The sequence below is a fragment of the Juglans regia genome, chromosome 10, assembly GCF_001411555.2.
Source record: "Juglans regia cultivar Chandler chromosome 10, Walnut 2.0, whole genome shotgun sequence".
Lineage (NCBI taxonomy): Eukaryota > Viridiplantae > Streptophyta > Magnoliopsida > Fagales > Juglandaceae > Juglans > Juglans regia.
In genome coordinates, this window is record NC_049910.1 from 34455378 (window position 1) to 34527466 (window position 72089).

Sequence of the window (72089 nt, forward strand, 5' to 3'; positions counted from 1 at the left end):
TTTAATCGGTTTTGGTTTCTAGGAAACCGACCGAATTGGTCCGATTCTTTTTAATTAGTTCAATCGGTTTAATCAATTTTTTCTTACAATACTCCTAATTTTTAATCATATAAAAAAAGATTTTAAGATATCATGTGGACTGGCTTAATTTTATCTTATTTCAATCTTAAATGTTACTTGGGAGAGGAGGCCAATACTTCAACTTCAACTTTTTCAAAGTCTAGGACATATCAAGTAAATCAATTAGGTAATGCATGCAGAAAAGGCCCTAATTTGTTAAAAGTTGAATAAAATATTATTAGAATATAATTTTTTAATATAATTTTTATTTTGGCTTTGGTTTGGTCTAATTCAATTTTCAAGTTTTGAAAACCGATACCAAACTGGTTTTTAATTGGTTTTGGTTTCTAGGAAACAGACCAAACAGGTCTGATTCTGTTAAGTTCAATTGGTTTGATCAATTTTTTTTTACAGTACTCCTAGTTTTTAACCATATAAAAAATGATTTTAGGGTATCATGTGGACTAGCTTAATTTCATCCTATTTCAATCTTAAATGTTACTTGGGAGAGGAGGCTAATACTTCAACTTCGAACTTTTTCAAAGTCTAGGACTTATCAAGTACTAAATCAATTAGCATTCGTTGGATTGTTTACAGCGAGATCAGAAACTTTTTGCAAAGTTCTATCACCCGGTTAGAAGCCTTTTATAAAGTTGTCATGCATCAATGGTGATCATCAGTGTACCATCTTCTTAATACACCTTTTGTGAAGTTCTTGATAGTATACATTGAATGTAGAAAGAATGAAGTTTCGAAGCAACTTTCAAATTAAGCAGATGTCAAGCACTCAACAATCAACCATTATCACTGAGTCAAGGTCTTCTAAAATAATGGAACCAAATTACTACTTGGCACTATAAGGACATGCAGTTACTAAGGATCGAAGATCTTCTAGGAACCCAGTATGCATGGATATGTCATCAACATGGAAGACTTTTGTAGACAGTAATCGATGGAAATATGCGTATTACATGGTAAAAGGAAGAGATGAAAGTGCAAAACAAATTATACATATAAAAAGTTATATGGAAATGGAGTCCATCTGTCATTAATTTGAAGCCCTTTGATGCTAGCTTATTATAATGTGTGTGTGTAAGTATGTAACTTAATCTATAAGGATAAATAACAACATATTAATAGCTTAATATTCATATTCATACTTAAGAGTAAGTTTATATCGACGTGGCATAAACAATAATATTAAAATTTTATATTATATTATATTAATTTTATAGTATGTGTAATATATATAGCATAAAAATTAAAAAAAAAATTAGAATATATTTAATATAAGAAATTAAATATATATATTTCGCTTTTGTTTGGTCTAATTGGGTTTTCAAATGTTGAAAGTCGATACCAAACTGGTTTTTAATCAGTTTTGGTTTCTAGGAAACTGACCAAACCGATCCGATTCTTTTCAGTTCAATCAATTTGATCAATTTTTTTTTACAGTACTCTTAGTTTTTAACCATATAAAAACTGATTTTAGGATATGTGGGCTAGCTTAATTTTATCTTATTTCAATCTTAAATGTTACCTGGGAGCGGAGGCCAATACTTCAACTTCAACTTTTTCAAAGTCTAGGACTTATCAAGTAAATCAATTAGGTAATGCATGCAGAAAAGGCCCTAATTTGGTTGGGATATCCTCTAGCATTAATTCGTTGGATTGTTTACAGCGAGAGAAACGTTTTTGCAAAGTTCTAAAACCGGCCGGGAAGAAGCCTTTTATAAAGTTGTCATTAACGGTGATCGTGAGTACCATCTTCTTAATACACTTTTTGTGAAGTTCTTGATAGTATATATGACTGCTTTGTGAAAGCACATCATGTCACAGCCAGAGTCATGAGAGGACTTCAAAGTTGCAAAATTCCATTTAGTAATGAATTTTGTGAATACTAGTGATCTATTAACTCAATGATAAATTTTGTGTTAGATGATGTTAACTCGGTGTTAAATGATACTAGTTAAATGAAAATTTTGTGAATAATACAAAATTTTGTGATTTGTTAACTCATATCATTTCATGAAATGATTTGAGTTAACATGTTTTATTTGATTTTAGGAAAGGAGAGAGAAAATGTTGAATACAAATATAATAAAGTTAAAAAGTTGTTTGAATATCATTTTTTAATATTGTTTTTATTTTGAAATTTGAAAAAGTTGCATTATTATTTATTTATTTATTAGAATTTGAGACAGTTTTAATAATAAGATGAAAATTAGGTTAGAGATTTGAAATTAAGTTTTGTGTTTGAATGATGTTTGAGAATAAAATTATGAAAAGTTTTGAGATAATCATCTCATCTCATCCAAGTTCCGAAACATAGGCTAAAAATCAATATTCAAAAGCTTTCTCTCTTTGTCCATCTCTATCACCATTATCACTGAGTCAAGGTCTTCTAAAATAATGGAACCACAATTACTACTTGGCGCTATAAGGACATGTCATAACTAAGGATCGAAGACTTCTAGGAACCCAGTATACACGTATATGTCATTACCATGGAAGACTTTTCTAGATAGTAATCGGTGGAAATATGCGTATATGGAAAAAGGAAGAGACGAAAATGCAAAACACATTATACATATAAAAAAAGTTATATGGAAATGGTGTCCATCTGTGATTAATTTGAAGCCCTACGATACCAGCTCATTATATATGTGAGTTTGTATCTTAATCTATAAGGATAAATAATAACATGTTAATAACTAAATTAATATTCATATTCATATTTAAGAGTAAGTTTATATCAATAAGGCATAAAAAATAATATTAAAATTTCTTGTTATATTAATTTTATAATATGTGTAATATATATAGCATAAAAACTAAAAAAGTTTAAATATATTTAATATAAGAAGTTAAACATATCCTATATAAAAAATTAAATATATATATTTCGCTTCGGTTTGGTCTAATTCGGAAATCTTCAAATCTTGAAAACCAATACCAAACTGGTTTTTAATCAATATTCAAATGCTTGCTCTATCACCATCTCTATCACCATTATCACTGAGTCAAGGTCTTCTAAAACAATGGAACCACACATGATTACTACCTGGCGCTATAAGGACATGTCATTACTAAGGATCAAAGACTTCTAGGAACCCAGTATACATGTATATGTCATTACCATGGAAGACTTTTCTAGATAGTAATCGGTGGAAATATGCGTATATGGAAAAAGGAAGAGACGAAAATGCAAAACACATTATACATATAAAAAAAGTTATATGGAAATGGTGTCCATCTGTGATTAATTTGAAGCCCTACGATACCAGCTCATTATATATGTGAGTTTGTATCTTAATCTATAAGGATAAATAATAACATGTTAATAACTTAATTAATATTCATACTCATATTTAAGAGTAAGTTTATATCAATAAGGCATAAAAAATAATATTAAAATTTCTTGTTATATTAATTTTATAATATGTGTAATATATATAGCATAAAAACTAAAAAAGTTATAATATATTTAATATAGGAAGTTATACATATCCTATAAAAAAAATTAAATATATATATTTCGCTTCGGTTTGGTCTCATTCGGAAATCTTCAAATCTTGAAAACCAAACTGGTTTTTAATCAATATTCAAATGCTTGCTCTATCACCTTCTCTATCACCATTATCATTGATTCAAGGTCTTCTAAAACAATGGAACCACACATGATTACTAGCTGGCGCTATAAGGACATGTCATTACTAAGGATCGAAGTCTTCTAGGAACCCATTATGCACGGATATGTCATCCCCATGGAAGACTTTTCTAGATAGTAATCGATGGAAATATGCGTATTACATGGTAAAAGGAAGAGATGAAAGTGCAAAACAAATTATACATATAAAAAGTTATATGGAAATGGAGTCCATCTGTCATTAATTTGAAGCCCTTTGATGCTAGCTTATTATAATGTGTGTGTGTAAGTATGTAACTTAATCTATAAGGATAAATAACAACATATTAATAGCTTAATATTCATATTCATACTTAAGAGTAAGTTTATATCGACGTGGCATAAACAATAATATTAAAATTTTATATTATATTAATTTTATAGTATGTGTAATATATATAGCATACAAATTTTTTAAAAAAAAATTAGAATATATTTAATATAAGAAATTAAATATATATATTTCGCTTTTGTTTGGTCTAATTGGGTTTTCAAATGTTGAAAGTCGATACCAAACTGGTTTTTAATCAGTTTTGGTTTCTAGGAAACTGACCAAACCGATCCGATTATTTTCAGTTCAATCAGTTTGATAAATTTTTTTTTACAGTACTCTTAGTTTTTAATCATATAAAAAATGATTTTAGGATATGTGGGCTAACTTAATTTTATCTTATTTCAATCTTAAATATTAGGTAAGGCATGCAGAAAAGGCCCTAATTTGGTTTGGATATCCTCTAGCATTAATTCGTTGGATTGTTTACAGCGAGAGAAACGTTTTTGCAAAGTTCTAAAACCGGCCGGGAAGAAGCCTTTTATAAAGTTGTCATTAACGGTGATCGTGAGTACTATCTTCTTAATACACTTTTTGTGAAGTTCTTGATAGTAAATATGACTGCTTTGTGAAAGCACATCATGTCACAGCCAGAGTCATGAGAGGACTTCGAAGTTGCAAAATTCCATTTAGTAACTTGATCATTATATATACACTGAATGTAGGACATAGAATAAAGAACAAATGAAGTTTCAGAACTAAGATATACTCCAAGCAACTTTCAAAGCGGATGTCCAGCTAGCACTCAACAGTCAACAATATCGTAGCTACATTAGTTTGTAAACTTTACATCTGCGATGTCTTTTTATGAACATAGCATTCCTCTAATCTAAAAGCGGAATTTAGAGTTAAATATAAATAACCAAAACTACTGACAATCTTTTAACCATTTTTTCTTTAACTTGTATATATGATGGTGTTTGGTAGTGAAAATGTTGAAATGCATTTAGGCTCGTTTGGACACATGGAGTATATCATAATTTTGTGAATAGTAGTAAAATGTTTTGAGTTAAAATGTTTTATTAGATTTTAGAAGAAGAGAGAGAAAAAATTGAATAAAACATCATAAAATTAAAAAATTATTTTAAATATTTCTTTTATTATGAATTTTTTTTTTTTGAAATCTTTTTATTATGAAGTTGATAAAAGTTATATTGATTTTTGTGTTTTAAGTTTTAGAAAATTGTAACGTTTAGGTAAGATTAGAAGAAAAAATTTAAAATTTGAAATTGAAAATTATTTGTGTTCGAAAAGGAAATTATGAATGTTTTAGAGTGCTGATTAGTGTGGACTTAAATGTGTAGTAATTAAATATATTATACGTATGGATATGTTAATGAGACTTTTTACGTATAAAGAATTCACACTATCGATTTGTCATAGTATGATAAAAATATAATTTTTCTTAAAATTTTAGAATTATATAAAAATGTTGAAAGCAACGGAAGTTGGCCGGGTTAAGAGTTTCAAAGCAAAAGAATGAAAACAGAGTCAGTCATACTAAAAATCAATGCTTCAAAAGCTAGCTCTCTTAGTCCATCTCTATCTCCTCTCCATTACGACTGAGTCAAGGTCTTCTAGTCAAATAATGCAACCGTGGTTACTACCAGCTACAAGGACATGTCATTAATAAGGATCGTTAATTTGGAAATGGCATCTATATGTCGTTAATTTGGAAATGGAGTCAGGCCATATGAAGTTTACAAGCCGAGTTTAAATAGTTAGGAAAAAAATAAAAAGTTATAATTATTGCTTAAAATATAAGATACCGAGTAAAATAAGTATCTTGCCAAAATCTCGACAAAATCTCAAAAAAAAATCGTTCTTAAATATAAACATTACAATGAAAGAAAAATAATTTAAAATGAAAAAATAACTTAAAAGTGATGATTTAGAGGGAAAATGACTAATTTTGGAATTGAAAAGGTGACCACCAGGCACCAAGCAAAGTTGGAGACCACGACTCGTGCATGGAAGAAAACTTTTAGAATTGGAGTCATATGCATGATTCTAATATTCATAGCTAAAGTTATGACCAAAATACTCACGTGATCATAATGTTGCCCCCCTTTCCTTGCCCAATCGAGAAATGCCGCCCTTTCTTTGACATCTTTCATGATGTTTTTGTGCCGATCTGCCCTCTCAAGATAATCCAGTGCTAGTAATATTGAATCTGTCAGCTGAGCATCATTGGACTCGGATCTTCTACATAATTAGTTGAATTGCATATCATTTGTAGAACAGATGGAAGAGATATTTTCTGGTACCGTGTTTTAGAGTGGTATTAACAGGTGTTGGACGTGGTTGCTTAGAGCAATAGCTTTGGAGACTCGCATATGTAAAATTTATTGCAAGATTGTAACATCAAATGGATATGAATTGCGGGTGTTAAAAATGGGCAGTTCTTAATTCTCATATAAAACAATTCTTATTAACTCCATAATAAAGTATAAAACATGCAGTAATTTTCGTTTCGATTTGTTTTGATTTATTCAGTTGCATGTATATACAGCGAAGCATTTCCAATAGGCTTCTCATGTTTGTCTATATGAAAATATTAAGGCATGATTTGGAAAATGAATTAAGATGAGATGAGTTGAGATGAAATTAAATTGAATTAAAATATTATTTGAATATAATTTTATAATATAATTTTTATTTTAATATTTGAAAAAATTCAATTTTTTAATATATTTTCTTTAATTGTAATAAAATATAGAATATGATGAGATACTTTTTCTAAAAATGAAGCCTAAATATTGTACGCGTTTCCACGGACTCTAATTGACCATTCAGTACTGCTTTCACGCCATAGAAATTCAGAGAAGACTTGTGTTATTTTAATTGAAGTCAATAATGCACTATTACGTGAGGAAATTATGAATGTTTTGATAAGAGATCATTTCACTTTACAAACAAGCCCCAAGTCATTTATTTAAAATTTAGAGTACTGATTTGTGTGGACTTATAATGTGTAATAATCAAATATATATAGCATACGCATGGATATGTTACTGAAACTTTCTACGTATCAGTAGTCTGATGATGCATCTCTCACACCAACTTACAAATACAAACTAAGATACATCCCACTTCAAATTGACTTATATAAAAAAAAAATGTTTGAGATTCCTCGTTCACCCCACCTTGATTCGCCCTCTCTTAACTCGAGATGAAAGCAGCAAAAGATGGAAAACAGAGTCAGTCATACTAAAAATCATTGATTCATTCAAAAGCTAGCTCTCTTTAATTTGTCCTATCTCTATCTCAATCTCCATTATGACTGAGTCAAGGGAACCCAATAGGCACGGATATATCATCACCGTGGAAGACTTTCTAGATAGTCATTCGTAGAAATATGCGTATTATATGGGAGAAAGGAAGACACCAAATGCAAAAGAAATTATTTATATAAATATTTATTTGGAAATGGCCGGCGTCCATATGTCTTTAATTAATTTCCAGCCATATATATGTCGTTATTTTAATAATTGTGGGTAAAGTAGTATTTTTCTATATATATATATATATGCATATATAATGTGTGTGTAAGTAACTTTATATATAAGAATAAATAATAATATGTTAATAACTTTATAATATTCTTATTCATATTTAAGAATATATAAGTTTATATCAAGGAGACATAAAGAATAATTTTAAATTTTCATATTATATTATATTAATTTTACAATATGTGTAATATATATAGCATAAAAATTAACAAAGTTATAATATATTTAATATAAAAAAATTAAGTATATATACATATATCGCTTTAGTTTGGTCTAATTTGCTTTTCAAATCTTGAAAACCAATATCAAACCGATTTTAAATCGATTTTGATTTCTAGGCCGAGCCGAAATTGAGCGAATCGGTTCAGTTCAATCAGTTTGATTGGTTTTTTCTAACACTCCAAGTTTTTAACCATTTAAAAAATGAGTTTAGGGTAAATGGACTAGCTTCATTTTATCTTATTTCAATCTTAAATGCTACTTGGGAATTCTAGGTTGGGCAAGGAAAGAGGAGCAACATCGCACACACATAAGCATTTTAGCCATAACTTTGTCTATGGATATCAGAATTGCGCGTATGACCTTAATTCGAAAAGCTCTCTTTGACGTGCATGTTGTGCTCACCACGCTACACCTGGTGGTCTCCGTCTCAATATTTTTGTTGTGAGATGAGAAATTACTTAGTTGAATATACTTATTTTGAATTTAACCAAAATTATTGTAGGTTTCGAAAGATTGTCTGGTTTGACCAACCTGGAGGAGCTTTACTTGTATTATATTCCCTTCAATGCCAGCCTCTTGCCATCCCTTGCCAAGATTGCAACGCTCAAGAAACTGTATCTGTATGGAATGAAGGAGTGGGATTACGAAGCTGCTAATAATAGCCAAGGTAAGTAAATCAATAATAAATTGTTCTTTTTGTTGTAAAAAGGAAATATAAATTAATCACTTCAATAACTGACTCAGCCAACAATAATAAATTGTTCTTTTCATATCATTTTTTAAACACTTTTAAATATTTTAAAAAATAAATTCGCAATATTATTAAACAAAATTTTCTTAATTACTAAGTAAAAAAAACTAGAAAAAAATTTTTGGAGTGGGATCCCCCAACGGAATCCCTAAGATTACCCTTTTTTAATAGTGGAGCTCACTCTTTTTCAAAACGATTGCGTGGCATTTATGTACTCCATGACTATATGTTGTATTACTCTTTGGTGAAAGATAAATATTTTTTGGTACGTTGTTTTAGAGTGTTACTGTTTTATTTGAGTTAACATGTTTTATTTGATTTTGGAAAATGAGAAAAAAAATTGAATACAAATATTATAAAGTTAAAAAAGTTGTTTGAATATTTTTTTTTAATATTTTTTATTTTAAAATTTGAAAAAGTTGTATTTTTTTTCTTTTGGGAATTTGAGAAAGTTTTAATGATTAAATAATGATTAGATGAAAATTAGGTTAGAGATTTGAAATTAAAAAATAAATTTTGTTTAAATGATAACGTTTGCGAAGAAAATTATAAAATATTTTGAGATCATCATCTCATCTCATCTCATCTAAGTGCCGAAACATAGGCTAAAAATCAATGATTCAAAAGCTTGATCTTTTTGTCCATATCTATCACCATTATCACTGAGTCAAGGCCGTCTTCTAAAATAATGGAACCACGATTACTACCCGGTGCTATAAGGACATGATGTCATTACTAAGGATCGACAACTTCTAGCGGAACCCAATAAGCACGGATATGTCATCACCATGGAAGGCTTTTCTAGATAGTAATCGGTGGAAATATGCATATATGGAAAAAGGAAGAGACAAAAATGCAAAACAAATTATACATATAAAAATTATATGGAAATGGACTCCATCTGTCGTTAATTTTGTCTTATTTCAATCTTAAAAAAGATTTTAGGGTATGTGGACTAGCTTAATTTTGTCTTATTTCAATCTTAAATGTTACTTGGGAGAGGAGGCCAATACTTCAACTTTGAACTTTTTCAAAGTCTAGGACTTATCAAGTAAATCAATTAGGTAATGCATGGAAAAGGGCCTTTGGTTTGGATATCCTCTACCATTCGTTGGATTAATTGTTTACAGCGAGAGAGACTTTTTGCAAAGTTACACCCGGTGGGTGGAAACCTTTTATAAAGTTGTCATCAACGGTGATAAGCGTACCATCTTCTTAATACACTTTTGTAAAGTTCTTGATAGTATACACTGAATATAGGACATAGAATAAAGAAAGAATGAAGTTTCGAAGCAACTTTCAAATTAAGCGGATGTCAAGCACTCAACAGTCAACAATATTCTAATTTATGTTATCACTTTTGTAAGATTAACAATATTTGATTAATGAAGTATTTGTTTTTGTAAAGTATTTGTTTATTGTGAACTTTACATCTGCCATGTCTTTTTACGAACATAACATGATTCCTCTAATCTAAATGGTGGTAGTCTAGGATCAGGCATTTAGAGTTATAAATGTCTTTCTATGACATTTTTTGTCTTCTAATGTTGTTCTTCACGTGGAGCTAGCTGTAAGAATTCTATACAAAGATGCCCAGTTCACAGGACACCAATTGTCAAAAGTCATGACACCAATTGTCGGCCACACTCAGAGAAAGAAATCGTAGAAACGGCCATTTCTCTAAAGTGAGTCAAGGTCTTCTCAAATAATGCAACGGTGATAATAATCGGTGGAAATATGTGTATTATAGGGAGAAAGGAAGAGACGAAAATGTAAAATAAATTAAATATATATATAAAAAGTTGAAAAATATTTTGGGTAAAGAGATTTCAACGAAAGTAAATTTATAATTGATGTAATTTGATAAAATAAATCTAACATATTACATAAAATCATATCTATTTTTAGATTTTACTTTTCTAAAAGTTATATGGTGTCCATTTGTCGTTAATTTGCAGCCATAGGATGCCAGCTTAGATGAAATGCATAGCATTTGTGGAATATATTAAAGAAAAATGATATTTTAAGTGGTGAAGTACGTAAGCGCCACACACCTTTCTGAAAAAAATAAGTAAATACATGACTTGTTTGAATAAAAAATTAATTTTTTCATAGTAAACCTCACTTTTTTTCAAAATAATTGTGCGGCACTTACGTACTCTATGACTATATATAGTATTACTCTTTAGTGAAAGATAAATATTTTCTGATACGTTGTTTTAGAGTGTTACAGTTTTATTTAAGTTAACATGTTTTATTTAATTTTTAAAAATGAGAGAAAAGAAAAAGTTAATCGAATACGAATGTTATAAAATTAAAAGTTTGTTTGACTATAATTTTTTCAATATTGTTTTTATTGTGAAATTTAAAAAAGTTGTAGTATTTTTTTGTTTGAAAATTTGAAAATTTTTTAATAATTAGGTAATGATTAAATAAAAATTAAATTAAAGATTTAAAATTAAAAAATATTTTACATTTAAATAATATTTATAAAACAATTATAAAAAAAGTATATCCCATCTCATCTAATCTAAAAATCAATAATTCAAAAGCTTGATCTCTTTATCCATCTCTATCACCATAAATACTGAGTCAAGGTCTTCTAAAATAATGGAACCACTATGACTACTTGGCTGGTGCTATAAGGACATGAATCATTACTAAAGATCGAAGACTTGTAGCGGAACCCAGTATGCACGGATACGTCATTACCATGGAATTAGACTTTTCTAAATGGTTATTGGTGGAAATATGCGTATATGGAAAAAAGAAGAGATGAAAATGTAAAGCAAATTATACATATAAAAATGAGTCCATCTATCATTAATTTGAAGTCCTATGATGTCAGCTTATTATATATATATATATATATATATGTATGTATGTATGTATGTAACTTAAATAATAACATATTAATAACTTAATATCCATATTCATATTTCACAATAAGTTTATATCAAGGAGAGGCATAAACAATAATATTAAAATTTTATATTATATTAATTTTATAATATGTGTAATATATATAGCATAAAAATTAAAAAAAATTATAATATACTAATATAAGAAATTAAATATATATTTCGTTTTGGTTTGGTCTAATTCGCTTTTCAAATCTTGAAAATCGATAGCAAACTGATTTTTAATCGGTTTTGGTTTCTAGGAAACTGACTGAATTGGTCCGATTCTTTTTAATTAGTTCAATCGGTTTAATCAATTTTTTCTTACAATACTCCTAATTTTAATCATATAAAAAAAGATTTTAAGATATCATGTGGAATGGCTTAATTTTATCTTATTTCAATCTTAAATGTTACTTGGGAGTGGAGGCCAATACTTCAACTTCAACTTTTTCAAAGTCTAGGAGATATCAAGTAAATCAATTAGGTAATGCATGCAGAAAAGGCCCTAATTTGGTTTGGATATCCTCTAGCATTAATTCGTTGGATTGTTTATAGCGAGAGAAACTTTTTGCAAAGTTCTAACACCCGGCGGGTAGAAGCCTTTTACAAAGTTGTCATCAACGGTGATCATGTACCATCTTCTTAATACGCTTTTTGTGAAGTTCTTGATAGTATACACTTTTCTAATTTATTGTAATTTATGTTATCAGTTTTGTAAGATTAACAATATTTGATTAATGAAGTATTTGTTTTTGATTTTGTAAAGCTTTGTTTATTGTAAAAAAATTTGTAGTATTTTTTTTGTTTGAGAATTTGAGAAAGTTTTAATGATTAGATAATGATTAAATGAAAATTAGATGAGAGATTTGAAATTAAAAAACGTTTTGTATTTGAATGATGTTTGCTAAAGAAATTATAAAAAAAAAATCTCTCTAAAAATCAATGATTCAAAAGCTTGATCTCTTTGTCCATCTCTATCACCATTATCACTGAGTCAAGGTCTTCTAAAATAATGGAACCAGTATTACTACCTAGCACTATAAGGACATGATGTCATTACTAATTAAGGATTGACAACTTCTAGTGCAACCCAGTATGCACGGATATATATGTCATGACCATGGAAGACTTTTCTAGATAGTAATCCGTGAAAATATGCGTATATGGAAAAAGGAAGAGACGAGCACCGTTTGGTTACCCAGTTCAAATGAGATGAGATGAAATATTTTGTTAAAAGTTGAATAAAATATTATTAGAATATAATTTTTTAATATAATTTTTATTTTGGCTTTGGTTTGGTCTAATTCAGTTTTCAAGTTTTGAAAACCGATACCAAACTGGTTTTTAATTGGTTTTGGTTTCTAGGAAACAGACCAAACAGGTCTAATTCTGTTAAGTTCAATTGGTTTGATCAATTTTTTCTTATAGTACTCCTAGTTTTTAAACATATAAAAAATGATTTTAGGGTATCGTGTTGACTAGCTTAATTTCATCTTATTTCAATCTTAAATGTTACTTGGGAGAGGAGGCTAATACTTCAACTTCGAACTTTTTCAAAGTCTAGGACTTATCAAGTACTAAATCAATTAGCGTTTGTTGGATTGTTTACAGTGAGATCAGAAACTTTTTGCAAAGTTCTATCACCCGGGTAGAAGCCTTTTATAAAGTTGTCATGCATCAACAGTGATCATCAGTGTACCATCTTCTTAATACACCTCTTGTGAAGTTCTTGATAGTATACATTGAATGTAGAAAGAATGAAGTTTCGAAGCAATTTTCAAATTAAGCGAATGTCAAGCACTCAACAATCAACCATTATCACTAAGTCAAGATCTTCTAAAATAATGGAACCACGATTACTACTTGGCACTATAAGGACATGTCATTACTAAGGATCGAAGACTTCTAGGAACCCAATATGCACGAATATGTCATCAACATGGAAGACTTTTGTAGACAGTAATCGGTGGAAATATGCGTATATGGACAAAGGAAGAGACGAAAACACAAAACAAATTATACATATAAAAAGTTGTATGGAAATGGTGTCCATCTGTGATTAATTTGAAGCCCGACAATGCCAGCTTATTATATATGTCATGTGTATGTAACTTAATCTATAAGGATAAAAAATAACATGTTAATAACTTAATATTCATATTCATATTTAAGAGTAAGTTTATATCAAGGAGGCACAAACAATAATTTTAAAATTTCATATTATATTAATTTTATAATATGTGTCATATATATATAGCATAAAAATTAAAAAAGTTATAATATATCTAATATAAGAAATTAAATATATCCTATCAAAAAAATTAAATATATATTTGGCTTTGGTTTGGTCTAATTCGGTTTTCAAATCTTGAAAACCGATACCAAACTAGTTTTTAATCGATTTTGGTTTCTAGCTAGGAAACTGAGCGAACCGATCCGATTCTATTCAGTTCAATCAATTTGATCGGTTTTTTCTTACAGTACTCCTAATTTTTAACCATATAAAAAAAGATTTTAGGGTATGTGGACTAGCTTAATTTTATCTTATTTCCATCTTAAATGTTACCAATTGGGAGAGGAGGCCAATACTTTAACTTCGAACTTTTTCAAAGTCTAGGACTTATCAAGTAAAACAATTAGTTAATGCATGAAAAGGCCCTTTGGTTTGGATATCCTTTATCTAGCATGCATTCGTTGGATTGTTTACAGCGAGAGAGACTTTTTGCAAAGTTCTAACACCCGGGTAGAAGCCTTTTATAAAGTTGTACTAATCAACGGTGATCAGTGTACCATTTCTTAATACACTTTTTGTCCTCGTTCATTTTCGTATATGAGATAAGATGAGATGAGATAAAAGTTAAAAATTGAATAAAATATTATTATAAAATAATTTTTAATATTCTTTTTATTTTAATATTTGAAAAAGTTGAATTTTTTATTTTATTTTGTGTATGAATTTGGTAAAGTTTTAATAATGATTAGATGAGATAAGATGAATTAAGAAATTTTATGAAAGTGAATGTAGGACATAGAATAAAGAAAGAATGAAGTTTCGAAACTAAGATATACTTTAAGCAACTTTCAAATTAAGCGGATGTCAAGCACTCAATAGTCAACCATTATCACTGAGTCAAGGTCTTCTAAAATAATGGAACCATGATTACTACCTGGCACTATAAGGACATCACGATGTCATTACTAAGGATCGAAGACTTCTAGAAACCCAGTATGCACGGATCACCATTGAAGACTTTTCTAGATAGTAATCAGTAGAAATATGCGTATATGGAAAAAGGAAGAGACGAAAATGCAAAACAAATTATACATATAAAAATTATATGGAAATGGAGTCCATCTGTCATTAATTTGAAGCCTATTATGCCAGCTTAGTGTGTGTATATATATAATATGTGTGTGTGTGTGTGTAAGAATGTAACTTAATAATAACATATTAATTATTAACTTAATATTCATATTCATATTTAAGAGTAAGTTTATATGAAGGAGGCATAAATAATAATATTAAAATTTAATGTTATATTAATTTTATAATATGTGTAATATATATAGCATAAAATTTAAAAAATTTATAATATATTTAATATAAGAAATTAAATATATCCTATAAAAAAAAAGAAATTAAATATATATATATTTGGCTTTGGTCTAATTCGGTGTTCAAAATCTTGAAAACCAATACCAAATTGGTGTTTAATCGATTTTGTTTTCTAAGAAATTATTTTTAGCTAGATTAGTTTGTGAACTTCACATCTGCGATGTCTTTTTATGAACATAGCATTCCTCTAGTCTAAAAGTTGTGATGATGTTTAGAGTTATAAATAATCAAAATTACTGACAATCTTTTAACCATTTTTCTTTTAAATTGTATGATGGTGTTTGTTAGTGAAAATGTTGAAATGCAAATCATTTGCATTTAGGGCCGTTTAGACGCTTGGAGTATTTCATAATTTTGTGAATAGTAATAAATTATTTTGAGTTAATATGTTTTATTAGATTTTGGGAAAAGACAGGAAAAGTTGAATAAAATATTATAGAGTTAAAAAATTATTTTAAATAGATTTTTTTTATTATAAAGTGTATAAAAGTTATATTGATTTTTGTGTTTTATTTTTAAGTTTGTAAAAGTTGTATTAATTTTTACATTTTGTTTAGAAGTTTGTAAAAATTGTACTTGTTTTTATGTTTAGTTAATGATTAAGTAATGATTAAATAAAAAATTTAAAATTGAAATGTGTTTTATATTGGAATGATATTTAGAAATGAAATTATGGGAATTTTAAGAATAATGTCTCTCCAAACGAGCCTTTAAGAATTTGAAATGAAATTGGCCCTCTCCTGACTCGAAATGAAAGATTGAAAACAATTTATGAAATCATTGATTCAAGGGAACCCACTAGGCACGGATATGTCATCACCATCACCTAATGCAAAACAATTTATAATTTATATAAATATTTATTTGGAAATGGCGTTATTTAAACAATTAATTTCTAGCCATATATATGTCGTTATTCAAATAGTTAGTTGGGATAAGATCAACTTAATTATGGGGGACCCAACGTACGAGAGTGTATAGCTAGCTAGGTACTGCCGGTGGCCTATTTAAACAAAACCTTTGCGAGTCTTATTGTAATTGGTAATTACATAAAGAGTAGAAAGCAATTAGTTGATCAATGGAGATGGGGCGTTTTTGTGGGTAAAGTAGTATTTATATATATATATATGCATATATAATGTGTGTGTAAGTAACTTTATATATAAGAATAAATAATAATATGTTAATAACTTTATAATATTCTTATTCATATTTAAGAATATATAAGTTTATATCAAGGAGACATAAAGAATAATTTTAAATTTTCATATTATATTAATTTTACAATATGTGTAATATATATAGCATAAAAATTAACAAAGTTATAATATATTTAATATAAAAAAATTAAGTATATATACATATATCGCTTTAGTTTGGTCTAATTTGCTTTTCAAATATTGAAAATCGATATCGAACCGATTTTAAATTGGTTTTGATTTCTAGGAGCCGAAATTGAGCGAACCGGTTCAGTTCAATCAGTTTGATTGGTTTTTTCTTACACTCCTAATTTTTAACCATTTAAAAAATGAGTTTAGGGTAAATGGACTAGCTTCATTTTATCTTATTTCAATCTTAAATGCTACTTGGGAATTCTAGGTTGGGCGAGGAAAGAGGAGTGACATCGCACACACATAAGCATTTTGGCCATAATTTTGTCTATGAATATCATAATTGCGCGTATGACCTTAATTCGAAAAGCTCTATTTGACGTGCATGTTGTGCTCACCACGCTACACCTGGTGTTCTCCGTCTCAATCCAATTTTAGTGATAGGCTTATCTTATTCTATATTTTTTTATTTGTCCATAATTGAAATTTTACTTTCTTCTCCTTAGCTATTTAAGTCCGGGCTTCATAAGATATATTTGATTTTTACAAAAAAAAAAAATCTTAATTTCAGATTTTATCTCAAAATTCTATGTCTATTTGCATTTCTCTCAATCTCTAGCTTCTGTTGTTTAGCTAGCCGTCAGAATAATCCTTATTCTACTCCAGCGTTGGATAAAAACCATGCTATATGAGATTTTGAAGAAGATTAGAGCATCATGTTTAGGTAGTGAGATGTGATAAAATTTTTGTGAATAATAGTTAAATGATTTGTGAATACTAGTGATCTGTTAACTCAATGATAAATTTTGTGTTAAATGATGCTAGTTAAATGAAAATTTTGTGAATAATACAAATTTTGTGATTTGTTAACTCAAATCATGAAACATATTTTATTTGATTTTAGGAAATGAAAGAGAAAAAGTTGAATACAAATATTAAGTTAAAAATTTGTTTGAATATAATTTTTTAATATTGTTTTTATTTTGAGATTTGAAAAAATTGTAATATTTATTTTTATTTTTTTGAAATTTGAGAAAGTTTTAATAATTAGGTAATGATTAGATGAAAATAAGGTTAGAGATTTGAAATTAGAAAGTGTTTTGTGTTTGAATGATATTTGAGAAGGAAATTTTGAAAAATTTTGAGATTATCATCTCATCTCATCTAAGTGCCAAAACATAGGCTAAAAAAATCAATATTCAAAAGCTTGCTCTTTTTGTCCATCTCTATCACCATTGTCATTGAGTTAAGGTCTTCTCAAATAATGCAACCACGATTACTACCCACGCTATAGGGACATGTCATTACTTATAAGGATCGAAGACTTCTAGGAACCCAGTAGGCACGGATATGTCATCACCATGGAAGACTTTTCTAGATAGTAATCGGTACTACAAAATATGCGTATATGGAAATAGTGTCCATCTGTGATTCATTTGAATCCCTACGATGCCAGCTTATTATATATGTGTCTATGTAACTTAATCTATAAGGATAAATAATAACATGTTAATAACTTAATATTCATATTCATATTTAAGAGTAAGTTTATATGGAGGCATAAATAATAATATTAAAATTTAATGTTATATTAATTTTATAATATGTGTAATATATGTAGCATAAAAATTCAAAAATTTATAATATATTTAATATAAGAAATTAAATATATCCTATAAAAAAAAAGAAATTAAATATATATATATTTGGCTTTGGTCTAATTCGATTTTCAAAATCTTGAAAACCAATACCAAATTGGTGTTTAATCGATTTTGTTTTCTAAGAAATTATTTTTAGCTAGATTAGTTTGTGAACTTCACATCTGCGATGTCTTTTTATGAACATAGCATTCCTCTAGTCTAAAAGCTGTGATGATGTTTAGAGTTATAAATAATCAAAATTACTGACAATCTTTTAACCATTTTTCTTTTAAATTGTATGATGGTGTTTGTTAGTGAAAATGTTGAAATGCAAATCGTTTGCATTTAGGCCCGTTTAGAAGCTTGGAGTATTTCATAATTTTGTGAATAGTAAAAAATTATTTTGAGTTAATATGTTTTATTAGATTTTGGGAGAAGTTGAATAAAATATTATAAAGTTAAAAAATTATTTTAAATAGATTTTTTTTATTATAAAGTGTATAAAAGTTGTATTAATTTTTATATTTTGTTTAAAAGTTTGTAAAAGTTGTACTCGTTTTTGTGTTTAGTTAATGATTAAGTAATGATTAGATAAAAAATTTAAAAATTTAAAATTGAAATGTGTTTTTTATTGGAATGATAATTAAAAATGAAATTATGAAAATTATGAGAATCATGTCTCTCCAAACGAGCCTTTAAGAATTTGAAAGCAGCAAAAGATACATCCCACTTCAAATTGACTTGTATAAAAAAAATAAAAAATAAAAAATGTTTGAGATTCCTCGTTCACCCCACCTTGATTGGCCCTCTCTTAACTCGAAATGAAAGCAGCAAGAGATTGAAAACAGAGTCAGTCAATAAATCATTGATTCAAGGGAACCCACTTGGCACGAATATGTCAATAATGCAAAAGAAATTATTTATATAAATATTTATTTAGAAATGGCGTCCATATATATGTCGTTATTTTAATAATAGTGGTTGTAGTCAATAATGCACTAATATTACGTTATTCAAATAGTTAGTTGGGATAAGATCAACTTAATTATGGGGGACCCAACGTGAGTGTATAGCTAAGTGGCCTATTTAAACTAAACCTTTCATGCGAGTAATTACTTACTTAAAAGAGTAGAAAGCAATTAGTTCATCAATGGATCCGATGGGGCGTTTTTGTTGGTTCATTTTTATTATTTTGTTCTGTGTTCAAGCTTCTATCATCCCTCCCTGCTCTGCTTGTTTGGAGGAAGACCAAAATGCTCTTTTCCTACTGATCAACTACCCAAAAGAATCTTTTTCACCATCTTCCAACTTAATTACCAACAAACAGATTCATGCTACTGATTGCTGCAATTGGACATATGCCGTCGAGTGCAGCAACATTACAGGCCGTGTAACCCTTATTTATCTTCCTGGGTTGCTGGATTATTGGTCCTCGTGGGATTCAGCTTGGAGTAGTGATGGATCAGAATATTGGTACTTGAATACCTCTTTGTTTCTTCCCTTTCAAGAGCTCAAGTCTTTGTATTTGTTCGGTAACATATATAATTTGAGGGTATCAAAAGAAGGTCTGTGCATATTATAACTTGTGATATATAGCATTTCTTCCAATATTTTTGTTGTGAGATGAGAAATTAGTTTGAATATACTTATTTTGAATTTAACCAAAATTATTGTAGGTTTGGAAAGATTGTCTGGGTTGACCAAGCTGGAGGTGCTTTACTTGGATTCTATTCCCTTCAATGACAGCCTCTTGCCATCCCTTGCCAAGATTGCAACGCTCAAGATACTATATTTGAGTGGAATGAAGGGGTGGGATTACGAAGCTAATTATAATAATAGCCAAGGTAAGTATCAATAATAAAATTGCTCTTTTTATTGTAAAAAGGAAATATAAATTAATCACTTCTTATTAAGGCATCTTCAATAACTGACTCAGCCAACAATACACATGCACAGCAGAGGAGCAAATTAAAACAGAGGAATCATAACTAACGGATTGTACTACAATTTCCATTCACTTATATTAATAACATATATGATTAATCGATCCGGTTTTGAAAGAGCCTCCAAAACCTATTTTCTAGAAAATTAATTAGATTTAAAGGCGACTTGGCCTTAGATTTAAATTAAGTTGGTCCAAATATATGGAGCATGAGAAAATCAAACAGACATCGGTTATTTCCACAAGCTCAAATCATTGGGCTCCCATATATACCAATTTGTTGTATTTTAGGATTTATTGTACACAGCTTTGTACATTGAAAAATCACAATTGCAGGTTTTGAAAGATTGTCTGCTCTGAGCAAGCTGGAGGAGCTAAATTTGGATTTTAATGACTTTAATGAAAGCATCTTGCCATCCCTTGTCAAGATTACATCGCTTAAGATACTATCTTTGCGTTACAATAAGATTACTGGAAGGGTCCCAATTAATAAAGGTCGGTATATATTCATGTATTAGCTAGTTAGGGTAGTGTTTCTTCTATTTTCATTTACCTTACTTATATTTATGCAGTTTCCTAATCTGATTCATTTTTTACAAATTTTTCTAATAAATAATGGAATATCAAAATTATTGCAGGTTTTACAATGAGTAAGCTAGAGGAGCTCAACTTGTTTGGTAATTATAACATCACAGACTTGGGATTCATTTGTAAGATTGCAATATCGCTCAAGAAACTAGATTTGAGTGATATTGCTTACTTGAATGGGGGAATTAATATCCAGAGTAAGTCTCACCTCAAGTTGTTGGCTTCATAATATATATTGTCTTGTTTTTCGGTGTACTTCATATGCTATAAGATGGTAGTGATTTCTTAATAATTTCAATACACATGATAAATATCTAAAGCTTGCGTTGTAGTTTAATTTTTTAGAGCTTGGAAAACTAAAAATACAGGATAGTTATAATTTTAGGGTATCAAAAGAAGGTCTGTGTATATAACTTGTGATAGCATTTCTTCCATTTTTCTTGTGAGATGAGAAATTAGTTGAATATAATTATTTTGAATTTAACCAAAATGGCATTTCTTCCATTCTTTTTTATTACATGTAACCCCTCGACATCCATTTTGAAACCACGGTTTTCCAAACCCAGGCATAAAAATACCATATAGATTAACTCAAAACTTATACAGTTGAATCTACTTATTATGACATGGATACTCATGAATTTAATCAAAATTGTAGGTTTTGAAAGATTGTCTTGTTTGAGCAAGCTGGAGGAGCTTTACTTGGATGGGAATGACTTTAATGAAAGCATCTTGCCATCCCTTGGCAAGATTACATCGCTTAAGAAACTATCTTTGAGGTGGAATAAGATTACTGGAAGGGTCCCAATTAATAAAGGTCGGTACATATATATTGTATTAGCCAGTTAGGTAGTATTTATTATATTTTCATTTACCTTATATTTATGCAGTTTCCTAATCTGATTCAGTTTTTACAAATTTTTCTAATGAATAATGGAATATCAAATTTATTGCAGGTTTTACAATGAGTAAGCTAGAGGAGCTTTACTTGGATTATAATAACTTCACAGACATGAGATTCATTTGTAAGATTCCGTCTCTCAAGAAACTATATTTGAGAGAAGCTAAGTTGAATGGGGGAATTAATATCCATGGTAAGTCTCAAAGTTCAAATACTTATCAACACACATGATAGGTAATTTCAACGCACATGATAAATATCTAAAGCTTGTGTTATTGTTTTTTTAGAGCTTGGGAAACTAAAGAACCTTCAGGAGTTGTATTTGGATGGTTCATCCATCGACAAAAGCTTTCTTCGTAAAGTTGGAGTGATGACTTCTCTTATTGTATTATCAATGCGTACTTGTGGACTCAATGGTAGCTTACCCAACCAAGGTAGAAACGTTTTTTCCAAATATATTGCTGATCATAAACAAGCTTATCTCAGTAGCATAAATTAAAAATCTACTTATTTTACAGGTTGGTGTGAACTCAAAAATCTACAGCAGTTAGGCCTTGGTGATAATCATTTTGAAGGGAGATTACCTTCTTGTTTAGCAAACATGACAACACTTCGAGCATTGAATCTCGCATTCAATAACTTCAACCGAAGCATTTCTCACTCTCCCATACTTAGTTTGCAGTCACTTGAGTACCTTTCTCTGTCATATGACACACTTGTTGATGAAACAGAGTCTCAAAGTTGGACTTCATACTTTCAGTTGAAGGTTCTGTCGTTGTCAAGTAGCCCTGCTAGAAGACCCACTAGAACAATTCCCAGATTCCTTCATTACCAATATAAGTTACAAGCAATTGATCTCTCGCACAATAATTTGGTTGGAAAGTTTCCCACTTGGTTGCTAGAAAACAATACAAGATTGGAGATTCTTAATTTAAGGAATAACAATTTCACAAACCCTTTCCAAGTACCCTATCATCCTAATCCCCATATTCAAAAAATAGATATTTCGAATAATAATCTAGGAGGTCCGATTCCGACAAACTTGGGTTTAGTTTTTCCCAATTTAGTGCATTTAAACATGTCTCAAAATGCATTTACAGGCATAATTCCATCTTCTTTAGGTAATTTAGTTTCCTTGATGATTTTGGACTTGTCTAGCAATCATTTGTCAGGAACAATACCAGACCATTTGGGAATGGGTTGCCTCAATTTGAAATACCTCAAATTGTCAAATAATAGTTTAAGTGAGCAATTATTTCCAGCCATAAATAATCTAAGAGGTCTTATGTTTTTGTATTTGGACCACAACCAATTTTCCGGAAAGATCCCATATAGCTTATCCAGTAGTACTCACTTGATCGCATTTGATTTTAGTAGCAACTCTTTGTCAGGCAAGCTTCCAAGATGGATTGGCAACATGACCAACTTGGTTCAAATTGTTTTGGCCAAAAACCAACTTGAAGGTCCTATTCCGATTGAGTTATGCAAAGTCAAAGACATCATATTTCTTGACCTTTCCGAGAATAATTTGTCTGACTTCATACCACCGTGCTTCAATTCATTGGGCATCAAACATGTTCATCTGGGAAAAAATAGGCTAAGTGGTCCCATTACAAGTGCATTCAAGAATAGCTCTGCTCTGGTAACATTAGATCTTAGAGATAACCGCCTAACTGGCAACATTCCAGATTGGATCGGAAACTTCTCATCATTGAGCATCCTCCTCTTGAAAGCTAATCACTTGCAAGGAATGATTCCAATTCAAATATGCCTTCTTGGAAACATAACCATACTGGATCTTTCAAATAATAATTTTACTGGTCCAATACCTCATTGCTTGAGCAACATTAGTTTTGGGGCAACTAACCAAAAATCTGATCTAGGAAGTACAACTAAATATGCTTTGGACAATAGAGCATCAATATTCTTGGAGATAGAGATACACATATATCTTCCAAATGAAGATGAAGTTCTTTTCCCGAATGTGGTTGCACAACAAGAAGTAGAGTTCACAACAAAGAGCAGAACTTACTCCTATAAGGGTGATATCCTCAATTATATGTCTGGAATAGACCTCTCATGCAATTGTTTGTCTGGTGAAATTCCACTTGAGCTTGGATACTTGAGCAACATCCATGCCTTGAACTTGTCGCACAACAATCTAATCGGGTCAATCCCCACAACATTCTCGAACCTGAAAGAAATAGAGAGCTTGGATCTCTCCCACAATAAGTTGAATGGTAGCATCCCCCCTCAACTTACAGAGTTATACTCTCTAGCTGTCTTTAGCGTGGCTGACAATAATTTATCGGGCAGAATACCAGAAAGAAAAGCTCAATTTGGAACCTTTGATGAAAGCAGCTATAAGGGGAATCCTCTTCTGTATGGACCTCCACTACCTAATACTTGGAACAAAACTGGATTGCCATCTAATGATAAGGGAGAAGAAAGTGGTGGTTTCATTGACAAGGATTTTTTCTGCATAAGTTTTGGTGTGTCTTACACAATTGTGTTGTTGGGAATTGTTGCAGTTCTGTATATAAATCCTTATTGGCGTCAGGTGTGGTTTAGCTTCATTGAAGTGTGCATCACCAAGTCTTTTTATTTCTTGTTTGTGATTTCTCGTAAGTTGTCCAGTACTTTCTAAATTATGTAGCCTTGCCTAATGATGTTTGCATATGTCTATATGCTTGTTCTTGATCTTCAAATATGAGGTTTATAACTTTCGATAAACCTTTAGCGATCGATCATTTAGCTATTTTCTATTAAAATGTATGGACTTTTTATGTGTATTTCTATTGAAATTTAAGCATTTGTAAATATATAAGATTGATATTATTATTTGCTATTCGCTAGAGTTAAAGAAAGTTTTGACAAATGAAGAAACGATAAGCACGACTCGTTTACAGACCAAAAGACATTAGAAAGGAAGTTTGGCAAAGTTTTCCTAGAAAGTGACTCATTTGTGGTGACTATGGCCATCTTGAATTCCCATTTGCACAAGCCTAACAAAATCAATTAATTGTAAGCATATTATGCACCTTCTCCAAACCTCAATGCATTGGAAAGTACAAAAAAAATTGATTACAATATTGATATTTACATTCATAGCCCAATACACTGTCACCAATTTTCAATTTAGAAGCATACCACCCACCACTAAGATCCTAGGTCCTGAATTTCCAAAGCAATTAAGATCCCCTTTATATTGGTTTGTAACAAATTTGATTAGTTTTTATAATATATGTTTAATTTGATCTTAAAAGAAGAAAAAAAAAAGGGGAAGAAATGAGAGGAGGTTGTAAATATTTTTCATAGAATAAACTTGATAAAATATTAATCATGTTTAAGAAAATCTATAACAACTAAAATCCTACTAGGATTGTAGATTACCTTAATCATTCAATGTCCTAATAACTAACTAACACGGCAATTATTATCCAATCACAAAAAAAATAGATAATAATTTATTAATCTCAAGTAAACATACAAAGAGTAAACAAAGAAAGTGATATGTGTGACGTCCCGACTCCCATGTATGGAAATGCGCGAATCGTGACGTCAGGATGATGACAACATGGGTCACGCATCCCAACGATAAGTGCCAAGTGTGTGTACATGCAAAAAGTGTACAACAAAATCACAGCGGATAATACATTACTCTTAAAAATTCATCAATTTTTATTTTTGTGAAAGCTAATACATTTCTTTTAAAAATTTATCAATTTTCTCGTTATCTTTCTTAAAAAAATTAAAAATGAAAAGTTCAAACAAACGACCTCTAAACCAAAGTCATTAGTTTTGTAGTTTCCAGCCCAATCAAAAACCCGACTCTTTCTTACTCCCCAAGCAAATCTCCTCGCCTCTTTGTTTCCTCGACCTGTAAAGCAAATTCATTACTTTAACATCCATCGAAGCGCAACTTATGATCTGTATCATTTTTGTCCATGGCAAAGCTGAAGATAGGAGGGACATGGGCTGGTGTGATAGAGGTGGTACTGGAGGAATGGACCGTGCCCATGTTGAGGATAGAGGTGACAAAGCGGTCAATCTGAGGCCCCGAGTCGATCAATTTGATTTGCGCAGGAAAGGTCTTGAGAGATGGCGATGGCACTGAGAAGTTGGCCCAACTGAGCGTCAAGAACAAGGCTAGGATTCTCGCCAGTTGTAGGGCCAACCCAATAGATTTTGAGGCCAAGAAGTTAAAATGTGACATTTTTTCTGTATCAAAGTATATTTTTATTTAAAAATTATTTTTCTTGTTTTTTGAGATGCATAATTGTTAATTAAATTTTTATATTCAAATTCTAATATTTCATTCTCAATTGATAATATGCTTAGAATATTCTTACTATGTTTATAAATATTCTAAAATAAAATAAATATTAACATAAAACAATAGAACCTAGTTTAGCAAATGGGATTCACTTATATATAACAGATGAGCACCACTTTTCATATAAAATTGTTAATATGCATAATAAAATAAAATATATTAATATTAATATTCAAAATCAAGAAATAAATTATACATTATGGAAGTTGAAAAAAACACCTGAAGGTAACAGATATTAGATGATTACTTATATACTTATATTGAGGTTACATCACTCTAATTTAGGCATCGAAGTTCTTCTGGGCACCTAGTGCCACTTTCTCGTTTGTTGCAGGTTATCCGAATAGTTGGTGGTGTGAAACACGTCATTTACATTTTTATTGCTTTTGCACTCTTTTATGATCTCCTCTTCTAGTTTTTCTAGTTTGTGCAGGCACTTGATAGATACATATACTCTAAAGAAGTTTATGAAGCAATCATAACAGAAAATGAAATTAATTATCGCACCTACAATAATGTGATTTGGCTCTATAGCCGTAGATGACATTTTTGTAATGCGATTAACTATTCGTTTTAGTTGCGTTTACATCTTAATGCATTAACCACTATTCGTTTAGATGACAGAAACTGCAATTTCCCATGAATGAGTTTTGTTGCAAACAACATACTTTTTGTAAGAAAAACTCTGTTCCCACAAGATTTTGTTATGGGAAGCTCGTGGGATAAAATTCACCGGAAAAAGTATTATAGCTCACCAAAGGTTTAAATCATGACAAATACCTATCTTTTCTCACGACATTTCTCGCGGCAAGAGCCGATGAAGTTCACCGCAAAAGCACATCCATTTTTGTTTATGCTCGTGGGAATAAGAGCAATTATCGTGAGAGGTATTGGTGGGTATGAGTATTACCCACTAGAACATTTGGGGGAAAAAACTTCTCCCGGCAAAAGAAAAAAAAAAGTATTTGCCGCGAGTTGTCTTCATGGCAAATGCTAAACAGAAAAACAAATAATTCTAAAAATCATAAAAATAAAAAAAATAAAAAGTTCTAATATAAGCTAAAAAATTATATACAAACCTTGGAGATTCAAATTGACACTAAAAAAAATAAAAATAAAAATAAAAATAAAATAAAAATGTGCTAACATGTTTACAAGAAAAACTCCTAGTGAGAACCCAAGAACAAGAAATATTGAGCAATCACCCTTTCTACTATTAAGCAATCTTTGAATGATTCTACATTTGGTAATAAGCAAATCTGAGCTAAGAATGCTGGAAGCTTTTGGAATTTTCAATAACCATTCCATGCATCCAACAAGTTGCACTCCAGACCAGAGTAACTATCTGAGTTAGACTAGCTCTAGGACTCATCCAAATCTGTGGAAGAAAAAAACATAGCAGGTATTTTATCCTTAAGAACTACTTATCAAAAAAAATTTTACCCTTAAGAACTACAGCCATGTATAAAAACAAACTTTAATACTTAGTACACACCAACAACAATCCCAACCAACATATCACTTCAATAGTTAGTTACCAATTCACATCATTCCACTTCACACTCCCATATATATAACTCAAAGAGTCAAATAGCAACATGCTTGCAGCCCATGTAATCCAATCCAACACAAATGCAGATATTTTATCCTTCTAACACATGAGTTCAACACAATAAATAACACAACCGTATAATCATAAACCAAATTCACATATCACAAAATCTGAAAATATATACATACAACAAAAATTATATATACTTGAGAAGGAAAGGTCGAAGCCTACACATAACAACAAAGAAAACTAAGGCAAAGAAAGGGAACCTACTCTTAGCGGTGCAGTGGAAAAGATAAGTGGATATTGGCTGTAGTTCCACTTTGGGTGTAGGAAAACTAAGGTTTTGGTGGATTCTTGGTATTCCTACGGAGTTCTGGAATTAGCTACACACAAAATAAAATAGATGTGTCAAGGAAAAGAAGTGGGGCTGCTGTTGCTCCTTTGCCTTAGCTATTGCCTTCTAATTGTTTGATTTTGGCTTCCCCTGTTATGAGGGTCATGAATGGCTAACAAAGATTTAAAATTTGTTGGTTCATTGGCATGAACTGAGGGACTAAAGGTCTTCAAAACAGAGGCTGAATAAGGGAAGGAATATAGAAGACTGAACTCAAAACTCAGAGTTACAAGGACTGAAATTCTGCTGCTATAATGCCTTGCAGTAATTCTAGTTCAATCCTTTTAGCATTTGTGGCCTGGAGTTTAACCAGGCTAGTAGTGAGAAGGGATGAGAATGACGTGATCAGAGGGTTGGTTTGATGTGCAGCAACTAACTTAAGTGTTTAGGTGCTAGAATCTAATAAAACTAGAGGAATATGAGGCAAGAACAAAAATTAAATTTGCCTAAAGTGATAGGCATGTAACAGGCTGCTGGAGAGAGATTGAGCTGGTCTGATGCAAGGGACTTGTGGCTCACGCACACACTGATTTATAATGGTTTGACATACAAAAAAAAAATGGAGATTTAAACATAATTGATTAGAGGAAATGATAGAGCTAAATCTACAACTCTCACACGTGAAAAGCATCAAGAAGATGTCAACAAGGAAGAAACCAGCAAGCTTGGTTAATCATCATTTCAAACCAGAACTTAAGAGAAGAAAAAAAGAAAGCATGCATATTAGAGACATAATCCAAAATATAGACTTAGAAACATGAGAAAGCAAATTCAAAAGCCTATTAAAGCTGAACCTATGTGAATTGCGAACCATGTAATGCAATTGCAACTGAATTGTTAATGAACATAGAAAGTCAATGATTGCAAACCTCAGTAGAGATCCATGACTAGCAGTAAGAAAATTTTGCACACGGGGAGAGATGTACCAATGGTTAAAAAAAGCATGTTACAAGCACATTTATGTAGCTATATAGAGAAGGATTTTCGAACAATATGCATTGAAAAGAATTACCTATCCAACATCAAGAAGTTATAAGGAGTTATATAACAGAATTAGTTCATATAACAGAATTAGTTCAAAAAACCATACAGAAGCGAGACTATGTATTTATAAGCATGCTTCTCTATGTATTTATAAGCATGAAAACCCACTTACAGGTGCAGACATACCAAATACATAACAAAATAAAAAAGGAACAAAGCACAAACTTGTTGAGCCTAAATCCAAAACCTTAAGCTATCTAATTTTGAAGTGGTTGCATTTAGACTCTCCACTTACCCAAGAATTAATGCTTCTAAAACATGAAGGCATAGGAGGTTTGAAAGCAATCCACGGTAAACCAAAAATCTTTGAATCAACCAAGTAAAAAAGCATAGTGAACTTCAATGAAAGTTATAAAAGAAACATAGCCGAACTTCATAAATAGCCCATTATACTGCCAGACATTCAATAGCTAAAGTGAGTCAAAGTTGGCCCAGTTTCCCATTTACTACACACAAGATAATTAAATGAAGTCTAATATTTTTACATGGTATAAAGTTTACAAAAAATAAATACATGCATATACTTATTGAAAAAAATATAAACGTTTCAATATATTTATTAATCGATCAACATATGTGAGTGATAAAAGCTGAATCTTTTACAAGATTTTAACTCAAGTGAGGTACTTTATTCATGCACTTTATGGTAGCAACTTAACTCATTTTGAGCTCAAGTGCAAATCACCCATAAAGAATCTATCTAATTGCATTCTTTTCAAACTTAACTCATTTTTTTTTTCTTTTCAAAAAAAAAAAGGAACCGAAGAAGAAAATGGATAGATATCGCTGATATTTATCCTCCTTCTAGATGGTAAGGTTAAATTTTTATTTTACATGCATGTCGCAATCAAAATAAGTGATTTGGCACCATAACTACAAAACTTAAGATAATCACTATATATAACATCCTATTTTGAACATAAAAGTGTACATATTGTGAACGATAAATGCTAAAAGTTACGATCACATCTTTAATTTATTCGTTAAAAGGATCCAAATAATAAATATCAGAAACGTCGGTCACAAAGGGAGAAGATAGTAAAAGAAAATACACTAAAGTAGGATACGTTTGGATGTTGAGATGGATTGAGTTGAGTTGTAAATAATAGTATTTTATAGATCTCATTCAAATATGTTTAACTTTTTTACGTTAATATGAGTTTAACTTTTTGAATTGAAATGTATAAAGTAGGTTGAGACGATCGAATTTAACTTTTTTATAGTATGTTGAAAAAGTAATAAATTCTCATTAATGATTAGTTTGAAATGAGTTGAGTTTAGTTCAATAACCAAACACAATCTAAAAGTCACATAAGGACAAAAATGTTAAAAAAAAAAACATTAAACTCAAAGACACAAAATGACACAACTCTATGACACCGGCAAGAGAGAGAGAGTTTTGAGACTTTTATAAAAATGATCTCTCTTGAAGTTCTCGCTACTGCATGCTATGGTAAACACAAAACGAGTAATTTTGTTGTGGAAGACATCTTATAAGATTTTTTAATGAGACATTTTATATATAAGTCGGTGTGGCGGACACACCCTCTACGTTGTTGGCTTGTGATAATTTGATTTGCATAAGATGTTCAAAATTAAGGTCTCGTTTAGTTACACAGATAAAATGAGATGATATGAAAATTAAATAAAATATTAATTATTAGAATATAGTTTTTTAATATTACTTTTATTTAGACATTTGAAAAAGTTAAATTATTTATTATATTTTATGTAGAAATTTAAAAAAATTATAATAATTAAGAGATGAGATAGTTTGTGTTGTGTAATCAAACGAGACCTAAATTATATTATAAATTAAAATTTGACATGTGAGCCGTGTGGATGATATATCCCAGTATCCCACCACATTAACTTAACTTATAAATAGAATTTTTCTTAAACTTTTAGAAATACGTGCCCTACATCCAACTTCAAATTGACTTATATAAAATCTGTGTGATGAAAGCATAGGAATTAAGTTGGTAAAAATTTTGACAGCAAAAGATTTAAAATAGAGTGATCAGTCACTCAGGGGCATGCTTGGTAACACCAAACATTTTTAAAATTTCTGATAACTTTACTCTCAACTATCAATTAAAGACAAAATACTTCTCTATTTCAATTTTTAAACTTTTCATCAAATCATTAACTAGTCATTACTCAAACATAAAAATTAATAAAATTTTTAAGAATTTTAAAATAAAAGTTATATTAAACAATTATAATAAATAATTATATTTAAATAACTTTTTAATTTTAAATATTTACTTTCACAAATTGCAATACAATATTTATTTTAAATAATATTTTTAGTCAATTTGTTTCTCTCATTTATTAAAACTCAATAAAATATATTTACTCAACATATTTTACTATTATTAACAAAATATCAAAATAATTTAAATATCCAAAAGGCAAACTTATCCTTAAACTAATGCAATGGGTTCGAACTCCTCACCCGCTTGTATATAAAAATTAAAAATAAATAAATAAAAAAGTCTTTTTGTCCATCTCCACCAATCAAGGTTTCCTCAAATAATGTAACCATGATACTACGCACCGGCTATATGGACATGTCATTACAAGAAGACTTCAAGCTGGAACCCAGTCGGTACGGATAAGTCATCACCATGGAAGACCTTCTAGATAGTAATAGGTAGAAATATGTGTATATTGAGAAAGGAATTGATCGAAATTCCGTCTACTCTCAGCTGCTCTATTGACCACCACTCATAGAAATTCATAGAAGACTTATAGCTATGTTTGGAGTTGAGGTAAGTTGAGTTAATTTATAATTAGTAGTATTTTGTAAGTCTCATTGATATGTGTACAATGTAAGTAAGTTGATATATGTATTTAAATGTATGAAATAGGCCGTTAAAATATGTTAACTTTTTTTTATGGGAAGTTAAAAAAGTAGTAGATTCCACCAATTAATGGTTTGAGATAAGTTGAGTTAAGTTCAACAACCAAACATACAAGATTGGATTATTTTATCTTATCTCATCTTATTTCCTTTCCAAAAATTATTCAAATATTAACAGTACTTTTCAATTTAAAATTTTTAACTTTTTCATCTAATCATTACCTAATCATTACAACTTCTTCAAACTTTCAAACAAAACACAAAAAATAATTATATTTTTTCAAATCTTAAAACAAAAATTATATTAAAAAATTATATTCTAACAATATTTTAATTTTATAATATTTGTATTCAACTTTTTCTCACCCTTTTTCAAAATCTCATAAAACATCATAACTCAAACTATAATTCATTACCATACACAAAATATTTCTCTCCTATTTACAGATTTCTCTATGCTTAAGATATTTTATTTGTCGTTGTAATAATGCACTATTAAAGCGACCCTAACGATGGGCTACAAAAAGATCGGCTCAAGTTCAATTTGTGTTATTTTGAAGTTTGTAAAATTTTTATTAGTGTTTGTATTTGGAAAATGATTATGTAATGATTATATGAAAACTTTAAAAATTTAAAATTTAAAAATATTTTGTGTTTAAGTGATATTTAAGAATATAATTACGAGAATTTTGAAAATTCTATATCTCATCTATATGTCCAAACGAGCCTTTTAAGTCTCTTATCTAAAATCTAGAGTACTAATTTGTGTAGACTTATATGTATAATAATTAAATATGATATACGCGTTCAAAATTAAATTATTTTCTAAACCAAAATTTGAAGTATCAATAGTGTGGATGATGCGTCTCTCACAACAACTTATAAATACAATTTTTCTTAAAATTCTAGAATTATGTGTCCCACATCCAACTTTAATTTGACTTATATAAAAATGTGTGAGATTCCTCTTGTACCCCCACCTTGATTGGCCCTCTCTTAACTCAAGATGAAAGCAAAGGAAGTTGGTTAAAAATTTTAAAGCAAAATATTTAAAACAGAGTAACTAGTCAGACTAAAAATCAATGATCACTGAGTCAAGGTCTTCTCAAATAATGCAACGGTGATAATAATCGGTGGAAATATGTGTATTATATGTCATCAGCATGGAAGAGTTTCTAACGGTGGAAATATGCGTATTATAGGTAGAAAAAAAAGAGACGAAAAAGTAAAACAAATTAAATATATAAAAACTTGAAAACTGCTTTAACGAGATTTTATAAAAATAAATTTATAAATTGATGTAACTTGATAAAGTATGTCATATTTGTTTTTTAAGAAAAACTCTCCTGCTTTTATTCATCCACAAAGGGCAAAGCTTATTACAATAAAACCTCAATCCACCGAAAAGAAACAAGAAATTACAATTCCTACCCCAAACAATAACAATAATAGACAGAAATTACCCAAGTTAATGCCTTAAACACGGCAAGCCCAATCTATCCAATCTAAGAATACCCCTCGAAAGACAAGTCAAGGCAGCGCCACCCACATATCTCGCATTTTCCCTTTCCTCACCCCTGCGCACCAAAAAATCCGCGACTTGATTTCCTTCCCAGAATTGGTGTACTATCCGAAAATTAATACCCTAAAGCTCTCGAGGAAGTTCCTCCCAAAAGTCCCACAGGTACCAAACCGTGCAATGGTTGAGTAACCAGTCCACTACTACTTTCGAATCACACTCAATAATCACCTGACTAAAACCCATCTTCTTGCAAAAAATACACCCTCCTTCAGAGCCCTCAAATTCAACCTCATTGTTAGTGCCATGACCAAAGTACTGTGAGAAAGCACCCTTTACACTCCCAGTATGATCCCAAACTACTCCTCCGCCTCCACAGTTCCCCGGGTTCCCCCAGCAACTACCATTGACATTAAACTTCATCCATCCCTCCCCTGGCTTGCACCACCTGATAAGCCTTTGTCGTCATATTCTCTTTGAAAGTAGAGGAATTTGAAATTCCGAAAGGACCTGCACATCAACTGAGGATAAATCCTCTGTTTTTATTAGCTCCTCAGCCAACCTCTGAATCCAGAATTTAATGGAGATCCAAACAGCTTCTACCGTCTCCATCTGTCCCTCCATGTGAGCCTTACATCGACGATACCACAATCTCCATGTTATCAAACTCGAAATGAGGCCTATTATAATGCCCCGTAGCAACAATTTCCTGGCACAAGCTTGCCAATGTAAAACACGTGCCCACCACGTCCCCATCGGCATGCATGGAACTCCCAGAGCCTTCGTCGCTTTCTACCAAATTTCTTTAGCAAACTCCACCTATACTGAGTACCTGGTGTTGAACACAACAGTCACATTGTGATGCTAGATCGACCTTGCACTCTCTTATCCACATGTAGGCATCAGAACCTTGCTTTCCACATACAGACCATAATCTTCTTTGGCAAAACAGGATGCCAAAGCCAGTCTAGCCCTTGGAACAAATAACCCTTTGCCCTGATGATGTCCCACGCATTAGCAGTCGAGAAGACTCCATTTGTGGTTGTCTTCTATATAAAAACATCAGGCCCCTCTCTCCCAACTATAATCTTCCGTATGATAACCTCTGCAATCTCTGCACCCACCAGTTCCTCTAGTAAGTCATAGTTCCATGAACCATCAATCCAGCAATCCTTAATCTGAAGGGAAGGATTAACAACATGGACTTGATTACAAAGAGAGCCCTCTGCCAACCATCGATCATATGAAAAGGAAGCTTTACCCTCATGCACTCACATCTGCATGTTTTCCCAAACATAAGGAAAAACCATGATAATCGACTTTCAAAACCGAGAACACACAGCCGACGTGGAGGCAAGCATGAGATGCCCCTTCTTCTCGTACTTATCAACCAACATAAGATGTCGTGCAAATTTCATGTGCAGAGTCTGTTGTACCTCAGCAATGTCACGTAACCCCAAACCTCCCTCCCGCATAGGCTTACAAATCTTAGATCAAGCACACCATTTCATCTTACCCTGGCCATTTATGTCTCCCAAAAAAAAATTAGAGAGGAAAGAATTTACTTTCTTAAAAATCACCTTCGGCAGATCAAGGACTGCTAATAGATGAGTGGACATGCAAGTGAGTACATGTTTCAAAAGGGTGAGCCTACCCCCTTATGATAGCAGCTTTAGCAATAAGAGGCTCTATAATTCTAGCCATGAGACGACCAATTACTATAGGCACCCCCAAATAAATCATCGGAAAACTTTCCACAAAGCCCGAAGCCCTCAAAAGCCCACACTTCCTTGCCAAATTAATATGCTTCGACAGAAAGATTGCCGACTTCTCTGTGTTAATAACTTGACCAGACCATTTTTCATACACTCGCAATGTTTTCATAAGCATTCTCATAGACCTTTTCTCGCCATTAACAAACACCAACAAGTCATCCGCATATAGTAAATGGGAAATCAATGGGCCCCCATCAGATGATAAAACCGTCCAATCTTCCCTTCTTCAAATTGCCTTCTTAAATGGCGAGATAAAATCTCCTTCATCACAAAAAAAAATAAATAAATAAGGGGATAAAGGGTCCCCCTGTCGTAAACCCCGGGATGGTTTGAAAAAATCTTCGTAGGTTCCATTTATCATGATCGAAAATCATGGGGATTGCACACACTCTGCCACCAAGCTACAAAACTTTTGAGAAAAACCAAAACTATCAAGCACTCCTAAAAGGAAAACCCAATTAACCCTATCATACACATTTGACATGTCAATCTTTAGCATCACACTTCTCCCTTGGGTTTTTTCTATTTAAAGAGTGCACCATCTCTTGCGCCAACATGATGTTTTAAAAAGTACTATACCCTGGGATGAAAGCCCCTTGCTCCGACGAGATCACAAAAGGAAGACTCTTGGTCATTCTCTTAACCTGTATTTTTGAGAAAATCTTGTAAGCAAATAAACAAAGACTAATCGGCCAAAATTTATCAAAGCTTCTCAGATCCTTTACTTTCAGGATAAGTACAATGAAAGAAGAAGTATAGAACCTTGGCAAAGAAGCACCATTAAAAAAATCGCTAGCTGCCTCTACCACATCTCCCTTAATCAAATCCCAACAATACAAATAGAACTCTAACCCAAAGCCGTTTGGACCAGGGGCACTATGCTTCGGAATTGAGAAAACAATTTCTTTAACTTCTTCCTCTGTAGGAGCCTGGCAAAGCAATGAATTCTCAACATCAATGACCATTTTCTCCACCAAAGGAGATAAATCATCTTGTTCTATACCGAGGGAGCTCGACAGGTTTTCTTGGAAATAATTGGTGGCACCCACATGGACTTCTTCAGGAGAATCCAAGACCGTCCCGTCTTCAAGTTGCATGGATGAAATAGTAGTTGCATTCTTTCTTTGATTGACTATAGCATGGAAAAATTTAGAGTTATTATCCCATTCTTGTTTTGCTTTTTGAGCCAAATGCATCTCCTCCCTTTTCTCCCATACCCCTAGTTCAGCTTTGGTTACAAGATAGTCAATTTCCACCTCATGCATATATGCCGTTTGTAGCTGGTGCTCAAGTAACTCCAATCTCTCCTCGTGCGACTTCATATTGTGTTCCACATGACCAAAAATCGATCGGTTCCAAGCTCACAACGCAATCTTGGTCTTCTTTAACTTCACTGCTAATTTCACCAATCTCATAGCAGCTTCTGGTTCCTGCCAGACCTCCTTCACACACTCAAAAAAAATTTCATTAGTGCACCACATGTTGTGGAAACAAAATGGGGATGGCCCATAAGTGATCGACGGTCTATCAAGGTGTAAAACCATTGGGCTGTGATCCGAAGTTTTCTACACTAGATACTTTAACTTTGCAGAGGTAAATAGATTGGAAAAACTCACATTGGTGACTGCCCGATCTAGTCTCGCCCAGCTCCTAGAGCGTCCCTCTTAGCCATTGCACCAGGACATGCTTCTTCCTTGGAACCCCATCTCCACCGAGCCACAATTATTTAAGCATGTATTAAAATCCTCCATGGACGATAAAGGCCTCGGATTCCCTCCAATCCTCTCCCCATCCTCCAGGATAGCATTAAAATCTCCCACAACTAACCACGGTAGGTCGTCAATTCAGGATTCTTCAAGGTCTTTTTATAACTCCTTGTGCTCAACTTGAGTGCATTTTGCATACACAAACATGAGAAGAACTTGTTTGTTATCCAATGTAAACCAGCCTAATAAAAACTGGTCAGACCTATTCACCATCTCAAAGATCACTTCTTCTCTCCAAAACAGCCAAATCTCCCCCCCCCCCAACCCAATTGCTTCATTACAACAAAAATGCTGAAAATCTAAAAAACTCGCTAGCTTGGACATTTGGTTTTCCATTGCAAAAGGTTCCAAAATAGCCACCACTACCACATTATTTTTCCTCACCAGACTCTTCAATCTTTTTCGAGACCTTCCCAACCCCCTAATGTTTCATACCATAATTGTTTCAATCATAGATTCAATTTTTGAGTTCGGGTAGCCACCCGCTGGGATTGTCATACACCATTGTTCAAAGTAGCTTTCATTTGTGGCAAAGTAGAATATGATTCATATCTTTTTCCTTGGCTAAAACCGCAAGACTACCCTCATCCTCTTTATTCGAAACACATTTAGTTAAGACATCGCTTGGACCTTCAACATTCATGTAGGTATGCCTTCACCTACTCTCCATTTCCAATAATTCCGTAGCTGTATCCCACTTACCACTATCCACCTCTATCTGGCACATGTTATTCAATAGATTAGCTTAAAGAAGAAGAGTTTCTTCATTCTGTAAAAAAAGAGTACTAAACTCTATCTCCTTTGTACCCAATGGTCCAGCCATACCATTATGGGGCCCTTCTCTACGCCCAGCATTTTCATAGACAGTAAGGTCCTGCACAGCCTTATCCATCGCTGCATCCCCATGCGGCATCTCCAAACCTGAATCTTCTTCCTTGTCTCACCTGCAATAGTCTTCCCCACCAATGACGTAGTGATCATCGGCTGGGGGGTGGGCACCACCATAGGCACGCCCTAGCAGAAACGATAGAAACCTACCAAAATAGGAAATCCCACGTATTGCAGAGCGCTGTCGTGGAGCCTTTTTTTACTTTCTCTCAAGTCTTTTCCGTTGAGGAATAATCTCACATTGGCTATGGACAAGGTCTTAGGCATGTTTATAAGCAATGAGCAATCATCTATTATTGAACCGGTTTTATGAGATGAGTTAGGCCCATGAATTTCTTTATGGTATCAGAGCCTGTCACAGGATGAATGGGGCCCGCACTATTTACCCCGTGACAAGGACCAGAAAAAATACTGGCCTGCACGTGAGGGAAGGTGTTAAGGAATAATCTCACATTGGCTGTGGACAAAGTTTTAGGCATGTTTATAAGTAATGAGCAATCCTCTCTTGTAGAAACGGTTTTATGAGATAAGTTAGGCCTATGAATTTCTTCATTTTCTCCCTTTTTCTATTACTTTAAATTATAAAGTTATTTTTATTGTAAAATAGAATTAATATATTACATAAAATTACGTCCGTTTGTGAATTTACTTATGTAAAATCTCTTTTTAGCCATTACACTTTTATAAAAAGTTATATAGCTTCCATTTGTAATTAATTTACAACCATAGGATGCCAACATAGTTCAAATGCATAGCATTTGTGGAATATATTGAAGAAAAATGAAATTTACAGTCATGGAGTGCACAAGCGTAGCACAGTCTTTTTGAAAAAAATGAATACATATGAGATTCACCTGAAAAAAATTAAATTTTTAATAGAAAATGATAGGGATCTTGCTTTTTAATGGAAAATTAATTTTTTCACATCATTTTTTAAACACTTTTAAATATTTTAAAAAATAAATTCGCAATATTATTAAACAAAATTTTCTTAATTACTAAGTAAAAAAAACTAGAAAAAAATTTTTGGAGTGGGATCCCCCAACGGAATCCCTAAGATTACCCTTTTTTAATAGTGGAGCTCACTCTTTTTCAAAACGATTGCGTGGCATTTATGTACTCCATGACTATATGTTGTATTACTCTTTGGTGAAAGATAAATATTTTTTGGTACGTTGTTTTAGAGTGTTACTGTTTTATTTGAGTTAACATGTTTTATTTGATTTTGGAAAATGAGAAAAAAAATTGAATACAAATATTATAAAGTTAAAAAAGTTGTTTGAATATTTTTTTTTAATATTTTTTTATTTTAAAATTTGAAAAAGTTGTATTTTTTTTCTTTTGGGAATTTGAGAAAGTTTTAATGATTAAATAATGATTAGATGAAAATTAGGTTAGAGATTTGAAATTAAAAAATAAATTTTGTTTAAATGATAACGTTTGCGAAGAAAATTATAAAATATTTTGAGATCATTATCTCATCTCATCTCATCTAAGTGCCGAAACATAGGCTAAAAATCAATGATTCAAAAGCTTGATCTTTTTGTCCATATCTATCACCATTATCACTGAGTCAAGGCCGTCTTCTAAAATAATGGAACCACGATTACTACCCGGTGCTATAAGGACATGATGTCATTACTAAGGATCGACAACTTCTAGCGGAACCCAATAAGCACGGATATGTCATCACCATGGAAGGCTTTTCTAGATAGTAATCGGTGGAAATATGCATATATGGAAAAAGGAAGAGACAAAAATGCAAAACAAATTATACATATAAAAATTATATGGAAATGGACTCCATCTGTCGTTAATTTGAAGCCATCTGTCATTAATTTGAAGCCTATGATGCCAGCTTAGTGTATATATATATGTGTGTATGTAAGTATGTAACTTAATAATAACATATTAATTAATAACTTAATATTCATATTCATATTCATATTTAAGAGTACTAAGTTTATATCAAGGAGGCATAAATAATAATATTAAAATTTCATGTTATATTAATTTATAGTATGTGTATAAATATATATAGCATAAAAATTAAAAAAGTTATAATATATTTAATATAAGAAATTAAATATCTCCTATAAAACAAAAGAAATTAAATATATATATTTGGCTTTGGTTTGGTCTAATTCGGTTTTCAAGATTTTGAAAACCGATACCAAACTGGTTAAGAGTTTCAAAGCAAAAGATTGAAAAGAGTCAATCATACTAAAAATCAATGATTCAAAAGCTAGCTCTCTTTGTCCTTGATCTCTATCTCGATCTCCATCATGACTGACTCAAGGTCTTCTCAAATAATGCAACTGTGATTACTACCTGCTATAAGGACATGTCATTAATTAATAAGGATGGAAGACTTCTAGGAACCCAGTAGGCACGGATATGTCATCATCATGAAAGACTTTCTAGATGGTCATCGGTGGAAATATGCATATATGGAGAACGTAAGAGACAAAATGCAAAACAAATTATTTATATAAAAATTTATTTGGAAATGGCATCCATATGTGGTTAATTTGGAAATTCAGTGTTAGTAATATTGAATCTATCAGCTGAGCATCATTCGACTCGGATCTTTTATATGATTAGTTGAATTGTATAGCATTTATGGAACTAATGAAAGAGAGATTTTCTGGTACTATGTTTTAGGGCGGTATTAACGAATGTTGTACAAGGTTGCTTGGAGCAATAGCTTTGGAGACTCACATATGTAAAATTTATTGCAAGACTGTAACATCAAATGGATATGAATTGCGGGTGTTAAAAATGGAATTCTCGTATAAAACAGTTCTTATTAACTCCATAATATAGTATAAAACATGCAATAATTTTGATTTCGATTTGGGTTGATTTGTTCAATTGCATGTATATACAAAGAAGCATCTCCAATAGGCTTTTGTTAGTCTGTATGAAAGTGTTAAGCCGGATTTGAATAGTGAGTTAAGATAAAATGAGTTGAGAAGAAAAATTAAATTGAAATATTAAAATACTATTTGAATATAATTTTATAATAATATTTTTATTTTAATATTTAAAAAAATTGAATTGTTTAATATTTTCTTTTAAAAATTTGACCATTGCTTTGACGCCATAGATATTCGGAGACGACTTGCGTTATTATAATTGTGAGTCAATGCACTATTACGTTATTCAAATAGTTGGGATAAGAACTTATGGAGGGACCCACCGAGAGCCAATTAAAAACATTGATTCAAAAGCTAGCTCTATTTGTCCTATGTTGGTCTCCATTATGACTGAGTCAAGGGAACCCATTGGGCACGGTTATGTCATCATCATGGAAGAAAGGAAGACACCAAATGCAAAACAAATTATTTATATAAATGTTTATTTGGAAATGGCGTCCATATATATGTCGTTATTTTAATAATAGTGGTTGTAGTCAATAATGCACTAATATTATGTTATTCAAATAGTTAGTTGGGATAAGATCAACTTAATTATGGGGGACCCAACGTACGAGAGTGTATAGCTAGCTAGGTACTGCCGGTGGCCTATTTAAACAAAACCTTTGCGAGTCTTATTGTAATTGGTAATTACATAAAGAGTAGAAAGCAATTAGTTGATCAATGGAGATGGGGCGTTTTTGTGGGTAAAGTAGTATTTATAAATATATATATATATATGCATATATAATGTGTGTGTAAGTAACTTTATATATAAGAATAAATAATAATATGTTAATAACTTTATAATATTCTTATTCATATTTAAGAATATATAAGTTTATATCAAGGAGACATAAAGAATAATTTTAAATTTTCATATTATATTAATTTTACAATATGTGTAATATATATAGCATAAAAATTAACAAAGTTAAAATATATTTAATATAAAAAAATTAAGTATATATACATATATCGCTTTAGTTTGGTCTAATTTGCTTTTCAAATATTGAAAATCGATATCGAACCGATTTTAAATTGGTTTTGATTTCTAGGAGCCGAAATTGAGCGAACCGGTTCAGTTCAATCAGTTTGATTGGTTTTTTCTTACACTCCTAATTTTTAACCATTTAAAAAATGAGTTTAGGGTAAATGGACTAGCTTCATTTTATCTTATTTCAATCTTAAATGCTACTTGGGAATTCTAGGTTGGGCGAGGAAAGAGGAGTGACATCGCACACACATAAGCATTTTGGCCATAATTTTGTCTATGAATATCAGAATTGCGCGTATGACCTTAATTCGAAAAGCTCTATTTGACGTGCATGTTGTGCTCACCACGCTACACCTGGTGTTCTCCGTCTCAATCCAATTTTAGTGATAGGCTTATCTTATTCTATATTTTTTTATTTGTCCATAATTGAAATTTTACTTTCTTCTCCTTAGCTATTTAAGTCCAGCTTGTGGGCTTCATAAGATATATTTGATTTTTACAAAAAAAAAAAAAAATCTTAATTTCAGATTTTATCTCAAAATTCTATGTCTATTTGCATTTCTCTCAATCTCTAGCTTCTGTTGTTTAGCTAGCCGTCAGAATAATCCTTATTCTACTCCAGCGTTGGATAAAAACCATGCTATATGAGATTTTGAAGAAGATTAGAGCATCATGTTTAGGTAGTGAGATGTGATAAAATTTTTGTGAATAATAGTTAAATGATTTGTGAATACTAGTGATCTGTTAACTCAATGATAAATTTTGTGTTAAATGATGCTAGTTAAATGAAAATTTTGTGAATAATACAAATTTTGTGATTTGTTAACTCAAATCATGAAATGATTTGAGTTAACATATTTTATTTGATTTTAGGAAATGAAAGAGAAAAAGTTGAATACAAATATTAAGTTAAAAATTTGTTTGAATATAATTTTTTAATATTGTTTTTATTTTGAGATTTGAAAAAATTGTAATATTTATTTTTATTTTTTTGAAATTTGAGAAAGTTTTAATAATTAGGTAATGATTAGATGAAAATAAGGTTAGAGATTTGAAATTAGAAAGTGTTTTGTGTTTGAATGATATTTGAGAAGGAAATTTTGAAAAATTTTGATATTATCATCTCATCTCATCTAAGTGCCAAAACATAGGCTAAAAAAATCAATATTCAAAAGCTTGCTCTTTTTGTCCATCTCTATCACCATTGTCATTGAGTTAAGGTCTTCTCAAATAATGCAACCACGATTACTACCCACGCTATAGGGACATGTCATTACTTATAAGGATCGAAGACTTCTAGGAACCCAGTAGGCACGGATATGTCATCACCATGGAAGACTTTTCTAGATAGTAATCGGTACTACAAAATATGCGTATATGGAAATAGTGTCCATCTGTGATTCATTTGAATCCCTACGATGCCAGCTTATTATATATGTGTCTATGTAACTTAATCTATAAGGATAAATAATAACATGTTAATAACTTAATATTCATATTCATATTTAAGAGTAAGTTTATATGGAGGCATAAATAATAATATTAAAATTTAATGTTATATTAATTTTATAATATGTGTAATATATGTAGCATAAAAATTCAAAAATTTATAATATATTTAATATAAGAAATTAAATATATCCTATAAAAAAAGAAATTAAATATATATATATATTTGGCTTTGGTCTAATTCGGTTTTCAAAATCTTGAAAACCAATACCAAATTGGTGTTTAATCGATTTTGTTTTCTAAGAAATTATTTTTAGCTAGATTAGTTTGTGAACTTCACATCTGCGATGTCTTTTTATGAACATAGCATTCCTCTAGTCTAAAAGCTGTGATGATGTTTAGAGTTATAAATAATCAAAATTACTGACAATCTTTTAACTATTTTTCTTTTAAATTGTATGATGGTGTTTGTGAGTGAAAATGCTGAAATGCAAATCGTTTGCATTTAGGCCCGTTTAGAAGCTTGGAGTATTTCATAATTTTGTGAATAGTAAAAAATTATTTTGAGTTAATTTGTTTTATTAGATTTTGGGAGAAGTTGAATAAAATATTATAAAGTTAAAAAATTATTTTAAATAGATTTTTTTTATTATAAAGTGTATAAAAGTTGTATTAATTTTTATATTTTGTTTAAAAGTTTGTAAAAGTTGTACTCGCTTTTGTGTTTAGTTAATGATTAAGTAATGATTAGATAAAAAATTTAAAAATTTAAAATTGAAATGTGTTTTTTATTGGAATGATAATTAAAAATGAAATTATGAAAATTATGAGAATCATGTCTCTCCAAACGAGCCTTTAAGAATTTGAAAGCAGCAAAAGATACATCCCATTTCAAATTGACTTATATAAAAAAAATAAAAAATAAAAAATGTTTTGAGATTCCTCGTTCACCCCACCTTGATTGGCCCTCTCTTAACTCGAAATGAAAGCAGCAAAAGATTGAAAACAGAGTCAGTCAATAAATCATTGATTCAAGGGAACCCACTTGGCACGAATATGTCAATAATGCAAAAGAAATTATTTATATAAATATTTATTTAGAAATGGCGTCCATATATATGTCGTTATTTTAATAATAGTGGTTGTAGTCAATAATGCACTAATATTACGTTATTCAAATAGTTAGTTGGGATAAGATCAACTTAATTAATAGTGGCTGTTACTGCCCGTTGCTTATTTAAACAAAACCTTTCATGCGAGTAATTACTTAAAAGAGTAGAAAGCAATTAGTTGATCAATGGATCAGATGGGGCGTTTTTGTTGCTGCATTTTTATTATTTTGTTCTGTGTTCAAGCTTCTATCATCCCTCCCTGCTCTGCTTGTTTGGAGGAAGAGCAAAATGCCCTTTTACTACTGATCAACTACCCAAAAGAATCTTTTTCACCATCTTCCAACTTAATTACCAACAAAGAGATTCATGCTACTGATTGCTGCAATTGGACATATGCCGTCGAGTGCAGCAACATTACAGGCCGTGTAACCCTTATTGATCTTTATAGGTTGTTCTATTGGTACTCGGGGGATTCAGCTTGGAGTAGTATAGGATCAGAATATTGGTACTTGAATACCTCTTTGTTTCTTCCCTTTCAAGAGCTCAAGTCTTTGTATTTGTTCGGTAACATATATAATTTGAGGGTATCAAAAGAAGGTCTGTGCATATTATAACTTGTGATATATAGCATTTCTTCCAATATTTTTGTTGTGAGATGAGAAATTACTTAGTTGAATATACTTATTTTGAATTTAACCAAAATTATTGTAGGTTTCGAAAGATTGTCTGGTTTGACCAACCTGGAGAAGCTTTCCTTGAACTATATTCCCTTCAATGAAAGCATCTTGCCATCCCTTGCCAAGATTACATCGCTTAAGATACTATCTTTGAGTGGAATATTCAAGGAATGGGATTACGAAGCTGCTAATTATAATAATAGCGAAGGTAAGTATCAATAATAAAATTGCTCTTTTTATTGTAAAAAGGAAATATAAATTAATCACTTCTTATTAAGGCATCTTCAATAACTGACTCAGCCAACAATACACATGCACAGCAAAACAGAGGAATCATAACTAACGGATTGTACTACAATTTCCATTCACTTATATTAATAACATATATGATTAATCGATCCGGTTTTGAAAGAGCCTCCAAAACCTATTTTCTAGAAAATTAATTAGATTTAAAGGCGACTTGGCCTTAGATTTAAATTAAGTTGGTCCATATATATGGAGCATGAGAAAATCAAACAGACATCGGTTATTTCCACAAGCTCAAATCATTGGGCTCCCATATATACCAATTTGTTGTATTTTAGGATTTATTGTACACAGCTTTGTACATTGAAAAATCACAATTGCAGGTTTTGAAAGATTGTCTGCTTTGAGCAAGCTGGAGGAGCTTTACTTGGGTGGGAATGACTTCAATGAAAGCATCTTGCCATCCCTTGGCAAGATTACATCGCTTAAGAAACTATCTTTGAGTTACAATAAGATTACTGGAAGGGTCCCAATTAGCCAGTTAGGTAGTACTACTACTTCTATTTTCATTTACCTTACTTATATTTATGCAGTTTCCTAATCTGATTCATTTTTTACAAATTTTTCTAATAAATAATGGAATATCAAAATTATTGCAGGTTTTACAATGAGTAAGCTAGAGGAGCTCTACTTGACTGGTAATTATAACATCACAGACTTGGGATTCATTTGTAAGATTGCAATATCGCTCAAGAAACTACATTTGAGTGATATTGCTTACTTGAATGGGGGAATTAATATCCAGAGTAAGTCTCACCTCAAGTTGTTGGCTTCATAATATATATTGTCTTGTTTATCGGAGTACTTCATATGCTATAAGATGGTAGTGATTTCTTAATAATTTCAATACACATGATAAATATCTAAAGCTTGCGTTGTAGTTTAATTTTTTAGAGCTTGGAAAACTAAAAATACAGGAGTTGTATTTGGATGATATAGAATAAAAATGAGGCCTAAATATTGTATGCTTACGTTATTTTAATATTTGTGGTTGTAGTCAATAATGCACTAATATTACGTTATTCAAATAGTTGGGATAACATCAACTTAATTAATGGGACCCAACGAGAGTGCATAGGTAGGTAGGTGGCGGTGGCCTATTTAAACAAAAACCTTTGCGAGTCTTATTGTAATTAATGGGACCCAACGAGAGTGCATAGTTATAATTTTAGGGTATCAAAAGAAGGTCTGTGCTTATTATAACTTGTGATATATAGCATTTCTTCCATTTTTCTTGTGAGATGAGAAATTAGTTGAATATAATTATTTTGAATTTAACCAAAATTGCATTTCTTCCATTCTTTTTTATTACATGTAACCCCTCGACATCCATTTTGAAACCACGGTTTTCCAAACCCAGGCATAAAAATACCATATAGATTAACTCAAAACTTATACAGTTGAATCTACTTATTATGACATGGATACTCATGAATTTAATCAAAATTGTAGGTTTTGAAAGATTGTCTTGTTTGAGCAAGCTGGAGGAGCTTTACTTGGATGGGAATGACTTTAATGAAACCATCTTGCCATCCCTTGGCAAGATTACATCGCTTAAGAAACTATCTTTGAGTTCCAATAAGATTACTGGAAGGGTCCCAATTAATAAAGGTCGGTATATATTCATGTATTAGCCAGTTAGGTAGTATTTATTATATTTTCATTTACCTTATATTTATGCAGTTTCCTAATCTGATTCAGTTTTTACAAATTTTTCTAATGAATAATGGAATATCAAATTTATTGCAGGTTTTACAATGAGTAAGCTAGAGGAGCTTTACTTGGATTATAATAACTTCACAGACATGAGATTCATTTGTAAGATACCATCTCTCAAGAAACTATATTTGGGAGAAGCTAAGTTGAATGAGGAAATTAATATTCAGGGTAAGTCTCAAAGTTCAATTACTTATCAACACACATGACAAGTAATTTCAACGCACATGATAAATATCTAAAGCTTGTGTTATATTTTTTTAGAGCTTGGAAAACTAAAGAACCTACAAGAGTTGTATTTGGATGATTCATCCATCGACAAAAGCTTTCTTCGTAAAGTTGGAGTGATGACTTCTCTTAATGTATTATCAATGAGTACTTGTGGACTCAATGGCAGCTTATCCAACCAAGGTAGAAACCTTTTTTTTCCAAATATGTTGATGATCATAAACAAGTTTATCTCAGTAGCATAAATTAAAAATCTACTTATTTTACAGGCTGGTGTGAACTCAAGAATCTACAAGAGTTAAACCTTGGTCATAATCATTTTGAAGGGAGATTACCTTCTTGTTTAGCAAACATGACAACACTTCGAGCATTGAATCTCGCATTCAATAACTTCAACCAAAGCATTTCTCACTCTCCCATACTTAGTTTGCAGTCACTTGAGTACCTTTCTCTGTCATATAACACACTTGTTGATGAAACAGACTCTCAAAGTTGGACTTCATACTTTCAGTTGAAGCTTCTGTTGTTGTCAAGTAGCCTTGCTAGAAGACCCACTAGAACGATTCCCAGATTCCTTCATTACCAATATAAGTTACAAGCAATTGATCTCTCGCACAATAATTTGGTTGGAAAGTTTCCCACTTGGTTGCTAGAGAACAATACAAGATTGGAGATTCTTAATTTAAGGAATAACAATTTCATAAACCCTTTCCAAGTACCCTATCATCCTAATCCCCATATTCGAAAAATAGATATTTCGAATAATGATCTAGGAGGTCCAATTCCGACAAACTTGGGTTTAGTTTTTCCCAATTTAGTGCATTTAAACATGTCTAAAAATGCGTTTGCAGGCATAATTCCATCTTCTTTAGGTAATTTAGTTTCCTTGATGACTTTGGACTTGTCTAGCAATCATTTGTCAGGAACAATACCAGACCATTTGGGAATGGGTTGCCTCAATTTGAAATACCTCAAATTGTCAAATAATAATTTAAGTGGGCAATTATTTCCAGCCATAAATAATCTAAGAGGTCTTGAGCTTTTGTATTTGGACCACAACCAATTTTCCGGAAAGATCCCATATAGCTTATCCAGTAGTACTCGCTTGATGGCATTTGATTTTAGTAGCAACTCTTTGTCAGGCAAGCTTCCAAGATGGATTGGCAACATGACCAACTTGGTTCAAATTGTTATGGCCAAAAACCAACTTGAAGGTCCTATTCCGATTGAGTTATGCAAAGTCAAAGACATCATATTTCTTGACCTTTCCGAGAATAATTTGTCTGACTTCATACCACTGTGCTTCAATTCATTGGGCATCAAACATGTTCATCTGGGAAAAAATAGGCTAAGTGGTCCCATTACAAGTGCATTCAAGAATAGCTCTGCTCTGGTAACATTAGATCTTAGAGATAACTGCCTAACTGGCAACATTCCAGATTGGATCGGAAACCTCTCATCATTGAGCATCCTCCTCTTGAAAGCTAATCACTTGCAAGGAATGATTCCAATTCAAATATGCCTTCTTGGAAACTTAACCATACTGGATCTTTCAAATAATAATTTTACTGGTCCAATACCTCATTGCTTGAGCAACATTAGTTTTGGGGCAACTAACCAAAAATCCGATCTAGGAAGTTTCAGCTCTTATTTTTTTATTGGAGCCTTGATATACTTGGAGACAGAGGCAAAAGTAATTTTTGAAAATTTTGATAATTATGATATTTTCCAGAATGTGGATGCACAACAAGAAGTAGAGTTCACAACAAAGAGAAATACTTACTCCTACAAGGTCGGTGATATCCTCAATTTGTTGTCTGGAATAGACCTCTCATGCAATTGTTTATCTGGTGAAATTCCACTTGAGCTTGGATACTTGAGCAACATCCGTGCGCTGAACTTATCGCACAACAATCTAATCGGATCAATCCCCACAACATTCTCAAACCTAAAAGAAATAGAGAGCTTGGATCTCTCCCACAATAAGTTGAATGGCAGCATTCCCCCTCAACTTATAGAGTTAAACTTTCTAGCTGTGTTTAGCGTGGCTGACAATAATTTATCGAGCAGAACACCAGAAAGAAAAGGTCAATTCGGAACCTTCGATGAAAGCAGTTATACGGGGAATCCTCTTTTGTATGGACCTCCACTACTTAATACTTGGAACAAAACTGGATTGCCATCTAAAGATAAGGGAGAAGAAAGTGGTGGTTTCATTGACATGGATTTTTTCTGCATAAGTTTTGGTGTGTCTTACACAATTGTGTTGTTGGGAATTGTTGCAGTTCTATATATAAATCCTTATTGGCGTCAGGTGTGGTTTAGCTTCATTGAAGTGTGCATTACCAAGTCTTGTTATTTTTTTGGTTGTGATTTCTTGTAAGTTGTCCTGAACTTTGTAAATTATGTAGCCCTGCATAATGATATTTGAAAATGCTTGTATGCTTGTTCTTGATTTTCAAATATGAGGTTTATAACTTTTGATAAACCTTTATCGATCGATTATTTATCTATTTTCTACTAAAATGTATGGACTTTTTATGTGTATTTCTATTGAAATTTAAGCATTTGTAAATATATAGGGTGTTATTATTTGTTATTCGCTAGAGTTAAAAAAAAAATTGGCAAATGAAGAAACTATAAGCATGACTCGTTTACAAACCCAAAGACATTGGAGAAGAAGTTTGGCAGAATTTTCCTAGAAAGTGACTCATTTGTGATGACTATGGCCATCAAGAATTCCCATTTGAGACAAGCCTGACTAAATCAATTAATTGTAAGGATATTATGCACCTTCTCCAAACCTCAATGCATTGGAAAGTACAAAAAAAAAATTGATTACAAAATTGATATGTACATTCATAGCCCAATACACAATCACCAATTTTCAATTTAGAAGCATACCACCCACCTCGAAGATCCCATGTCTTGAATTTCCAAATCAATTAAGATCCCCTTTATATTGGTTTGTAACAAATTTGATTAGTTTTTTATAATATATGTTTAATTTGATCTTAAAAGAAGAAAAAAAGGGAAGAAATGAGAGGAGGTTGTAAATATTGTTCATAAAATAAACTTGATAAAGATTAATCATGTTTGGGAAAATCTATAACAACTAAAATCCTACTAGGATTGTAGATTACCTTAATCATTCAACGTTCCAATAACTAACACGAAAATTAGCAGGTTTCACAAAGAAATGACAATTAGCTGAAGAAAATTAAAACTATATATATATATATTATACTAGAGGAAAATTTTATTTATCATTTATTTTACTATCATTCTCTTAACATCTTATGATGTGGCATGAAATAATTGGCCCGTAAGTTGGATGTAACAAATAATCTCAAATAATTTAATACCATATAGTGCTATAGTCACAAAACAAATTCGGGTTTGTTTGGAGAGTGAGATGAGATGAGAATTTTGTGAATAATAGTAAGATAGTTTGTTAATAGTGATGAGATAGTTTGAGTTGAGTATTTTTTTAGTTTTGAGAAATGAGAGAGAAAAAATTAAATAAAAAATATTATAAAATTAAAATATTGTAAGAATCTAGTTTTATAATATTATTTTTATTTGAGATTTGAGAAAGTTGGAATTATTTTTTATTTTTTATTTAAAATTTTGAAAAGTTGAATGATTAGTTTTTAAAAGATGTAATTATTAGTTTTAAAATTTTGTATTTGAGTGTTTGTGAATAAGATTATAAGATAGAATGAGGTCAAATGATATTAGATTCGTTTTTTGTTTTTATACTTGCGAAGAAATAAAAGGAGGTTGGCTATTGATTTTACTAATTTTGATGAGAGGTTCGTTGTTCCTCATAAGCAATGTATATTGTTGAGTCTTTGTGCTTGTTTTCAGTTTGTGTCTTTTAATCGTTGGTTTGTTAATTTTTCTGTTTTGATTCTAGGTTTGTTAATTGATTTTTGAAGGATAGTTTCGATGTCCTTTCTCTGTAATGCAGTTGCATAACTCACCTTCTCTCTCCCTTTCTCTGTAATGCAATTCGTTGGTATAATAGATCTCAGGGATTTTGATAAGTAATGTGTTTGGAAATGGCATCCATATACTTGGAGACAAAGACACAACAAAAGATTGAAAATGATGTTGATTTTTTCTCGGATGTGGATGCACAACAAGAAGTAGAGTTCACAGCAAAGAGCAGAACTTACTCCTATAAGGGTGATATCCTCAATTATATGTCTGGAATAGACCTCTCATGCAATTGTTTATCTGGTGAAATTCCACTTGAGCTTGGAAACTTGAGCAACATCCGTGCGCTGAACTTATCGCACAACAATCTAACCGAATCAATCCCCACAACATTCTCAAGACTAGAAGTAATAGAGAGCTTGGATCTCTCCCACAATAAGTTGAATGGCAGCATCCCCCCTCAACTTATAGAGTTAGAATTTCTAGTTGTCTTCTGTTTGGCTAACAATAATTTATCGAGAAGAACACCAGAAAGAAAATGTTAATTTGGAACCTTCAATGAAAGCAGCTATAAGGGGAATCCTCTTCTGTATGGACCTCCACTAACTCACACTTGGAACAAAACTGGATTGCCATCTAATGATAAGGGAGAAGAAAGTGGTGGTTTCATAGACATGAATTTTTTCTACATAAGTTTCGGGATGTCTTACACAACAGTGTTGCTGGGAATTGTTGCAGCATTGTATATAAGTCCTTATTGGTGTGAGGAGTGGTTTAGCTTCATTGAAGTGTGCCTCACCAATTTTTATTTTTCTTTATTTGTGAAATCTCACAAGCTGTTCGCTTTCTAAATTCTGTAGCCTTGCATAAGTTTGCATATGTCTATATGCTTGTTCTTGATTTTCAAATATGAGGTTTATAGCTTTCGATAAATCTTTATGGATCGATCATTTATCTATTTTCTACTAAAATGTGTGGACTTTTTATGTGTATTTCTATTGAATTTTAAGCAATCGTAAATTGGATAGTATTATTCACTATTAAAAAGTATAAAAAAATGATTCCAAAATTGATATGCACATTCATAGCAAACTTTTCCATTTAGAAGCATACCACCCACCACAAAGATCCCAGGTATCATATTGAATTTCCAAAGCAATAAAGACCCCCTTTATATTGGTTTGTAATAAACTTGATAATTTTTTTTATAATATATGCTTAAGATGATCTTAAAAGAACAAAAGAAAAAGGGACGAAAGGAGAGGAGGTTGTAAATATTGTTCATAGACTAAACTTGATAAAGATTAATCATGTTTGGGAAAATCTATGAGAACTAATAAAATCCTACTAGGATTGTATATTACCTTAATCATTCAAAAAGAAAAATGACAATTAATTGTAAAAAAATTAAAACTATATATATAGATTGTATTAGAGAAAATTATATTTATCATATATTTTATTATCATCCTATCAACATCTTGTGACGTTGTATCAAATGATTGGCCCACAAGTTAGATATATATAACAAATAGCCTGCAATCTTGTAATACCCCATAATAGAATGATGGCATCGATGACAAAAAAAGATAAGGGATAGCATTATTCATATATGTTTAAAAATTAAAAAGTGCTATAGTTACAAAAAGATTTAATAAAAGTAAACATATAAATTGACGTGACTTAATGTGATACGTTAGATCTACTTTATAATAAAAGTAATTTTATAATCTAATGTAACACATAAATCTACGTTATTTTATGTGTTTACTTTTAAGAAAGTTAAAATATTTATTTTAAATAAGAATTCACGAAATTTTTTGTTACTTTTTTTTAAATTAAAAATTAGAACAAAGCATATTCTCGTTAGCTTAGTTTATAGTTTCCAACCCAGTCGAAAAGTAAACCCAACTCTTTCTTACTCCCTAAGCAAATCTCCTCTGTAAAGCAAATTCATTAGTTTAAAGTCCATCGGAGCGCAACCTATGATCTGTATCTTTTCTGTCAATGGCGAAGCTGAAGATAGGAGGGACATGGGCTAGTGTGATAGAGGTGGTACTGGAGGAGTGGACCATACCCATGTTGAGGATAGAGGTGGCAAAGCGGTCATTCCGGGAGTATAGTCCATGAAGCGAAGTGAATGCAAAGAGTCGCCTGCCACCCTCAACATTAATGAGCTTGAAAAGACGCCATCAGAATTATCGAAAGACGAGCGAACAAGAATGAAGGGGAAACGTTACCAAGGTAACCAAACGACAGGAGCGTCCTCGAACTTCAAAATCGTGTACACATCAGCAGAAGGATCCCAACCTCAGCAACAAGGCAGGCTCAAATAATAATAATTTCCACCGTACTTATCCAGTGAGAAATTAGCAGGGTAACTATAAAGATATTCCCCAGCCCCAGTGGCGAGAATAACAACTAAAGTAACTAGAACCAAAGGCCCAGCCGACAACAAATAAAGACTTCAACCAGGCCCATGGGTAGGCTCCTCTGGACTTAACCTGCATGAGGGAACGTGCTATAAGAGATGTGACTCATCGACCTAGAAATCTCTGGAGTAGTGTCCAGCTCTTGAGTGCTTATCCGTGTAGTGGGCCTAATGTGCAGGGAACCCTCGATCCTCTAACAGGAGGGACATCAACGGACCACCAAGGATACTAGAGGGGAGAAGGAAATCGAAAAATCGCGTCGCATTAATGGTACCACTACCCGACTACACACCACATTAATGATGCAATCGCAAAGCCACACTGCATTAAAGAACTCTAACAAAGGGAACAGTACAAAGGACACGAACTCTATTGGGGCAGACACGATCTGTCCCCCATACTTAGGTATAAATAGAAAATCTCAAGTATGAGAAAACTTTATCTGATCCCTAGACTCTTTCACTTATTTAGAAGCTTCCATGAGAATTTACTAACTTTGGCATCGGAGACTCCCCATCCGCAAGGCCGCCCACTGCTAGTTGTCTCCTTCCCTATCCTTTGCAAGCCCCAGTTCTGAAGACTTAAGCTGTCGGAGTCTGATCCAAAGGCATATGAAACATGACGTTAATAGATTTGATTAACTTTTACCATTTATCCTTCGCAATATGTACACTTTTATGTTAGAAATAGGATTTTATAGTGATTGTCTGGAGTTTTATCGGTATGGTGGTAAATCAATCATTTTGAATACCATATATGCAAGTAAAATAAAAACTTTACCCCACTGTCAACGAGGATAAATACCAGAGACTAGATATCTATCGATTTTTTTGTTCATTATTTTTTCACGTGCTTTAATATATATATATATATATATATATATATTTTAAATGAACTTCTCATTGATGATAATAGATCAATTACAAAGTTTGTCAAACAAGATATTACATGAGATAAACTCAGGACTCTCCTCGATCATTACAATCTCATTACTATAATTAAAACTAAACTTAGCTAATTGTTGTGCAACACTATTTCCTTTTCTCGTTACCCATGCAACCTTACAATCTTGTCTTGTCTTAAGTAATTCTTTTATATCATCCACAACTTGCGCAAACCAAAGCCAATTTTCTTCTTTACCATTTACTGCATTCACAACACTTTGTGCATCACCTTCAAATATTACATTGCAAAGGTTAAGTTCATGGCACAAAACCATTGCTCTATATAATGCCACGCATTCAGCTAGCACAGGTTTAGAGTTAAAACTCCTTTTAGCAAGGAGTGAAACCAAAACTTCTCCTTCACAGTCCCGAACAATGACTCCAATACCCATTTCCTTAACATCTTCATGTAGCGCAGCATCCCAATTGGCCTTAATGTAACCTTCTGATGGTGTTTTCCATTTCCTAGTGCAGCTGGTACAAGTCCCTCCTTGCTAACCTTCTTGCCTTCTCACCTGTGCAGTCTTATACTGTTTCATTAACTCATTAGTTCCCAGTACAAGCCTTTTTGGCTCAATCATTCTACCTTCAAATAGAAAATTGTTTCTTCTTAACCACATTTTCCTCAACATAACAGCAACCCAGCTGAGAGTAACCTCATTTAGTGTCTCAGTACACCTTATCCAAAACTCTAGAAAATCCGTTTCATTTACATTCCATTTCTACACTGGACTTGCTGCATCATTCCATATGTCATTTGCCGCCACACACCTCCAAGCACATGTACCTCTAATTCAGCCTCTTTCTTGCATACCATACAGATAGGATTGTCTACCTCCTGTTTCTTATACAGATTCTGTCTTGTTGGCAAAACACCTTGGCAAGCCTTCCACAAGAAATTCTTCACATTTCTTGGTACCTCCAATTTCCATAATTTCTTCCAACACTTTTCCAAACCACTCTTCATAGAAGACTCTCCCTGCTTCATATGTTTTTGATTTAGAGCAGAATAATAAGCGCTCCTTACACTGAAATTCCCATCACCTGTATATCCCCAATAGCTCTTGTCGGGTCCTCCTAGAAAACTAATAGGAATATTACAAATATACTCAGCCTCTTCCTTATTAAACACTTCAGCTACTAACTGCTCATTCCATCTGTGATTCTCCTCATTAATCAACTCATTGACTCTTGCATCTCGATCCAACCTACTGACTTGTGACTGCACATAGAAAGTTTCTGGAGAGTAAGCCACTTCTGCCCCCATATCTTAATATTTTGACCATTACCCACCCTTCATCTTAACCCTTTTTTCAACAAATCAATTGCTGAGAACAAACTCCTCCATATTAGAGAAGCACCCCTCCCTAGTTTAGCCTCCATTAAAGAATTCTTCTTAAAATACTTTTCTTGAAAAATCTTAGCCACCAAAGAAGATGGAAACTACATCATTCTCCAGCATTTCTTGGTGAGCAAAGCCTCATTAAAACTCTCCAAATCCCCATACCTCCCTCACTCTTAGATTTGCTCATTGTATCCCACCTCTTCCAATGAATCTTCTTCTCCCCCTCTCTACTACCCCACCAGAATTTAGCAATAACATTTGAAATCTCATGACATAACTTCTTTGGTAGCCGAAATACACTCATCGTGTATGTAGGTATAGCTTGTAATACACTTTTGATAAGTACTTCCTTTCCTGCTTGGGAGAGAAAAGAGTTTTTCCAACTGTGAATTTTTTGCCATATACGCTCCTTTATTCCTCTAAAAGTAATAAATTTTGACCTCCCCACCAAAGCTAGTAATCCCAGGTACCTTTCATAGCTCCCACACACACCACCTCCTGCTTCTTGAATGATATCACTTTTCTCATTAGCTCTAGTATTAGAACTAAAAAAAGATTTTTGTTTATTTAGCATCTGACCGGATCCTACCTCATATAGCTTCAACACTTCATGAATCTTCTTCCACACTGAAAACTTTGCTCTACAGAATAGAATATAATCATCCGCAAACATTAAATGATTGATACATGTACCACCTCTTCTCACTGAAACACCTTTTATATCCCCTTTTAATTATTATTTTATTTATTGTAATTGTGTGATAAACTTTAGGGTAAATTGTGACTTTTTCTAATAAACATAATTACAATTATGACATATTTTAAGTGATTTAATATGGCAATCAATTAAATAACAATCACTTGAAATCATGTATAATATTTGCATATATAATTGAAAGTGATAAAATATAGAATAAAAAACAACGTTCTTTCATTAACAAATAGAGATATTTACGTGGTCAGAGTATAAATCTAATCCATTTATGGCATGGTTTATCTACTAATGTTATTGAATCCATATATAGCTCGAGCTTTAATACAATGTAAAAGGAAATGCATGCTAGAGTATTTTTTTTCACGCGACACATGACCACATGAGACCGGACATAAAACTGTCATCATGATTAATTGGGCTAGAAGAGCATAATTTACATTATATTTGTCAGTACTAATTAGCTTACAAGCTAGAATATGCAATGCATTAAATAAATTGTTTATTTGTTAGCAGTTATTTTTTTATTAAAATAATTATTTTTTATAAAAATAAATTTATTCTCATCGTAAATAATTACTTTTATTGTATTTTTTTTTTTTTTTTTGTAGTGTCAATGTTATTTATGTCCAAATTTCTAAACATCAAATAATAATTATAGTTCAAAAAAGAGATTGCGTTTGGTTATAAGACTCAACTGAGTTCAGCTGAACTCAATCTAATTTTAAGCTGAATCTAACTTCCAAACACCCAATTCTCAAATTACTAAACTCATCTCAACTTAAAACCTCTTTATATATAGGACCCACAATATTTTTTAACTTAAAACATATTTGTACATGGAATCTATAATATTTTTTAACTTTCTATAAAAAGTATTAGACTCATCTTAATATCTAAACATATTTTAAATTCAATTTAGATGAATCTCACATAACCCCTTTCACTATTCAATTTATTATTATTTATAAAAAAATAAAAAATAAACTTAACTCATCCAAACACAGCCTTAATTCAAGGCTTCTCTGGTTGCAAGTGATATTTTGGGTTTGACCATTTGGCGGAAGACCGAACAACTTGGCAAAGACGACATAAAAGCGGCTGCTTTCTATACAGTCACGCCTTTCACTTTCGAAACCTTATCTTTCTTTTCTTCGTCATGAAGTTGGCTTCCATCGTGTTATAATAAAGATGATAGACACTCCCGCTCGGTTGGATAAGAATGCAATTCATTTTCGACAGCTTTTTACCTTAATTCTATGACTTAGGTTCTCAACAGAAAAAAAAAAAATATATATATATATATATATAACTTAGAATTGAATAAAAATATGGATGAAATGAAATGAGGTCTGTAATTTTTTATGAATTTTTTAATGTACGTTTATATTATATTTAACAAATATTAAAATTTTTAGTTTGTGTCTCCTAATAAATTTTACAAACCATAATTTGTACCAATCTTTTTCCTTTGTTGTAGAAATACTATAATTCTTTTTTTAAATACAATAAGAGTTGAGAGTTACGAATACAGATTTTTTTATTGGGAGAATTGAGTTATATGCTATTAAGTTTTTGGTAGAAATTCTGTCATTCTAACTACACTTAGAGCTGGTTTAGATTTAAAAATAAGATGAGATGATTTTAGATGAAAGTTAAAAAAGATATTGTTAGAATATTATTATTATTTTAAGATTTTAAAAAAATAATTAAGATTTAAAAAAATTAAATTATTTATTATATTTTACGTAAAAATTTTAAAAAAAAATTATAATGATAAGATTCAAATCTAATCTTATTCATCTCACCTTAATTTATCTCAACCAGTTAAAAGTTCCGAATGCTATTTTTACTACTCTAATTTTGATTATCAATAATAATTTTTTTTTAAGTTTACATTTTTTTAGTAGGTCGTTGTCAATTAATTCTGTAGATAATTAATCCAACCTTCCGCTCCAAGGAGTTGTCCAGATGTCTCTCTTGTTCAAATTCTCATTATTAAATACTCATAATTAGTTGGTCCATGTCCTCCATCCCCAATTAGGGGTCTCCAGCTGTCCCATTGTCTCATATTTCATTTTCCTTGTGATTATTCTCTGAATGCTCAATTATCTTTCCCACTTTCACCCCCCAAAATAAAGTCCTGCAAACACAAAATGACACAATTAGATACGAACTCACAATTTAAAAAAAAAAAAAAAAACATAATTACCATAAAATATAGGAAATCTATCTCCAAGAAAACAAAATTTGAACAGATAAATAAACAGACAGACACGATTAAAAATATCAAAATATATATGAAATGAAAAAAACAAATTCTCTATAAAGTCCAGATCCGACGAGAACGCAATGCATTTTTAACCTTAATTTCGATTTTAAGCATTTTTTATTTTGTCGAAACGATTGATTTGCATTCAGTGATATATTAATTATTTATATATCTATACAGATGAGATAGCTGTATGTGTCATAGTCCCTATATCGAATTTTGGCCACTGGATTACAGAAAAAAATTATAAATCCATGTCCCTTCTGAATCGCCGGCTTCTCCGAGCAGATCAGATCGCGAGCCGTTTTGCCGTTAATTGATATCTCCAAGAATTTGAAATCCAAGGACTCCGACGCCTCTGTCGCCGTTGGGAATACTCAAACAAAGAGTTTACCGGACAACGTACACTAATCACTCCACGGCTTTTGACATGACGGAGAGCCGGCTCGGCCTTGGCCGGAAGTCGGCGCGCCTACGTTGCTGGTGCGAAGAGGGACGAATCAATGCCGACAAGGCTCGCTTCATCAGATCACCTTCAACTCCGCCGATCCTCACCAGTGAATTCGTCATCGCCGATCGCCGCGCGTTCAGCCTGTTCGGCGAGTACGTCGCCACCGACTGCGAGCCGTATCCCTTGTGTAAGCTGCACCTGAACGAACCCGGGTGCGTTGTTGGCGAGCACATACAGGTTCGCTTCTGACCCTGCCGCTTCACGATCTGGTTGCTGCCGCCACCGTTACCGCTCGGTGAGACGGATATGGACCGGTTAGGGGAGATAGAGCGGTCCAATGAGAACCGTACGGACGGGACAGGTGGAGAGGTTCCGCACATGTTGACGCGGGTCGGGGAAGTGGAGCGGGTGAAGAAGGTGGTGGATCTGGAGGAGAAACTCGAGCTGGAGGAAGAGGCGAAGTATGAGGAAGAAGAATAGTGTGACCGAGAGTGAGAACCACATAGTCCTCTGGAAGGTGAGAGGTATCGAGCACCTGATCCTGTTGATGATCTTCTAGAAGATGCCGCCATTTTTGTTGCAGTGCGTGTTTAGCTGTGTAATTTGGCAAACCTGGCTTCAGTCGAGCTATGTATTTATAGGGTTTTGAAGTTGGGGAGTGTTGGAAAACAATTCGAATTTTTCCGATATTGTCATTCAGGATATTTAATTCGTGTTTTTTGCGATGATATCCCTCTAATATTCTCGTATTTGTTTTTTATGGGTATCCCTCCTTCATTCCTTATTAGTTGTTACGCATAGTACTTTCTTTTTTTTCCCTCTGTATTTATCAGAATTAAAAATTATGCCTCTCTTTGTATGACTATAAAAATATAGGGAATGTTTAACTTTTGAAAAATATTTTAGTCACAAAAGGATTACATAAAAATAAATTTATAAATTTATGTGACTTGATGTGGTATGTCAGACTGTAAAATTAATTTTATTATAAAGTAAATCTAACAAATTCTATAAAATCACGTCAATTTATGAGTTTAATTGTATAATTTTTTTGCATATGTAACAGTTCTCTTAAGCTGCGTTTGAATGTTAAACTGAACTAAGTTAAGTTGAGTTGAATTGAGATGATAAAATCTTATTATAATATTATTTTTTAATATTATTATTATTTTAAGATTTAAAAAAATTGAATTGTTTATTATATTTTACGTTGAAATTTAAAAATATTATAATAATGAATTGACGTGAATTAAGAAACTAAAATTACCCTTAACTTTTAAGCAACACCTTTGTTTTCAAAAAATCTCTTCCGTCAAAAATACCAAATGTCAAGATTTTTTTACTGAAAAAGTATACTTCAAATGAAAACATCCAAAATCTTAAATAATTTTAAAAATTAAATAAATTATGAAATTCACTTATTACTATTACCTTAAAAAAAGGGTTCCCTAATTTATGAAAGATTATTCAAACAATTTTTATTTGAAATGTAAATCAATGTGCCAAAAATAAATAAATCAATCTAATTTTTGTTACATCGTATCTAGACCAATGGGTTTTTCGAATAAAATCACCCCAAAATAAAAAGTATCTGCAAAATGCAAGAACGTGAACTAAAAATAGAGAAGGAAAAACAAAAATCAAAACAGTCACGTCAGCATATATCAGTATCGAAAGACAAGCGGAAACAAATTCGAAAATGCCAAAGAATAGGGACATGATTGCAAAAATATCAAAATTATTCAGTGTTGTTGGAGGGTCACAACCGCTTTAGGAAGTTTTAACTAAACCAGAGGAGCGGTTGGGTTAGTTAATGAGCAGGAGGGGTTAAGGTTTTGGGTTCGATTCTGATCCAACGTTATCGCGAGGATGGGGACGCTGACAGCGACAAATTTTCAACATTTTTTTCATCTAATCTATTGTTTCACAGTTTCTCGGAACCCTAATTTCATCTGATCTTAAAGTGGTCTCTGCAGATCCGCCACGTATGCTGTACTCTGTTGTGACAGAGGCTGTTTAGATTCCACGTATCAGTGTGCCACTCACCGCAAATTCAGAGTTTGCGTGACCACAACGAATGGTTAGTCAAATACACTATTCGATATTTATTTTATTTTATTTTTATAAGATTAATTGAAATAAAAGTTAAAAATTAAATAAAATCTTATTTTTATTTTAAGATTTGTAAAAATTAAATTTTTATTTTTTATTTTTTATAAATTTAAAAAAATTATAATAATTACATGAAATTAGATGAAATGAAAATAATTGTAAAAATAAAGAGACTTTCATTTTTCTTTTCTCACCCAATTCATTTTAATATGTTAATTTTTTATTTTACAAAAAAAAAAAAAGGAGGCGGGAGGGATGAGCGAAGTTAGATCGATCGCATTTCACAATTCGTGATTCTATAACGTTTTGAGAGTATATTTTATAAGAAGTGCATAAAGAGTATAATGTATTATTAGTAAAATTTTGAATTTCGTTATGATGATTATTCTAATTGAAATATCGAAACAGAATATTTCGATATTGATACGTTTTGATATATCATTTCGAAATAATAATAAATTAATTATATATAAAAAAAATCATATATATATAAATTATATTCCAAACTATCTGTAATATATATAACTATAAATATACTTATAGTCTTTACATAAATATATTAGTTATAAAATGTATTTTTCGGTTCCTTTAAATCGGTGTTATTATTTATAAACGAGATATAGAATCAGTGTAACTGTTCAAAGAATCAAAAGTAGATGGAACTTTGATAAACAATAGAACTACCTCATAACTAATAACTAGGAAAGCAATTGTCGTTTAACAACTAAATCATTCATTGATGCCGAAATAATCGGTTTTAAACGGTTAAAATTATCCATTCAATATAATCGGTTTGATCTCAGAAAATATGGAAGAAAATTATCTGTATGGTTTCAAATGTCAATGAGTACTTGATCTTCTCCCTTGTAAGTTAGCCAATAACAAAAGGAGAAATTTTGTCCAAAGAACCTAATATAAACATTGAAGTCTTCCCGCTAGACATAATTCATGGGACATTCTCACAAATTATTTTTGAAAAATGCTAACTCTACTTAAAATCTTTTTATAAAATACTTATTTTTTTATATGTCAATTATTGATATTTTTATATGTCAATTATTGATATATTAAAAATTAAATTAAATTTAAAATTTGAACTTAAAACAAAAACTGATAACATAAATTTTATATGTAAAACTTTTATGTCTTTGTATATACCACATCAAATGTTCTTTTAATGATTTACACCGTATCGCGGGATCCTAAGACATGTGACACTGTATTTTCATTAGTCTTTTTTTGGTTACGGTCACGTTTAGTTAAGATGAGATGATATAAAATGAGATGATAGTTAAATAAAATATTATTAGAATATAACTTTTTAATATAATTTTATTTTCTTGTGATTTGAAAAAATTAAATTATTTATTATATTTTATCTAAGAGTTTGAGAAAGTTGTATTTTGTATTTTTGTAACACATCTCATCTTATCTCATCTAATTATTATAAATTTCTTAAATTTTCACACAAAATAAAATAAACAATTCAAAATTTTCATATCACAAAACAATAATGATGTTACAAAATATATTATAATAATACTTTATTTAACTTTTAACTTTCATCTAAAAACATCTCATCTCACTATCTAAATCGCACTTTTATCTAAAACCATCGCATCTCATTATCCAAACCGCATTTGAATAAAATATTTTAGAATATATTTTTTAATATTATTATTTTTTTGAGATTTAAAAAAATCGAATTGTTTAATTATTATATTTTATATGAGAATTTGATAAAATTGTAATGATAAGATAAGATAAGATGAAATATTTTCACTATTTAAACCGGATTAATTTTCAATTTTTATCTCAACTCAAATGGTCTCATCTCATCTCAACCAAATTACCCCTAAATATGCATTAAAATTTCTTTTGCCTTGCCGTACTCTTACCGGATCAAATGTGCCTCCTATCGACTTTCATCATTATAAATATTCTGTGATCCCAAATCATGAGGAATAGCATCGATCTCTTATTCTTTATCATTATATATATCTTGGCTTTTACAAGACAAGATCACACCTCTTCGAACCTTTAGAGATTGTGCCTTGGATTTTGTATGGGTTCTACTCCAATTATTTATCAATTAAGAGAATTAATGTTATAAGGAGGTTTGATAAATTATTTGAGGATCATGAGAGGCGGCAGCCACCACCTAAACTCATCATGCATCCGAGATTCTACAATATTTTTTTCCCACTAATCTGCTTTTGATTATGTAAAAGACTACAAAACAAAAATGACAAAGTACGTGGCATTTTGTTGGTCGTACGTGAGCCATGTGGGTGGCTCGCTCACAAGGTGGCGTGTCAATGCATCAACAAAACAAAACCCAATGTCTGAAAACATTTCACGTTCATGTTGTTTTCAGGTAATGTGTTACCATAATAGTCAATAAAAATACACAAAAGGAAACGTGTTAGGCACACTTTTAATATTGGTTGCAAAAAAAAAAAAAAAAATATTAGTAATTGAGCAACTCATAAAAAAATAATTAGAGAAATTGAGTATGGCCTCATTTGTTTTTGCAGATAAGATGATATCAAATTTGAAAGTTGAATAAAATATTATTACAATATATATTTTTAATATTATTTTTATTTTGATATTTAAAAAAATTGAATTATTTATTATATTTTGTGCATGTAAAAATTTGACAAAGTTATAATAATTATATGAGATGAGATAAAATTAAAATTTTTGTAAAAGTGAACGAGACTATATCTTAGATGTTATTTGTTTCTAAAAATCATTTTGATCCTCATCATGTATCCTTTGTAATTAATTAATACGAGTTAGTGAGTAATGATAACTCTATAATTATGTAAAATTTAAATCATCAAAAAAATATGTAAAATTTAAATTAACAAGATTTTACAATTTTTAATGAAATAACATGACTATGATACTAGTGGGTTAATTATAAAATGAGTCCTAAAATAATAATAATAATAATAACAATATTTATTTTCTAAATTGATCATGTTTATTTCCATGGTGTTGGCTGCAGGTGTGGAGGAATTTATAGGTGCGCGCGTAACCGCCTACCAATCTGCATCGTCCTGATATCTCATGATCATTGAGTTAAATTAAAGCAATTGTTCATGAGTTCGCTGGAGTGAGCCTAATACGAAAGTTGCAACGACGACGGGTCGTATATTCCTACAGTCCGGACCCCATGCATGAAAATCTATACCCACAAATTGAAAGACAATCATCAGTCTGAATTTTCCAATGATCATATGCAAGTGAAACGTCATTTTCTTAGATTGAAATGGATTGATAATTTTTGTTTACACGTCGGATTCATCATGTAGTCATGTTAAGTTGAGTTTGCCTTTTATAATCTATTTAGTTAAATAAGTAAGATCCCTCAATCTTAATCCACTAATCTCATGTTAAGTTTGTGTCGGGTTTGCGAATTGTAACAAAAACTGATAGTTTTGAATATTGCATTACGGGTTTAAGAGTAATTCTATATATAAAAGTGTAATCAGTCCAATTTTGATATATTTTATAACCGAAACGGTATATATATCAGTTTTGATATTTGAATAGTATATAATAATATATTATTATTATAGTATATAATAATATATTATTATTATAGTATATAATAATATAGTGATAATATATTATAATATATTGTGATATAGGATTTTAAATTTTAATATTATATTAATTAGTAATTTACCATATAATTCAAGATTATTTTATATATAATTATATATATTATATATAATATAAAAAAATATTTTATATAATATAAAAATTTAAAATATATATGAACCGGTCTGGTCCAGTTCAAACTTCGGTCCGGTGTTAGAAAAAGAAAAAATAGAACCGAACCGATTTTGACCTATTTTGAGAAAAATAAAACCGATACCGGACCAAACCAAACCCACCAGTTCAGTCCGGTCCGATTTACCGGTTCACTGATTTTTTTTCACCCCTAGCTATATACAATCATGGAGTATGCAAGTACCACGCAATCGTTTTTTTTTTAAAAAAAGAAGATTTTATTAAAAAATTATTATTTTTTTCATGTAAGTTTCGTATTTACTCATTTTTTCAAAGAGATTATACGACGTTTGCACACTCAACATTAGAAATATAATTTCCTGGGTTTAACTGTGTCAAATTGTGTTCATATTGTATATAATTTAACCATAGCCCAATTTATTTAACTAAATGGGTCAGACTCTTCAGTCACAATCAGTTAATTTCGTATCAAATTATAGGTTGTATAAAAAACAAAAATAGTAATGCTATACAGTATTATTACGCGTCAAGATTACTCTTCAGTCGAATACTGATTTGATATTTTACTTATCGGTTCCCCCACAAATATTCATTTTTAAGAGATTTGGATAACTTTTAAAACGACAGCTTACTTGTATATATATTGTGACACATCCGAAGGAGACTTTAAGGATATTAATATCCTTATCTTAAGATAGCAAACTTTTACTAAGAAACAATATTAGAAGATAAATGATAAACAAACGTCACTTTTTATAATATTTTATACAATAATATTTTAAAATAAATATTATTTTTATAAACTAATTTATAAAATTAAAATTATTTTATTAAAATATTCTTATTTTACAACATATATTATGAAATATATTATGTGATATCATTACTCATATTAGATTGTATTAGTTGGAGGGGCGCCCAAGTGGGGCTGACCCCCTCCTGCTTGTAACGCATGGCTTAAAGCCATGCGTTACTTGTAACGCATGTAACGCATGGCTTTAAGCCATGCGTTACTGCTGTTACATTTGTATATTGAAGGCTGGCCTTTAAGGCCGGCCGTGCATAGGAGGACTATATATAGTCCTCCTCCATTGTGTTTTTGGCACCATCTGAAAAATAAAAAAAGACTCTCTCTCTTTTTGTTCTCTCTTGATAAAATACTTAGGCTGTGGATTGATTAAGTGTTACTCTAGTTCTATACTACGTAGTACACTTTTGCTACTAAGAGGAAACGCTTGGAGTTTATCAATCTGGAAAAACTTGTGGAGCAATTCTTTAAATTGAGCTTGAGGTATTTTTCCGCTGTGCATTCTAACATTGGTATCAGAGCTATTTTTTAAATTGCTTCCAGTTTATATTTTTTTTTCTCGCATATGCTTGAGATTTATATGGTGTTCTTTTTTCATCCTCTTTTTTTTTTTTATCTGTTTAAAAAAAAAAAATTCCCAGTTTTTTATATTACATGTGATTTTTTTATTTAATGTTTTAGATTAAATGTGATCACATGTGAATATATAGTTATATTCATGCTATTTTTTTTTATTCCATTATGTTATATTACATGTGATCTTTTATTTAATTTGTTATATTAAATGTGATGACATGTATATGTGATTTGAACATGTGGATATGTGACTATTTTATCATCTATGAATGTTAGGCTTAAATGTTTATACATTAGTCTTTATTGATAAAATAGAAAAATTCCCACTAAGTAGTCTTAGTTAGAAATATCAGTGTAGATGATAGACTGAAAAAAATTGTAGTGACCCCAGTAAGAACTGTAAATGCATTGTATAGCCAAAAGACCACAGTGACCCCAGTAAGAACTGTAAATGCACTGATGGAACAAGAAAAATGGACTGTAATGGTCTTATATGAACCATCTTTGTAGACTGACCCAACAGGTTACTGTGGTTGGAGTAGCTGTCCTTGTAGACTGGCCCAAAAGGTTACTACGATTTTTAGTAGGTTATGTCTTTACATGTGACTAGGACTAGATGACTACTTAAGATAGTGGGAGTATGGTTGAGATTTATGATTAATTCTCCCATATGTTTTTTGAATTTGCGCGGGAATTAGGTTAGAAATTTAATAATTGGATATTGTGGCGCAAGAGATGATTATGAAGCCTAGCGATTTCTCGATCTTGCGACATGTCTAAATTATTTTTTTTCTAACTTGGATGGACGCGGCAAATTTCATAGGTGTGTGTGTAATATCTTTTTTTTTTTTGCGTATTGTAGTGAAATGGCATCCAAGAGTATAGTTGCCGATTTAAACAAAGGGGAGAAATTGGATGGGGAGAACTACGACATTTGGCATCGCAAGATCCAATATGTTTTAGATGAGCAAGAGGTCTTGGAGGCCTTATCTCACTCCCTTACTAAGCCCGGGGAAGGGACCTCGGAACAACACAAAATAGATCAATTAGCCTATACTCAATGGGCTAAGAAAAGTCGGTGCGCGCGCATAATAATGTTAAGCAGCATGCACAATGATCTAATGTGTGAGTTCGAGATCTATGACACTGCCCAAAGCATGTGGGAGGCTTTGAAGTTGAAGTTTGGTGGAACTTCAGCCACTAGGTTGCGTGGGTTAACCATGAGGTTTGACTCCTATAAGATGCGCTCTGACCACACGATGAAGCAGCATCTTAGGGCTATGTCAACCATGATCCGCGAACTTAAGTCGGCAGGAAACAACCTGACTGATGAACAGCAAGTCCAGGCAGTGATAAGATCACTGCCGAATTCTTGGGAGAATATGAGCCAGAACTTGACGCATAACGAGAATATCAAAGACTTTGATGATGTCTCGCGTCACTTGGAATTGGAGGCTGAGCGCCTAGAGGCTGCCAAGCCCAATCACACGGCCTATGTGGCTGATTCTGGTTCGCGTAAGGCATCAAGGCCTAAGCGCAAGAAGTCCAAGAATGGGGTAGCTGCTGGACAAATTAAGAAGGTGTCAGGAACTTCTCAGCGCAGCAAGAGGGGCAAGCGCGGGAAGAACAAGTCGAAATTAGAGTGCTTCAACTGTGGAAAGAATGGCCACTTCGCTCGTGACTGCACTGAGCCGAAGAAGGTACACTCTGACTTTTCTCGCATTGTTTTTGTAACTAGCCATGTGATGGTTGCTCACTCCTATCCTGTGTGGACTGTTGATTCAGGAGCGACCGAACACATAGCGCGAGACAGAGTCGGATTTGTTGAGTATCGCCGGATTCCAGCTGGGAGTCGTGATATCAAGGTGGGGAATGGAGCTAGCGTGGAGGTACTGGGACTTGGTACCTACAAGCTGGACTTGCGGGGTGGCCGCACTCTTTTCCTTCACAATGTGCTATACGCTCCCGAGATCCGACGAAACTTACTTTCTGTAGTCACTCTATTAAGACTTGGTTTTCAAATTGTATTTGAAAATAATTATGTTTCTTTTCATTTGGGCCATGTGTTTTATGGCAATGCTTTTCTTCAAGACGGTTTTATGATATTGAATTTGGAGTATTCAAACTTAAATGAGTCTATTGCTTTTCTTTCTACATCTGATAATTTGGATTCATATAAATGGCATGCTAGGCTTGGCCATATAGGGCAAGATAGAATGACTAGGTTAGCTAGAGAAGGCCTAATAGGCAATCTCGCTAAGGTCATCTTGCCCACATGTGAACATTGTCTAATGGGAAAAGCTAAGAGAAAACCGTTTGGAAAAGCCACAAGGGCATATTTTCCACTGCAATTAGTCCACTCAGACATCTGTGGTCCAATGAGTGTGAGGGCAAGACACGGAGGTGTCTACTTCATCACATTTATAGATGATTTTTCGCGTTACGGTCATGTCTACTTAATCTCCCATAAGTCTGAAGCATTGGAATGTTTTAGGCGATATCTAAGAATGGTTGAGAATCAGTTAGACAAGAGTTTAAAAGCTCTAAGAACTGACCGAGGACGAGAATATCTCTCTGAGCAATTTAAAAGGCTCTGTGATGAAAAAGGAATCAAAAGACAGTTGACGATGCCGAGTACGCCGCAGCAAAATGGCGTGGCGGAAAGGAGAAATCGAACACTACTTGAGATGGTTAGGTCAATGATGGCGCAAGCAAACCTACCAATTTCTTTTTGGGGGGATGCACTTTTGACTGCTGCCTACATTCTTAACCGAGTGCCCTCCAAATCAGTAACTTCCACCCCATATGAACTATGGACCGGCGAGAAACCCAATTTGAGTAACTTGCGGCCATGGGGTTCAACGGGTTTTGTTCACAACCTTTCTCATAAGTATGGGAAGTTAGGCCCTAGAGGGAAGAAGTGTATCTTTATAAGGTACTCAGAACACTCTAAAGGGTATGTATTAATAGGTGAACAATCTGATGGAAGTGTGACTGAGATTGAGTCACGAGATGTGGATTTCATTGAAGATCAGTTTCCAAGTAGAGGTGAGGTTGATAGGAGTTTAGAACTTCATGAGATTGTGGAACAAGAGGAAAGTGCTCCAAGGAATTTAGTTGAGAATGAGGAAGAAATTCTTCAAACTCCTACAAATTATTTGAATCCGAGTGGGAGCACATCACTTATCAATCAATCACAACAACCACAGCCGCGTAGAAGCACACGTGAAAGTATTCCCCGTCGTCGTTTTGAGATTGAAGGGGAAGCTTTTATGGTAGCTCCGCATGATGATGACGAGCCTAGGACAATTTATGAGGCTCTCTCATCTTCTACTAAAGATGAGTGGATGAAAGCTCTTAATGATGAGATTGAGTCTATGAAGACTAACCAGGTCTGGGATCTGGTTGATCTACCAATAGGGCGTAAGACTATTGGGAACAAATGGGTTCTTAAGGTTAAACGCAAGTCGGATGGATCAATAGATAAGTATAAAGCTCGCTTAGTGGCGAAAGGATATACCCAACAGGAGGGTATAGACTATGAGGAGACTTTTTCACCAGTGGTGAGGTTTGCCTCAATTCGCCTGATTCTAGCTATAGTAGCAAACATGGATTTGGAACTCTACCAGATGGACGTTAAGACAGCATTTCTCAATGGAGAACTAGATGAGGAGATCTATATGGATCAACCAACGGGTTTTGTGGTCAAAGGTCAAGAGCGCAAAGTGTGCAAGCTCAAACGATCTATATATGGCCTAAAACAATCATCTAGACAATGGTACCTCAGATTCCATCGAGCCATTCTCTCGAATGGGTTTACGATGATCACAGAGGATCATTGTGTTTATGTCAAAAGGTCTAAGAAGAGTTTCATTATGTTGTCATTATATGTTGACGACATACTACTAGCTGGAAATGATAAAGGGTTGATAGTCGCCACAAAAGAGTGGTTATCCTTCAATTTTGAGATGAAGGATATGGGTGAGGCAGAATACATTCTGGGAGTTAAAATCTACAGAGATCGCTCAAAGAGACTTTTGTGTTTGTCTCAACAGACTTACATAAAGAAAGTCCTCGAGCGCTTCCAAATGAATGGATGTAAACCCATTGACACCCATGTTGCGAGGAGCGAGAACTTGTCTAAAATGATGTGTCCTAAGACTCAAAAAGAAAAAGAAAAGATGGCCCGTGTCCCTTATGCTAATGCTGTGGGTAGTCTGATGTACGCAATGATGTGTACTCGGCCTGACATATGCTATGCAGTTGGCTTAGTGAGTAGATTCCAATCAAACCCCGGACTAGCTCACTGGAAAGCGGTCAAAAGAATTATGCGATATCTCAAGGGAACTGCGGACTATGTGCTGTGCTATCAGGGTTCAGATTTGCAGCTAAGAGGTTACAGTGATGCCGATTGGGGCAGCGACCTAGATGAGCGCAAATCAACCACTGGGTATGTCTTTCTGCTCAACCAAGGCGCCATTACATGGAGCAGCAAGAAACAACCCTGTATAGCGTTATCCACCATGGAGGCAGAATACATAGCATGTTCTGCAGCAGTTCAAGAAGCTGTTTGGTTACGGAGGTTCCTCAAGCATTTAGATATTGGCACGGATACATCAGATCCGGTGACAATATTCTGCGATAGCATGGCAGCTCTCGCATATGCTAAGGACTCAAAGTATCATGGAAGAACCAAACACATAGATATCAGATATCACTACATCAGAGACATGATAGCGCAAAAGGAAGTGGTTCTGAAACATCTTTCTACGAGTCGCATGGTTGCTGATCCCTTAACGAAGCCTATAGCAAGAGATGTCTTCGAGGCTCATGTTAGGAATCTAGGACTGCGTAGACTATAAATGTAATTTGTGTTTCAAATGACATAAAGATGTAACATTTCCTTTGGGATATTAATACAATATGATTCAGTTCTTGTCTTTATCGTATTGTTTCTAATACACACACACAAGATATGTCAACAGGCTTAGATCGGCTCACTCACACGAGCGATCGCCTCTAGCGCTTAAGTAGCGAGTAGAGATGAGACAATGTGTCCCTAGGTACTTGTCCAAAGGGATAAGTTGGTTAACACAAAGTTATGTCGCCTTAGTGGGAGCTAAGATGAGGTCCATTGATAGGACTATGCCTGGGTTACCCCACCATCCATGTAGCCTGTAGTAAGCCAAATGCGAGTTCCTCTTTGACGCCTTGGAGACGTGCAAATTGAGGAATTCGGGTTAGACGCTTAAGGAGCGGCTAGACTGAGATCTGTACGGTGTTGATATAGACATATGCTCTTTGAGAAAGAGAAATCCACCGTAGCATGTGTTTCATACTATATGTGCTTATACGACCATATGAGTAAGTGAGTAAAATGTTTCCCTCTTTCTCACTGTGTGAGTCTCATTTCTTAAAAAAGGTCCTTTACTTTTAACTATGTCACGAGATGGAAGTTGTGATGTTTGCTACTTTGGCATGCTGTCTATGGCCATGATTGATACGGTCTAAAGAGGCATTGTTGGGAAAGCAGTTCAACCAAAGTTGAGTGATATGAGTGTAAAGGGAAGACTGTTCAATATCGTATCTTCGATAGTGTTTGCTGACGTCATACAAATGACGCTACATCTTGGTAGCGGCTAAAGGTTGTGAACACATTGAAATATTTGGAGGTAGTCAAGCATTGTTCTGAG

At 32.1% G+C, this 72089-nt stretch overlaps 3 protein-coding genes across 7 annotated transcripts; 2 read left to right on the plus strand and 1 right to left on the minus strand.

Moving 5' to 3' along the window:
* Positions 1–8282: 8282 nt before the first annotated feature.
* Positions 8283–24235, plus strand: LOC108990666 (receptor-like protein 15). 4 transcript variants are annotated; one of them, XM_035694937.1, is made up of 8 exons: positions 19192–19622; positions 19734–19901; positions 20336–20494; positions 20638–20784; positions 21246–21404; positions 21544–21681; positions 21776–21922; positions 22007–24235. In XM_035694937.1, exons 1-8 carry the CDS (start codon positions 19208–19210, stop codon positions 24133–24135), a joined length of 3462 nt encoding a protein of 1153 aa, XP_035550830.1. In that variant the 5' UTR covers positions 19192–19207; the 3' UTR covers positions 24136–24235. The 4 variants fall into 4 exon arrangements, with proteins under 4 accessions (XP_035550833.1, XP_035550830.1, XP_035550831.1 ...); XM_035694939.1 differs by having other exon boundaries at positions 19408–19530; XM_035694940.1 differs by lacking the exons at positions 19192–19622; positions 19734–19901 and adding an exon at positions 8283–8483.
* Positions 24236–44245: 20010 nt separating this feature from the next.
* Positions 44246–49532, plus strand: LOC109020211 (receptor-like protein 15). Of its 2 annotated transcripts, none has more exons than XM_019002634.2 (8): positions 44246–44704; positions 44819–44992; positions 45414–45575; positions 45690–45836; positions 46543–46701; positions 46840–46977; positions 47071–47217; positions 47304–49532. In XM_019002634.2, the coding sequence occupies exons 1-8, from the start codon at positions 44293–44295 to the stop codon at positions 49415–49417; spliced, it is 3453 nt and encodes a 1150-aa protein (XP_018858179.2). In that variant the 5' UTR covers positions 44246–44292; the 3' UTR covers positions 49418–49532. The 2 variants fall into 2 exon arrangements, with proteins under 2 accessions (XP_018858179.2, XP_035550834.1); XM_035694941.1 differs by having other exon boundaries at positions 48767–48948.
* A 9131-nt stretch (positions 49533–58663) lies between these two features.
* LOC109015388 lies at positions 58664–59817 on the minus strand. Its single transcript, XM_018997862.2, has one exon. The coding sequence runs from the start codon at positions 59702–59704 to the stop codon at positions 59093–59095; it is 612 nt and encodes a 203-aa protein (XP_018853407.1). The 5' UTR covers positions 59705–59817; the 3' UTR covers positions 58664–59092.
* Positions 59818–72089: the final 12272 nt, after the last annotated feature.

Coding starts and splice junctions, on each gene's coding strand:
- LOC109020211 (XM_019002634.2), top strand. CDS start 44,293: ATGGATCAGATGGGGCGTTTTTGTTGCTGCATTTTTATTATTTTGTTC. Junction 45,576..45,689: donor GGTCCCAATTAGCCAGTTAG/GTAGTACTACTA, acceptor AAATTATTGCAG/GTTTTACAATGAGTAAGCTA. Junction 46,978..47,070: donor TGAGGAAATTAATATTCAGG/GTAAGTCTCAAA, acceptor ATATTTTTTTAG/AGCTTGGAAAACTAAAGAAC.
- LOC108990666 (XM_035694937.1), top strand. CDS start 19,208: ATGGATCCGATGGGGCGTTTTTGTTGGTTCATTTTTATTATTTTGTTC. Junction 19,623..19,733: donor TTTGAGGGTATCAAAAGAAG/GTCTGTGCATAT, acceptor AAATTATTGTAG/GTTTGGAAAGATTGTCTGGG. Junction 21,682..21,775: donor TGGGGGAATTAATATCCATG/GTAAGTCTCAAA, acceptor TTGTTTTTTTAG/AGCTTGGGAAACTAAAGAAC.
- LOC109015388 (XM_018997862.2), bottom strand. CDS start 59,704: ATGGCGGCATCTTCTAGAAGATCATCAACAGGATCAGGTGCTCGATAC.